Source organism: Nicotiana sylvestris, chromosome 2, assembly GCF_000393655.2.
Source record: "Nicotiana sylvestris chromosome 2, ASM39365v2, whole genome shotgun sequence".
Classification (NCBI taxonomy): domain Eukaryota; kingdom Viridiplantae; phylum Streptophyta; class Magnoliopsida; order Solanales; family Solanaceae; genus Nicotiana; species Nicotiana sylvestris.
The window spans coordinates 17,352,217-17,424,305 of NC_091058.1; the positions used below are offsets into that span (position 1 = coordinate 17,352,217).

General features: G+C 39.7%; 4 protein-coding genes across 4 annotated transcripts; 1 reads left to right on the top strand and 3 right to left on the bottom strand.

The window, feature by feature from the left end:
- Window positions 1-2,590: 2,590 nt before the first annotated feature.
- LOC138883041 (uncharacterized) lies at window positions 2,591-3,187 on the bottom strand. The gene has a single exon (XM_070163701.1). It carries the CDS (start codon window positions 3,185-3,187, stop codon window positions 2,591-2,593), a length of 597 nt encoding a protein of 198 aa, XP_070019802.1.
- A 26,139-nt stretch (window positions 3,188-29,326) lies between these two features.
- Window positions 29,327-31,602, top strand: LOC104212516 (protein ALTERED XYLOGLUCAN 9-like). The gene has a single exon (XM_009761805.2). It carries the CDS (start codon window positions 30,227-30,229, stop codon window positions 31,334-31,336), a length of 1,110 nt encoding a protein of 369 aa, XP_009760107.1. The 5' UTR covers window positions 29,327-30,226; the 3' UTR covers window positions 31,337-31,602.
- Window positions 31,603-33,596: 1,994 nt separating this feature from the next.
- Window positions 33,597-35,195, bottom strand: LOC104212515 (berberine bridge enzyme-like 21). The gene has a single exon (XM_009761804.2). The coding sequence runs from the start codon at window positions 35,193-35,195 to the stop codon at window positions 33,597-33,599; it is 1,599 nt and encodes a 532-aa protein (XP_009760106.1).
- Window positions 35,196-35,808: 613 nt separating this feature from the next.
- On the bottom strand, window positions 35,809-40,007 carry LOC104212517 (expansin-A13-like). The gene is made up of 2 exons (XM_009761806.2): window positions 39,211-40,007; window positions 35,809-36,580 (listed from the first exon to the last, which is right to left on the bottom strand). Exons 1-2 carry the CDS (start codon window positions 39,699-39,701, stop codon window positions 36,271-36,273), a joined length of 801 nt encoding a protein of 266 aa, XP_009760108.1. The 5' UTR covers window positions 39,702-40,007; the 3' UTR covers window positions 35,809-36,270.
- Window positions 40,008-72,089: the final 32,082 nt, after the last annotated feature.

The following is a 72,089-nucleotide window of genomic DNA, read 5'->3' on the forward strand; positions in this document are numbered from 1 at the left end:
CATAGAGCGAGTTTTCTGCTGTTCAGTTTTCATCAGAGTTATCGAGGTAGCTGCATGGCATTCGCAGCCTTGATCTCTCCCATCTATCTCTATCCTTTTATCCTGCATTTTTCCTAGACAGATTTGTAATATGTGAATATTCTGTATTAGAGGCTCATGTTCGTGACACCGAATTCTATTGGGCTATGTTGTGGTATCCTAATTGAACTTCCGCAGATTTTATTATTATTTATAAACTTGAAAGTAATGACTTAGTAAATTCTCTGTAATATTTATCTAAAATCTGAATAAGAATTTGGGGTAATGTTGTTGAATGGTCGGGCTTGCCTAGTAGTGTGTTGGGTGCCATCATGATCGAGGTTGGGGTCGTGACACTAAAAATATTAGCTCCTAGAATAACAACTACATAACTATGAACTCATTTCCAATTAATTAAATTAAAATTAAAATTAAAAGTGAAACTATTATTTATCAATTAGCTAAATAAATAAATAAAAATATTTTTTTGTAATTTTTAATTGTGTGATAAAATAAAGTAAAAGAATCAAAATTAGTTCAAATAGCGATATTAGGCCTAAACTAAATATTTACATGCTAAAATATATAAAATCTTGGGGAGGGTCAAAAATCACATGTCTACAGCCATTGTTACAATAAGGACATTGTGGGTTGCAGTTGATCCCAATTGTATGGAGGAAGCTCCTAGTTGGGAGCCTCTTATGGGTGAGTAGCCAAATGAAATGCTTGATTTTGTTGGGAGCTTGCAACTTCCAGATCCATTTGAATGAGCTTTCCTCACCAGAATGGAGGCTGGTGACTGTCCTGCTTAGGAATGAGTAAGCAGAACTATTTGAGAATTGTCCATTAGGAGTCAAGTTCCATATAAGGTTGTATTCTTTAGTTGGAATAGGGGGGATAAACACAAAGTTCAACAGGTTCATGATACTTGGAGGTAGGGCGATAGACAAAGCTGATGTGTCCCAAGTTCCTAGACTGTGGATTGAGCTAACCTTAGCATTTAGGACATTTTGGATTAAGGGGCCCTCAATCATCTGTCTGATTGCTAGTTGATTAGAGATTCATGTATCATTTAAGAAGCTGGCCCTGTTTCCTTTGTGGACTACCCATCAGCTTGCTTTATTGCAGATTTCTCAGCCCTTTAGGATGCCCTACCAGATTGTTGATTTTGGGTGTCTAGGGTATCTAGAGGCTCTAACTAACCTGACATTGCTGGACATGTTGCAGTGTTTATGAATTAGAACTCTTGCCCATAGACTGTTGGTATTCTTATAAGTCCTCCATGCAAGATTGGTAAGGGAAGCTTTGTTCTTGATACTAGCTTTTTGGAGTCCTAGCCCTCCCTCAGCCTTGGTCTTAGTGACCACCTCCCACTTGATTAGATGTAACTTCTTCTTTTCAGGGGTGGTACCCCAAAGAAAGTTCCTTTGGATTTTGTCAATCTGATTAGTAACTTTAGTGGGCAGTTTGATGTACTGCATTACATGGCTAGGAATGTTGTTTAGAGAAGTTTTGGCCAGTACTTTTCTTCCAGCCATGTTGAGGCATTTGGTTTTCCAACCAGCCAGTTTGGATTGCATGTTATCAATGATGAATTGAAAGTCTGCAGATGTTTGTTTTTTATGAAGAATGGGGAAATCAAGGTATTTTCCAAAGGATGTTGTGTGCTGGATGGACAGGGAGTTGGAGAGGTTCTGTATGGAGTCCTGTAGAATGTTTGAGGAAAACATGACTCTTGATTTGGTAAGATTGATTTTCTGCCCTGACTGCTCATTGAAGTTCTGCATAATGGAAAGAATGGTATTACAGTTCCTGTCATTGGCTTTAGCAAAGAGGGTTAGGTCATCAGCAAAGAAGATGTGGGATATTTTTGGTCCAGCTCTGCTTATACTTATGGGTTGCCATTGGTTATCTAGGACTGCCTTATCAATAGATCTTGATAGTCTTTCCATGCACATAATGAATAGGTAGGGAGACATAGGGTCTCCCTTCCTAATGCCTCTTGAAGATTTGAAGGAATCAGTTTTTCCCCCATTAACAAGAATGGAGATGGATGAAGAACTGATGCAGTACATAATAAGCTTGGATAAGCCTTGGGGAAAGTTGAAAGCAGCGAGGGTGTCTATAATGAAGGACCATTCCAGCCTATCAAAGGCCTTCTCTAGGTCGATTTTTAGGATCATGTTGCCATTTCCCCCCCCCCCTCATTTTCCTGAAGTGAGTGATGTATTCTTGGACAATGATGGCATTATCATAGGCTCTCCTATTAGAAAGGAAGCTGGCTTGGCTTGACCCAATGATATGGGGAAGGATAGGCTTTATCCTGTTCACAATGATTTTTGTGACTGACTTGTAAATGGTGTTACAAAGTCCTATTGGCCTAAAGTTTTTTAGCATTGAAACTTGGGGGCATTTTGGGATTAGGCACAAAAGAGTTTGGTTCGTGGTGCCATCCATAGATCTTGAAGAAAAGCATTTTTTACAGAAGTTTTTGACAGAGTCACCTACTATGTCCCAATACTTTTGGTAGAAGAAGGGGTGGAGGCCATCAGGGCTAGGAGATTTAAAGGGTTTATGAGAGAAGATTGCCCTTTTTTATCTCACGCAGGTCAAGAGGTCTGTCCAGGAAAGCTCTTTGGCTTTCAGACAGAATGGGTGATATAGTGGAATGGCTGGTGAAAGCCCGAGGGGCTTTTGTGTGGGATGTGGTGTATAGATCCGTGAAGAAGCCCAATATTGCTACATGAATATCCTTCTGTTCATGGAGCCGGTTTCCATTCTCTTCTTTAAGAGAGAGAATTATGTTCCTCCTTCTTCTATTAAGGGTGGAGATGTGAAAGAATCTAGTGCTAACATCACCCTCATTTAGCCAGTTTATCCTAGATTTAAGTTTCCAGAAATCTTCTTTATTTTTTAGGATTAGGTTCAGTTCAGCAGTTAAATTTGTTTCAAGGTGTAACAGGTAACTACTGAATTGGTAGCTAGGAGATCTCTGAATTCCAAAAATTCTTGCTAGGATTCTTCTCTTTTGGTGGAAGATGTTTCCAAAAACTTCTTGGTTCCACTTGGTGACCAGAGTCTTGAAGGAATCAATGGATTGGAGGAGGTTGGAATGATCTGAGAAAGCCCTATTGATGATGTTAGGGAAGGATGGGTGGCTAGCCCACATTGTCTCGAACCTGAAGGGCCTTGATGGGTTGTTGTTTGGAGGCCCTACCAAGTTAATTTGTAAAGGGCAGTGATCTGAGTGGGTCCTAGGTAGGTGCAGAATAGTAGCCTCAGGGTACTATTGAATCCTGTGAGCACGTGATTTTTGTTTCACGGAAACTACTCCAAAAGAAATCGGAAAAGAAATAAAACAAGTTACTTTCGTGTACAATTTTGAGGATTTATGTGACATTTTGATAATTGTTTTGTCCGAAAATGCTCGCCTTGCTATAGTTAGAAAAATACAAAAATACATGTTGCATGCATTTAGGAAAAAGGGTAAATTTAGGAATTAATTAACCATTATTTGGTTTTTAAAAGCGAAAATCACAAAAATATGCATTTCTATTCTATTTATTGTCGTGGTAATTTTATTAAATGTTTTAATTCATGCGATAATTGTTGTTAGGTGTTAATTAATATTTGTGTAGTTTAATTTTAGTTTTTAGGAAATTTTGGTTTAATTATAGGAAGGAAAATACCGGATTTGGGCCAAAAGTTAACTGAAAATCAGGCCCAAACCAATTTGCAATGACCCAGTCCAAACCAGGGCTCCAGGACCTCCCCAAACGACGTCGTTCCAGCCTATTAGATATGGACCGTTGATCAAACAGATCTAACGGTCTAGTTCATCTCCCGTCTAAATTGAAACGACGCTGTTTAGGTGCGCCTAATTAGAGTTGTTCATTTCACTTAATCTAACGAACTCAAACCACCCCCAGATGCCCGACCCATTTGGCCCCGGACCAGCCCGACCTCCTTTCAAGTGGAACGACACCGTTCCCTTTAAGTGAAGGGATCTTGGCCCTCGGTTTCACCTGATCCAACGGCCAGGATCCGTTTTCCCCCTCCGTATATAAGGCCTCGCCCTTTACCCATGCCCTCAAACCAAACCCCCCCCCCCTTCGCCCACTATGCACCATCGTCCCAAACACAAACCCAAACCCCATGTTCCAAACCCTAGCCGCCCCCATACACTCTCACCGTAAACTCGGCCACCACGACGCCGGTGACCACCAAAATAACACTCCTGATGCACCCAGCCACCCTGAACACGAATCCATTAGCAGCCTGCTTCGAATCATTCCCCATCGTCTCGAATCTTTGTTTGAAGATTCGAACAAAACCCCGATCTACACAACCCACCCCAGATTCACACCAGTCATTACCCTGCCCTCACTCATGACCAAACCAAGCTTGGTTTGGTCCGAATCTACCCACAAATCCTCAAGCCCCAAATCGGACTATTCGAACCCTAGAACACAAGAACTTTGGTAATCCGGCCAGTTTTAACGGAGGGTTGGGGTCTAATAGACCTTAATCGAAGTGTTCTCGGTTGAGAATACCTCGATTAAAGTTTGTAATGGTCGAGTCCAGTCAAAGCTTGGGTTGTTTGTTGTTGAGCTTCCAGAGTAAGTTCTCTTTTCCTTTTCTGTTTCTGTTTGAATGGTGTTTATGTTTGTTAGCATGTTTAATTAGTTTGGATGATGTTTCTGATATTTTCTTTCAATTTTTCTCCATCTTCGTAAGACTTTTTTATTTGGTCGATTGTTCTTCTGTTTATGGTTGAATACGTATGGTGATATACATACTCGATTTGATCAGTGTCATCAAGTGTTCCATTCATGTTGTTCCTCTGTTTTGTGCAAAGTTGTCTGAAGCCATTTGGGACCCTGTTCGTATTAATTGTTTAATCGACTGATTGTTCTACGTTATAATTAGTATAGTCGATTAGATAAACGTCGTCGATTAGTTTTATAGGACTGAATGTTCAAATATTCTGATTCGTATAGCTTCATATGATTGATCGAATCATTGTCGTTTAGCTGATTGTTTGACATTATCTGTGAATGGTTTGTAGCTGCAGTGTAATAGCTAGAACTCAGTTTAGGGCAGCTTGAGTTGGAACTTTCAGAAGTTCAAAATTTTAGGCTGTTGAAGCAGGGTAAAACAGTAATAACTAGGGGTTAACAGGGGTAGTTTGGGGGTGTGAAAAGATCAGAAATGGTTAGTTTAAGTTGGGCTGACAGTAGGGTACTGAAGTATGATTAAACTAATACAATAGTGGGGAACAAAACTTGGTAGCATGGGATGTTAGTTGAGTATTATAATATGCCCATACCATTTGAGTAATAATAAAATGAATGGATGGGGGATCAGTTGGATGGTCAGCTGCCCATACCATTTGGGGCACAAAACACCTAATAATGGGAAATAAAGGGGTATGGGCAGAGTTGAGGTCTGAAGGGAACGAGGCACCCTGGGGCTTGCCTGTATTTTGCCTATAAATAGGCTCATTTAGGGTAAAGTAAGGGGCTGGACAGTTAAGTTGAGAGCTGGACAGTTTTAAGTGTTAAGAGATAAAAGAAAAGGCCAAAAACAAGGCTGGACTTTCAAACCTTGAATAGGTCATCCTAAATTCAGAGTAATAGAGAGTTAAGAGTGTGCTGGATTTTTGAACATAACAAATCAGAGGCTATTGTTTTCTGCATCTGTTTCCTTCTCTACTTAGCCTGTATTTGTTGGGACACTGTTGGGTTTTCAACTTAGTTTCCATGGTTTCTCCGCTGGTTCAACACTGTTTCAGCTGAGTGTTTTGGGTTTTCTGAGTTCACTGTACTTCTGTTTGGTTTAAATCTGTTGTTGGTTTCTCCTACTGGGTATTACTGGATTTTTGTTTGGTTGGGTTTGCTGTTGATAACAAAAATCTGATTGTTGGGGTTGTGTTGCTGTTTTTCTGTTGCTGCTGTTGCTGTGTATGCTACTGCTGCACTGACCATTCCTCTTCCTCTTTTGCTTTCCTATACCAGGTACACTACCCTGAACCACATTAATGTAAGCTCGTTGAAGTTGAAAGGAAATGCTCGAACACATTTGTTGATCAACTAAGAACTGCCTGCATTTTAATTGGTGTTAGTTTAGATGTTCTCCTGTTATATAGATAGAAGTTATGTGTATAATCAAAACTGTTTTTAAGGTGGGTTATCTGTTAAGCATTGTATAACATTGAAACGTTAAATTGAATCTTTGGAATGGCATGAAGTGTAGTCAGTTCAACAGGTTTGTGAAATGGGATTGTTGAATCAGTTTGGAGGAACTCGAATGTCATCAGTAATAGGCGGGTCTAGATTAAGGTCATGTTAAAAGGGTAATGAACTTGTAATAGGATTCCAATTCATGAGTTGATTTAGTAATATTCACTGTACTCGCTAGTAATTTTATCATTAATCATGCCATTATATTAGGATGTCTTCGTTGAATAACAGTTTTTGAATTCGATAGTAAGCAAAACCTGAAATGTTGTTGGTAGATTAGTGTTGAAAACGGTTAAAAGTCAAGAAAAGAAAGGTTCATTTACACTAAATTGGTTCATTAAAACCCATAGTTCGTAATAGTTAACGGGTATGATAAATTGGTTTAGGAATTTTGGGAGTTCACGTCTGTCAATTAAAAATAAAGGTATGTATTGTCATTGAGGTGCGTCATCGTTAAGTTGTTGATTCGAACAACAAAAGCTGGGACATTGCATGCTTATAATTAATTAGGTTTTTTTTTATCTTTAGAGACAAAGGTAAATAGAAAAATGTAGTCGCTTTAGGATCGTCCTTTTAAAATAAACGAGATGAGCCTCGCCAAATAAAACGTGCAGATTGCGGGACCCTCACAAAAAATGTATGTGTTAAGTACTTAGAACACGGGATAGGCCGCTTAGCGAACTCCATGGCCTTACCCAAAATAACAACACGCTAGTTTCTTTAGGACGCGTCTTAATTAATCTTACTTTCTTAAACTCGGGTGCATATTTATGTAACCCAAATCCAAATCTCAGCGGAGTCGAAATGTGTCTCTAATTACGGGTACATTGATTGTGACGTGGTTCGAGATGCGTGCCCATAACGTTGCAAATTCCTTTTTTAAAAAAATAAGAATAAGATGAGCCTCGCCGAATAAAAAATACAAAATTGCGGGGCCCTCAGTAAATATTTGCTTCAAAATTGCTTAGACTTCGGGATGGACCGTTTAGCGAAATTTCACGACCTTACCCAAAATAAATGATACGCTAGTCGCTTTAGGCGCGCCTTTAATAATTTAATTTTCTTAAACTCGGGTGCACATTTATGCGACCCAAATCCAAATCTCAACGGAGTCAAAGTGTGTCGACAACCACGGGTACATTGATTGTGACGCGGTTCGAGATACATTTTCACAACATTGCAATTCCCTGTAAAAGTAATAATAATAATAATGAAAGCGGTAAAGAGTTAAAATCTGCACATAAGTTCATATTTGTATAAAATCAGATAATCAAGCCGAATATGACAGTTGAGCGATCGTGCTAGAACCACGAAACTCGGGAATGCCTAACACCTTCTCCCAGGTTAACAGAATTCCTTATCCGGATTTTTGGTTCGCGGACTGTAATACAGAGTCATTCTTTTCCTCGATTCGAGATTAAATTGGTGACTTGGGATACCCTAAATCTCCCAAGTGGCAACTCTTAATAAATAAATAAATCTCGTTTTGATTGTCCTTTAATTGGAAAAACTCCTTCACCCCCTGCGGGGGCGGAAAAAGGAGGCGTGACAGCTCTGGCGAATCTGCTGGGGATCCGAACCCAGAATCTCTGGTTCAGGGTTCAAGAATTCGAGCTTAGAATAATTGTTGTATTTGGCTTTATTTATTATATGATTTTTATTATATGATTGGGCTTAAATGTGCAAAACGATGCTTTTTACCGCTTTGATATTATTTGAACTGTATATATAAACTGTGTCGAAACCTTCTCTTCTCTCTCTTGAGGAGTGCACGCTGGTCGTGACTTCTTTCTGTTAGTGTCATATCCCAAAATAGAACGAGGATTCGGAGGAGTTGCAAAACCGGATGGCATTTTGGTTACCGGTACACAGCTCCCATCCTTGGCTCGAGTTGTCCTCTCGGGTAAGCCAGGTCTAGAACAAACACCTAGGTTTTAAAACTTAGTATAACAAAGCCTCATGCCGGATCCTTAGTAGGAGCGCTTATTTGCATCATGTGCATTTGACTTAGGGGACTCAACACAGGGGTTGAGTCCGTCTAGGACTAGCAACCTGAAATGAAAAGACCATCCTGCTGCATCCTGTTTGCTTTATGCACTTATTTGCTTCAGACTTGCATGCTGACCGGCTTCGAAAAATCTGGAATATTGGAAAATTGTGAAAAAAAAAAGAGTGAAGTAACAGTGTAGAGAGTTAATTGCCTATTTTAGAAAAACCAATGCCCAGATACTGTCGAAATTCTGCCGAAATTTTGGGAAAATGAAAAAAAAAAGAAAAATGTTTATTTTTTTTATAGTTTGTTTCACTATAGAAAAAAAGTCTTTTATTTTTTGTTTGGAAAATAGGTTGGTCATTGTTTGTTAAAAAAAAAAGAAAAAAAAAGAAAAAAAAAAGAAGAGTCTTTCTTTTGTCTTATTTTCAAAATAGAAGAGGAAAAATAGTTTGTCGTGTCATGGAAAATGAAAAAAAATATATTGTTTCCAAAATTTGGTTTATGCTCTCTGCCTGAACTACGCCAGTTTGATTCTCGCAGGGTGTGAGATACGTAGGCAACCCCCATCGGGTCCAACTTTCCTTTTTGCAAAAATAGGTAGAAATGTCAAAACCTCAATTTTTTGTCCGTCATAAAGAAGTCAGGCGACTCCATTCTTGAAAAATGGCCGAATGTCCCTAGAAAGACGCCGGAAGGCTGTTTTTGCAAGAACGCCGCTCTTGCTCATTTTTTTCAAGGGTTTCGTCCGGTTGGTAAAACACAGCCTTTAAATCTGCTTCGAAGTGATGAAAGGCCGTATTTGACAAGACCTGAGTTTTATTTAAATGTGCGTCAATTTTGGTTTTTTTTTCTCTTTGAGTCCCACGAGTCCTAATCACCCCAAGCCAACATGCAGAATGAGCACAGGTCCAAGTTTGCCGGTAACATTTAGGAGCAAGATCCCTTTGGAGTTGCGCTTGTGGTGGGAGGATTTGTAAAAGTCAGAGCAAGACAAGATCAAACTGCATCTAGGAGGTCTGACCAGTTTGTTGAATGTCAGGCCCAGATGCGATATCATAAAGGCTTTGGTTACATTTTGGGAGCCGGCCCACAATGTATTCCACTTCTCGGATTTTGAACTCACCCCAACCTTAGAAGAGGTAGCAGGCTACATGGACGTCACTGAGGGGTTAAGGAACAAATATCTGATCGCTCCGAGAGCCATAAATTCGCACAAGTTCATGGATCTACTGAAGATAAGAAGGGAGTCCCGTATTCTGAATTGGATAGGGGTTTTTCTACTCTGCAATTCACATACCAGAGGTATGGGCATATAGGAGGGTTCGATGATCCGGAAAGCGGTGTTTGCAGCATAGGGAATCGGACAAAGTGGGATGAACATAGGCGGTTCGCCTTCATGGTAGCATTCTTAGGCATTGTGGTGTTTCCTCGGAAAGATAGAAATATTGATTTAAAGGTGGATGGAATCGTCAAAGTCCTGATTACCAACAACAAAAGCACGTTTGCTCCTATGATAGTATCCGAGATATACCGAGCTCTCACAGCCTGTAAAGCCGGGGCCGATTTCTTCGAAGGATGCAATTTGCTATTGCAGATGTGGATGATCGAGCACTTATGTCATCATCCTCAGTGTATGCGCTATATATCTATGAACGAAGGCTGCATCGAAGGATATAACCTGAGGGTTTCACGGCTCAGATTACCGAAAGGGTTTGAAGACTGGGTATCCTATCTCCATGCCATCACCGCAGTACAAATAGATTGGACATTGGGTTGGCTTCCTGTTGAAGAAATTGTGTATATGCCCGCCACTGGTCCTTACTTCCTCTTAATGGGACTCAGAGGTATTCAACCTTATGCACCTTACCGGGTGATGAGACAATTGGAAGATGTCAGGTGGTACACCCAGATGAAGATCTCAGTATTTATGCAGTCGAGGTTAGCAACGATGGCCAATTTCATGAAAAGACAGTTCGTTATATATGGAGAGAATGCCAGTATTTGCCGGCAAATACTCGAGTGTGCAACCTATCCAGAGGTGAAGTCTCACCTGCTTTTCTCGCTTGGCATAGAAAGAAGAGCACTACGAGAGATGAACCAGAACGGCCAACCAAAAGACCTCACCTCCAAGATTTTGTTGAGTCATCGCAAGAACAATGAGGATGGATTGCGAAAGAAGAAAACTACAGGGCAGAAATAGGCAAGCTGAAACAACAGATTAGGGATCTGGAATTCGAAAACAATGTGCAAGTTGCTGCCGACAAAGGGGAAAAGAACAAGTTGGCCCAAAAAAATGGGGTGCTGAAGGCCCGAATCTGACAAATAAGAAAAGAGGCTGACAACCAACAGAAAAATCGGTCCAACGAGAGGTTGATAGCAGGGCTGAGGAGTCAGGTCAGCAAAAGCCGAGAGGACTTGGAGAGATCTGAAGCTTGCATAGCAAGAATACGGGCCAGATGGGCAAAAGGTACAATGGCACGGAGAAAGCATCTGCAACAAGTCATAAGGGATTCTAAAATAAGCATCGGACTATTAAGAGAAACAAACTCCACTCTTCAGGAGCGGATCTTTAAACAAGCCCGAGATGTCCAAGCTGACAGAAGGCGCTATTATGACATGATGGACAGAATGGAAAAACAAATGGAGAGATTCCAGGATCGACTCGCCGATAATGCTCAAGCACTGGGACTGAAAAACCGGCAAATAGAGCAGTTATTCAGGGAAAGGGACAACATCCGAAGTAGGATTGACGAGATTGGGCACTACATTTACATGAGATGCTTGGCATGTGAGCAAATGCCTCGTGATACCCTACTCACCTCCATCATGGGCTATGTTCACCGGATCATGAATGAGTTGAAAAGCTTACAAAGGGGTCTCACACCAAAGCCCGCGGAAAGGCCGAACGATGCTTCGCGAGCACCTGAGTTGAAATCCTTAATGTATCCCTAGTTCGAGTCTTGTTTGTTGACTTTATGGGTCCGTTATCTTCCCATATGTTGTTTTTTTCTTTTCATCGAGTCAGGTTAAGAATTTTGGAATCTGTACTATTGCTGTTCTTTGTTTAAAATAAGTAGTTTGTAATAGCAAATTTTGGTGATGAATTGAATGATTCCAAAAGAATTTTGTGTCTTTACTTTGTGGCAGAACTACGCCCGGTCTGATTCACGCGGGGACGTGATACGTAGGCAATCCACATAAGATTCGACCGCCACTAAAAGAAAAAGGAAAAAAAAAAGAAGAAAGAAAGAAAGGAAAAAAAAAGAAGGAAGAAAGAAAGAATAATAGAGAGAAAAAAGGGGGTTCCCAAAACACTTTAAAGGCACAAATAAAGCAAGTCGGGATGACGCATGCGGTTGAAGCAAAACATGTTAGAAATGGTTAACTGCCTAGGAGCATTGCATCCCCAATGTGCTATTATCAAATCTGTTAAACTCTAACGCTAACAAGTTTGTTGTTTTCCACAAATACCAGACAGTTTGTTGTTAAAGCGTTCTGGAAACACACCCTTATCAAACCAGATCCAAGGGACTTGTACCAATAATCATGACTACTTCAGAAAACAGTACCGAGGAAGAAAGGCCAGTAAGCCAGTTGTTGAAAGAGGCAATGGAGAAGATAGAGAGTATGGGATTGGAGATGAATGCGATGTAGTTAGCCTTGGCTAAAGTACAAAAGAGCCATGAGCCCCTAGGGCATATGCCGGAATACCCACACTCTGGCCCTTCAACAAGCCTCCCGAATCACCGCTATTATCAAGAGGGAAGCCCCTATGATTCCCAAGCTCCACCACCCCATCAACCTTTCCCACCACCAAATGTTCCCACCTTTATGAGACCTACACTGCAAAGATCAACTAGTGAGCCGTTGTTTCAGGCTCACGATGCGCAGTACTATCCCCCTGAACCCATATTCAATGCACCAGAACCCCATACCTATAAACCATACTTGGAGGTCCCGGCGGAGATTGAAAAATCGGTTAAGGTTCCAGAGCAGGATGAGGTAATGAGGAAGTTCAAGAGCCTGGAGTAATCCTTCAGGAGCATGCATGGATTGGGCAACCAGGTCAGCGTGGCCTACAAGGATCTATGCCCTTTCCCAGACGTCCAACTCACGGCAGGATTCAAGATGCCTAAGTTTGACTTATATGAAGGGCACGGTGATCCTATGGCACATTTGCGAGCTTTTGTAGCAAAATGAGAGGAGCAAGCGGCAAAGATGAGCTACTGATAGCTTATTTCGGTCAAAGCTTGAGTGGATCAGCATTGGAATGGTATACCAGGCAAGATCCCAGCAGATGGTACACTTGGGATGATCTAGCGCAGGCTTTCGCGGGTCACTTCCAATACAATCTTGAGATAGTCCCTGACCGTCTCACATTGCTGAGGACTGGAAAGAAGCCTGGGGAAAGCTTTCACGAGTTTGGTTTCCGCTGGAGAGAACAGGCAGCCAAGGTTGATCCTCCCATGAGAGAGGGAGAAATGGTGGACTACTTCCTGCAAACGCTGGATCCGACTTACTTTGGTCACTTGGTGACGACGATTGGAAAATCCTTCAATGAAGTAGTAAAGATAGGGGTCATGATAGAGGAGGGACTGAGGTCCGATAAAATCCTGAATTACTCAGCGCTCAAGGCAACGACCCAGGCTATTCAGAGCGGTACGGGAGGTGCGTTGGGAAGGAGGAAGAAAGAAGAAGTCGCCACGGTTGAGACAGGCTGTTGGTCCAAGTCCGGCAAACCATACTACAACCAACCCAGACCCCATAGGCCAAATTATCTATACAGCCCACCACAACACTACTATCCACCTCAAGAACCACACTTCTCCGTGCACCAAGCCCAAACATACACTCAGCCTCCGGTTCGCCCGCAATGGCGCGCGCCGGCTCCCCAAAACGCATATGCACCTCCACAGAACACATACCCTCCACCACAAAATGCCTATCCTCCACCAAGGGCATATAGGAACCCTCCAGGGGCGGGCTTTCGAGGAAATCAAGCTGCTAGAAATGATAGGCTATAGAGACAGAGAGCTTTTACTGAGCTGGGAGAGACATATACCATCTTGTTCCACAAATTAAGGCAGCTAGGTTTGGTGATTCCTGTCGAGCCGAGGGGGCCAAACCCCCCACCCCAAAATTTGGACTGATCGATAAGCTGTGAGTACTGCTCAGGAATGCTTGGGCATAATACCGAAAAATGTTGGAGGTTGAGGCATGCAATACAAGATCTTATTGATGCCAATAAGATCGAGGTCCAGACGCCGGAGGCACCCAACATCAACCAGAACCCATTGCCAGTACACCACGAAGCTCACATGATCGAGTTGGTGTACAAAGGAGGAGAGCCGAGGAAACCCTCACCGACGGTGATGATGATCCATGCCGCTCCAAAAGAAGAATTGACCGGTGGGGAAGCAGGGGTACAGTTGAAGGGGGAAGATGTCAAGCCATTGGTGATATTAGGGAAAAGTCCATCCACCGCAACAAAGAAACCAGAGCCAGCCAAATTGGTAGTATCGGGGACATCATCCACACCCGTAGTTGTTGTGAAAGGGGTCTGCAGGGAACTGGTCACCATAAAGCCGGTGGTTCAATTGCCAGTGATTGATAGCAGGGTTGTGCCTTGGAAGTATGAAATGGCAGTTGTAATGTACAAGGGGAAGCAAGTGGATGAGGATAGTTGTGAGGCGCAGGGACTGACTCGGTCGGGACGGTGTTTTGCTCCTGCGGAGTTGAGAAGGTCCAACCCAGCAGTAACAAAGAAACCCATGACAGAAGAAGAGGCGGAGGAGTTCTTGAAAAAGATGAAAGTGCAGGATTACTCCGTGGTCGAACAATTGAAGAAAACACCGGCCCAGATCTCGTTGTTATCATTATTGATCCATTCGGATGAACATCGTCGGGCCCTGATGAAGATACTGAATGAAGCTCATGTGCCCAATGAAATTTCAGTAAACCACCTTGAAACGATTGCCAACAAATTTTTTGAGGTAAACAGGGTAACATTCTCTGATGATGATCTGCCAGCGGAAGGCACGGACATAATAAAGCTCTCTACTTGACTGTCAAATGTGAAGATTCGGCAGTTACTCGGGCGTTGGTGGATAACGGCTCAAGTGCCAATATTTGTCCATTATCCACCCTGAACCACTTGAAGATTGACCACGGTAGAATCCACAAAAACAGCATTTGCGTCCGAGGATTTGACGGAAGTGGAACGGCCACCGTGGGGGATATTGTACTCGAGTTGACCATCGGCCCGGTTAAGTTTACTATGGAGTTCCAGGTATTGGATGTCGTGGTATCTTATAGCCTTTTGTTGGGACGACCGTGGATCCACGCGGCCAAAGCGGTGAATCCACCTTGCATCAAATGGTCAAGTTCGAATGGGACCGACAAGATGTCGTGCTGCATGGGGAAGACACTACGTTCACCATGGGAGGCGCCATTATGCCCTTCATAGAAACCAATGATGACAAAGGTCCCTGGGTTTACCAGATTTTCGATGCAGTGTCAGCAAACAAGATTCCCGAGGGTGAAAGCATTCCACACCCCCAGGGTAGCTTCCGCAACCGTCATGATGGTTTCAGAAATGTTGGGTAATGGGTTTGTGCCAGGAAAAGGCCTGGGAGCTGAGCTTCAAGGGATTGTTCAACCTGTCTCCTTGCCCAAGAATTTGGAGACTTTGGATTGGGGTTCAAACCTACTGCGGCAGATGTAAAGCGAGCGCGGAAAATGAAGAAGAGAGTTTGGGTTCTTCCCAAACCAATTCCGCGTCTCTCAAAGTCCTTTGTTAGAGCGAGCGCTAAGGGGTCACCTATCCCGAAAATTCTCGGACCATTGATTAGGATGGACGGGGATTTGAATCAGAGCTTCAAAAGGCTGTTCGCTGATGTCCATGTAATAGAAGTTGGAGACGGTTCCAGCAGAGCAGGCATACAGTTTGTGGTGCCTAAGGCCAATACCAATTGGACGGTTACTCCTCTTCCTACCCGGGGGGAGTCCTGGTAGTAGGCTTTGATTTTTCTTTCTTGTTTTTCGGATTATTCCAGGGTGTAATCCAAATCTCATTTTATTTTGTAAAGTGTGAACCCTGTTATCCCGCATTTTTAATAAAATTCTCTTTTCTTGTCTCATTTTAATCTTGTTTTGTTCTTTTCTCTTTCTGAACTGTTCTCTTTTTACTAGTTCTAATGACATGGCATGCACAACGGATCTTCGACCTAGTTTAATAAATCAATCTGACTCCGACTTAATTATACAAGAGATCGGTTATGATGATGAGTCCGAATATGACGAGGATGAAGCCTTCGAAGAAATAAACCGAGAATTGTGCCAGTTCGAAGAGAAACCCAAGCCTAATCTGAATGACACCGAGGCTATAAATCTAGGGGATGCAGATAATGTCAGAGAAACCAAAATCAGCATCCACATTGAGCCAAACATCAGGGAGGAATTAATCAAAGCCCTCATTGTGTTCAAAGATGTTTTTGCATGGTCATATGATGATATGCCAGGATTAAGCACCGATCTAGTGGTACACAAATTGCCCACTGACCCGGCATACCCTCCGATCAAGCAAAAACTGAGGAAGTTTAAGACGGATATGAGTGTGAAGATCAAAGAAGAAGTGACCAAGCAGCTGCAGGCAAATGTTATTCGGGTCATTCGATATCCCGAGTGGTTGGCCAATGTGGTACCTGTGCCGAAGAAGGATGGGAAAATCAGGGTATGTGTCGACTACCGCAATCTCAACAAGGCAAGTCCTAAGGATAATTTTCCATTGCCCAACATCCATATCTTGATCGATAATTGTGCTGGGCGCGAGATCGGATCCTTTGTGGACTACTATGCAGGATATCATCAGATCTTAATGGACGAAGAAGATGCGGAAAAGACGGCTTTCATTACGCCATGGGGAACTTACTTCTACCGGGTAATGCCATTCGGATTGAAGAATGTTAGGGCAACATACATGCGAGCAATGACTATTGTGTTTCATGACATGATACATAAAGAAATTGAAGTGTACGTAGATGACGTGATCATAAAGTCTTGGCGTCAAGAAGACCATGTAGCAGACCTAAGGAAGTTCTTTCAAAGACTTCGAAGGTATGATATTAAGCTCAACCCTGCCAAATGCACCTTCGGGGTTCCATCAGGAAAGCTGTTAGGATTCATCGTCAGTCGATGGGGTATTGAGCTGGACCCATCCAAGATCAAATCCATCCAAGATTTGCCACCACCAAAGAACAAAATAGAGGTAATGAGTCTATTGGGAAGACTAAATTATATCAGCAGGTTCATCGCTCAACTCACGAAGACTTGTGAACCCATATTTCGGCTGCTGAAGAAAGATGTTGCGGTAGACTGGACGGCGGAGTGTCAAGAGGCTTTAGACCAGATCAAAGGGTATCTATCCAATCCACCTGTGTTGGTTCCACCTGAGCCGGGGAGACCATTAATTCTTTATCTGACGGTCCTGGAGAATTCGTTTGGTTGCGTGTTGGGGCAACACGACATTACAGGAAGGAAGGAGCAGGCCATTTATTATCTTAGCAAGAAGTTTACAGTATATGAGGTCAAGTACACTCAACTCGAGAGGACATGTTGCGCCCTAACTTGGGTGGCTCAGAAGTTAAAGCACTATTTGTCCTCATATACTACTTATCTCATTTCCCGTTTGGATCCATTAAAGTACATTTTTCAGAAACCTATGCCCACAGGGAGGTTAGCAAAATGGCAAATTTTTGCTCACAGAGTTTGACATCGTCTATGTGACGAGGACGGCCATGAAAGCCCAAGCGCTGGCCGACCACTTGGCTGAGAATCCCGTTGATGAAGAATACGAGCCTTTGAGGACGTATTTTCCGGACGAGGAAGTAATGCATATAGGTGAGCTGGAATTACCCGAGGAACCAAGTTGGAAGCTTTTCTTTGATGGAACCGCAAACGCGAAAGGGGTTAGAATAGGAGCGGTACTCATTTCGGAAACAGGACGTCACTATCCTGTTACAGCCCAGCTATGTTTCTATTGTACCAACAACATGGCCGAGTATGAAGCATGCATTTTGGGTCTGCGACTAGCTGCAAACATAGATGTCCAGGACATTTTGGTCTTGGGAGACTCGGACCTCCTGGTGCATCAGATTCAGGGTGAGTGGGAAACACGGGATTTGAAACTCATACCATATCGACAATATTTGCACGATCTAAGCAAGCGATTTTGATCAGTGGAATTCAGACACATCCCGAGAGTTTATAACGAGGTTGCTGATGCATTGTCCACCTTAGAATCAATGTTACACCACCCCGACAAAATGTATGTTGACCCCTTGCACATTTAGGTTCGTGATCAGCATGCTTATTGCAATGTGGTAGAGGAGGAAGTGGATGGCGAGCCATGGTTTCTTGACATAAAGGAGTACCTCAAGATGGGGATATATCCGGAGCAGGCCACCAGAGACCAAAAAAGAGCCATCCGGCGTTTGGCAAATGGTTTCTTCCTCAGTGGAGGAGTGTTGTACAGAAGAACACCAGACTTGGGATTACTAAGATGTATAGACGCCGGTCAAGCCATGACGGTTATGGCGGAGTGCATATTGGAGTTTGTGGGCCACATATGAGCGGATATGTATTGGTAAAGAAGATTCTTCGAGCAGGGTACTATTGGCTCACTATGGAGCATGATTGTATCAACTTCGTGAGGAAATGCCATCAATGTCAGATACACGGAGATCTGATTCATTCTCCGCTGACAGAATTGCATACAATGTCAGCGCCATGGCCATTTGTTGCATGGGGCATGGATGTCATTGGGCCTATTGAGCCGGCAGCGACCAACGGCCATAGGTTCATTCTGGTGACCATCGATTATTTCACCAAGTGGGTGGAAGCTAAAACTTTCAAGTCGGTAACCAAGAAGGCAGTGGTGGATTTTGTTCACTCCCATATCATCTGCAGATTTGGGGTCCTAAAAGTGATCATCACGGATAATGGTGCAAATCTTAACAGCAATTTGATGAGGGAGGTATGCCAACAGTTTAAGATTACATACCACAATTCCACCCCATATCGTCCCAAGGCGAATGGCGCAGTTGAAGCAGCCAATAAGAACATCAAGAAGATACTGAGGAAGATGGTAGAAGGATCTAGACAATGGCATGAGAAATTACCCTTTGCCTTGTTGGGTTATCGCACTACAGTCCGGACTTTCGTAGGTGCAACTCCTTATTTGTTGGTATACGGAACTGAAGCAGTAATACCAGCAGAGGTCGAAATTCCGTCCCTCCGAATTATCGCTGAAGTCGGGATTGACGACGATGAATGGGTCAAAACTCGACTGGAGCAGTTGAACTTAATAGATGAAAAAAGATTGGTAGCAGTGTGTCATGGCCAGTTGTATCAAAGGAGAATGGCAAGGGCATACAATAAGAAGGTGCGCCCCAGAAAATTTGAAGTAGGGCAACAAGTATTGAAACGGATCCTCCCACATCAGATCGAAGCAAAAGGCAAGTTCGCCCCAAATTGGCAAGGGCCTTATGTTGTGACCATAGTGTTATCCAACGGCGCTTTATATCTAACAGATATCGAAGGAAGATGCGTCGACATGGCTATCAATTCTGATGCAGTCAAAAGATATTATGCGTAATTTCTTTGATTATGATAGTTATTGGTTCGTTTGTTTGTACTTGGTACTTATTGGATAATGAAATGACGGAGGCAATTCTTTCTTCTATCCAAACACTTTTAACCTTTGCTTTCCCCTTTGAGCCTTATTTATTCTTTCATAACCCTCTTTTGGAATCACTAATGGAAAAAATATATGAAAAAAAAGAGAAAGGAAAAATGAAAACAAGATAAAGGTCATAAGAAAAACAAAGGAATTGTAGGAACTACGTTTGACCTGATTCCTCAAAGAGGATACGTAGGCGCCTCACGGCTCGGTCATAGTGTATCATAGTGCACCATAGTGTGCATAGTGTGCATAACTCCACATAGTGTAAATATAAAAATCCCCAAGCAAGAAAACTAGGGCAGGAGTTATGTTTTGAAGTTTCAAAAAGGGGTTAATTCCAAGAGTTGTAGTGTTTCACCCGTCGAAGTTATTTTTGAATTTTGATAACCTTATTTAAACCCACACAAAACCAACATCGATGTCCAAAAAAGACCTCCCGATCAATATCCGAGGGGCGCCAAGTCAAGCGAATGAAATCCGAGAATAATACGCTAATCCCCAGCAAAGAAGAGGGTCATAAACTGGAAATGAATTGTTAGCCGAAAAGAACCTCCGGAAGAAAGAGTCATAGCGGCAGCACTCCAATCCCCCGCTGAAAAATAAAATAAGAGAGCCTTGTCGGTGAAAACCTTCACAGGTACCATAAGGCGACGAAAGATGAGAGAAATAAAACGAGAGAGTCTTATCGGTGAAAACCTTCACAGGCACCATAAGGCGACGGGAGCTGAGAGAAAGAAGAGAGTCTTATTAGTGAAAACCCCTCGAAGGGCACTATAAGGCAACAAGATAGAGTGGCAAAAGGATCCACATTTGCGAAGAGGTGGGCACCTATTTATCCCCAGCAAGTGAGGCCATCAGGAATATTGATTGATACAAATTGACTGGGTCGATTAATCCGTAATGCACGACATGATTGTTGGGACCAGTCATACCGTCCAGATAAGTTCTTTCTTTTTCTTCTCTCCCAGCATTTGTTTCAGAAAGATTTTTCTCTTTTTTCTATCTTTTTCATTTCTTTGTCTAAAGGACTTTTTCCAGAAATTTGTTTTGAGAAGGATTTTTCAGAGTTTACTACCAGGGGCCAAAATGGTACAAAGCAAAATGCGAAGGGGACAGGCCAAAGCCAAGGCAATAAGACAAAAAGTGTTTGTTGTAAAACCAAATGACAAACTGGCCTAGAAAGTTAAGGGGAACATGAAGAAGAGCAGAAAACGACGGTTGAAGGACTTGTGGACCAAGTTCCAAGAAGGTCCCCAGCAAGAACTTTGATAGATCACGGACCAAGGTCCAAGGTGGTTAGACACCACAGAAAGGGGGAAGGAGGAAGAGAGAATTAATCCACAGCAAGATAACCCTAACAGTCCTATCCTCAATAACGTTATCCCCAGGTGATAACATGTTATGCCCTGCAGGGCTGGGAGAAAATAAACTTTTAAGGGAGTAGTTTCGAAGTTGAAGAGGACTCCCACAGCATGTTTTGAAACAAAAGAGTGGGGAAGGGATAAATGGAAAACCATCCCCAGCAGAAATACCATCCCCAGCAGACATATCATCCCCAGCAAGCAACTTTATCCCCAACCAGTTTTGGGAGCACAGAGCAAGGGAAAGGGAAAGGAAAATCATCCCCCAGCAGGAGTGACACGATTACTCACCATGTTAAAACTAACAAAACTCTCTTTGATTTCTACAGGAAAATAAAGGTTGATGATGGCAGAAAGACACGCCACAAGGAAGGTCACCAAAACCGGGGCAGAAAATTTTCTGCCGTTGTCAAAATTTTCTCGGAGGAACGAGGAAACAAATTCAAATATTTTTTAGTTGAACAGGCGCCCACTTGTATAACGAGAGGAATACTTTTCAGTCTTTTTATTTCATGTCCTAGGCGCCCACCAGTATAACAAAGGAATACATTTCTGTTTTTCATTTCATGTCCTAGGCGCCCACCAGTATAACGAGGGAATACATTTCTGTTTTTCGTTTCATGTCCTAGGCGCCCACCAGTATAACGAGGGAATACATTTCTGTTTTTCGTTTCATGTCCTAGGCGCCCACTAGTATAACGAGGGAATACATTTCTGTTTTTCGTTTCATGTCCTAGGCGCCCACCAGTATAACGAGGGAATACATTTCTGTTTTTCATTTCATGTCCTAGGCGCCCACCAGTATAACGAGGGAATACATTTCTGTTTTTCATTTCATGTCCTAGGCGCCCACCAGTATAACGAGGGAATACATTTCTATTTTTCATTTTCATGTCCTAGGTCGCCCACCAGTATAATGAGGGAATACATTTCTGTTTTTCGTTTCATGTCCTAGGCGCCCACCAGTATAACGAGGGAATACATTTCTATTTTTCGTTTCATGTCCTAGGCGCCCACCAGTATAACAAGGGAATACATTTCTGTTTTTCATTTCATGTCCTAGGCGCCCACCAGTATAACGAGGGAATACATTTTTGTTTTCATTTCATGACCTAGGCGCCCACCAGTATAACGAGGGAATACATTTCTATTTTTCATTTTCATGTCCTAGGTCGCCCACCAGTATAAGGAGGGAATACATTTCTGTTTTTCATTTCATGTCCTAGGCGCCCACCAGTATAACAAGGGAATACATTTCTGTTTTTTGTTTCATGTCCTAGGCACCCACCAGTATAACGAGGGAATACATTTCTATTTTTCATTTCATGTCCTAGGTCGCCCACCAGTATAACGAGGGAATACATTTCTATTTTTCATTTTCATGTCCTAGGCGCCCACCAGCATAACGAGGGAATACGTTTCATATTTTTGCATTCAGGCGCCCACCTGTATAATGAGGGGAATGCTTTCCAGTCTTATACTTCAGGTCTTGAAATCAGTAATCCACCGGAAGGCAGAAGGTTACAGCAAAAATCCCTGGCATAACAAGTTTTGATGAAGAGAGTTGTATCCCCAGAGGAGCCACCGAAAAGCTTAATGAAGGAAGCCATATCCCCAGCAGACCAAACTAGACAGTGAGAATTGGTATTCAGAGTAGAAAAAGGTTGGTGTCACCCCCATCAGTTTTCGGAAGAAAGCAGCACCGGAATAGATGTAAGCCGACAAGAAAGCAAGGCGTCCAGAACAAATGGAAGATGGATGGGACCTTGTAATCCGTTATCTAGCCTAGCTTCTTGATTTTTCTTTAAAGCACGATGTAATAAGGAGATCGGTAAGCAGTAGTAACAACATGCAGCAGCAGTAACAGCAAATCACAGTCCCATGGTAGTCCCAGCTACCAAAACTTCCCGAACTACATTAACCTGATTCCCTTCGAGCCATGGATATGTAGGAAACCTTTGAAGCAAAGGTTCGGTTAAATCTTTTTCAAAACAAAATGCTTCACACGGAGTCTTCCAACGAGCAAAGTTGCTCGTGTCTGCTCACTTTATCTTTGCACGAAAGCTCTTTGTGCTTTCAAACAAAGAGGGGCAGCTGTGAGCACGTGATTTTTGCTTCACGGAAACTACTCCAAAAGAAATCGGAAAAGAAATAAAACAAGTTACCTTCGGGTACAATTTTGAGGATTTGTGTGACATTTTGATAATTGTTTTGTCCGTAAATGCTCGCCTTGCTATAGTTAGAAAAATACAAAAATACATATTGCATGCATTTAGGAAAAATGGTACATTTAGGAATTAATTAACCATTATTTGGTTTTTAAAAGTGAATCACAAAATTATGCATTTCTATTCTATTTATTGTATGGTAATTTTATTAAATATTTTAATTCATGCGATAATTGTTGTTAGGTGTTAATTAATATTTGTGTAGTTTAATTTTGGTTTTTAGGAATTTTTGGTTTAATTATAGCTAGGAAAATACAGAATTTGGGCCAAAATTTAACTGAAAATCAGGCCCAAACCAATTTGCAACGACCCAGTCCAAACCAGGGCTCCAGGACCTCCCCAAACGACGTCGTTCCAGCCTATCAGATATGGACCGTTGATCAAACAGATCTAACGGTCCAGTTCATCTCCCGTCTAAATTGAAACGACGTCGTTTAGGTGCGCCTAATCAGAGCCGTTCATTTCACTTAATCTAACGGACTCAAACCACCCCCAGATGCCCGACCCATTTGGCCCCGGACTAGCCCGACCTCCTTTCAAGTGGAACGACACCGTTCCCTTTAAGTGAAGGGATCCTGGCCCTCGATTTCACCTAATCCAACGGCCAGGATCCGTTTTCCCCCTCCGTATATAATGCCTCGCCCTTTACCCACGCCTCCAAACCAAACCCCCATCTTCGCCCACTGTGCACCATCATCCCAAACACAAACCCAAACCCCCTGTTCCAAACCCTAGCCGCCCTCATACACTCTCACCGTAAACCCGGACACCACGACGCCGGTGACCACCAAAATAACACCCCTGATGCACCCAGCCACCCTGAACACGAATCCATTAGCAGCCTGCTTCGAATCATTCCCCATCGTCTCGAATCTTCGTTTGAAGATTCGAGCAAAACCCCGATCTATACCAACCCACCCCGGATTCACACCAGTCATTACCCTTCCCTCACTCGTGACCAAACCAAGCTTGGTTTGGTCCGAATCTACCCACAAATCCTCAAGCCCAAATCGGACTGTTCGAACCCTAGAACACAAGAACTTTGGGAATCCGGCCAGTTTAAATGGAGGGTTGGGGTCTAATAGACCTTAATCGAAGTGTTCTCAGTTGAGAACACCTCGATTAAAGTCTGTTCGACCTCAAATGGTCGAGTCCAGTCAAAGCTTGGGTCGTTTGTTGTTGAGCTTCCAGAGTAAGTTCTCTTTTCCTTTTCTGTTTCTGTTTGAATGGTGTTTATGTTTGTTAGCATGTTTAATTAGTTTGGATGATGTTTCTGATATTTTCTTTCAATTTTCTCCATCTTCGTAAGACTTTTTTATTTGGTTGATTGTTCTTCTGTTTATGGTTGAATACGTATGGTGATATACATACTCGATTTGATCTGTGTCGTCAAGTGTTCCATTCATGTTGTTCCTCTGTTTTGTGCAAAGTTGTCTGAAGCCATTTGGACCCTGCTCGTATTAATTGTTTAATCGACTGATTGTTCTACGTTATAATTAGTATAGTCGATTAGATAAACGTCGTCGATTAGTTTTATAGGACTGAATGTTCAAATATTCTGATTCGTATAGCTTCATATGATTGATCGAATCATTGTCGTTTAGCTAATTGTTTGACATTATCTGTGAATGGTTTGTAGCTGCAGTGTAATAGCTAGACTCAGTTTAGGGCAGCTTGAGTTGGAACTTTCAGAAGTTCAAAATTTTAGGCTGTTGAAGCAGGGTAAAACAGTAATAACCAGGGGTTAACAGGGGTAGTTTGGGGGTATGAAAAGATCAGAAATGGTTAGTTTAAGTTGGGCTGACAGTAGGGTACTGAAGTATGATTAAACTAATATAATAGTGGGGAACAAAACTTGGTAGCATGGGATGTTAGTTAAGTATTATAATAGGCCCATACCATTTGAGTAATAATAAAATGAATGGATGGGGGATCAGTTGGATGGTCAGCTGCCCATACCATTTGGGGCACAAAACACCTGATAATGGGAAATAAAGGGGTATGGGCAGAGTTGAGGTCTGAAGGGAACGAGGCAGCCTGGGGCTTGCCTGTATTTTGCCTATAAATAGGCTCATTTAGGGTAGAGTAAGGGGCTGGACAGTTAAGTTGAGAGCTGGACAGTTTTAAGTGTTAAGAGATAAAAGAAAAGGCCAAAAACAAGGCTGGACTTTCAAACCTTGAATAGGTCAGCCTAAATTCAGAGTAATAGAGATTTAAGAGTGTGCTGGATTTTTGAACATAACAAATCAGAGGCTATTGTTTTCTGCATCTATTTCCTTCTCTGCTTAGCCTGTATTTGTTGGGACACTGCTAGGTTTTCAGCTTAGTTTCCCTGGTTTCTCCGCTGGTTCAACACTGTTTCAGCTGAGTGTTTTGGGTTTTCTGAGTTCACTGTACTTCTGTTTGGTTTAAATCTGTTGCTGGTTTCTCCTACTGGGTATTACTGGATTTTTGTTTGGTTGGGTTTGCTATTGATAACAAAAATCTGATTGTTGGGGTTGTGTTGTTGTTTTTCTGTTGTTGTTGTTGCTGTGTATGCTACTGCTGCACTGACCATTCCTCTTCCTCTTTTGCTTTCCTATACCATGTACACTACCCTGAACCACATTGATGTAAGCTCGTTGAAGTTGAAAGGAAATGCTCGAACACATTTGTTGATCAACTAAGAACTGCCTGCATTTTAATTGGTGTTAGTTTAGATGTTCTCCTGTTATATAGATAAAAGTTATGTGTATAATCAAAACTGTTTTTAAGGTGGGTTATCTGTTAAGCATTGTATAACATTGAAACGTTAAATTGAATCTTTGGAATGGCATGAAGTGTAGTTAGTTCAACAGGTTTGTGAAATGGGATTGTTGAATCAGTTTGGAGGAACTCGAATGTCATCAGTAATAGGCGCGTCTAGATTAAGGTCAGGTTAAAAGGGTAATGAACTTGTAATAGGATTCCAATTCATGAGCTGATTTAGTAATATTCACCGTACTCGCTAGTAATTTTATCATTAATCATGACATTATATTAGGATGTCTTCGTTGAATAACAGTTTCTGAATTCGATAGTAAGCAAATCCTGAAATATTGTTGGTAGATTAGTGTTGAAAACGGTTAAAAGTCAGGAAAAGAAAGGTTCATTTACACTAAATTGGTTCATTAAAACCCATAGTTCGTTAAGTTGTTGATTTGAACAACAAAAGCTGGGACATTGCATGCTTGTAATTAATTAGGTTTTTTTTTATCTTTAGAGACAAAGGTAAATAGAAAAATGTAGTTTCTTTAGGATCGTACTTTTAAAATAAACGAGATGAGCCTCGCCAAATAAAACGCGCAAATTGCGGGGCCCTCACAAAAAATGTATGTGTTAAGTACTTAGAATACGGGATAGGCCGCTTAGCGAACTCCACGGCCTTACCCAAAATAACAACACGCTAGTTTCTTTAGGACGCGTCTTAATTAATCTTACTTTCTTAAACTCGGGTGCACATTTATGTGACTCAAATCCAAATCTCAGCGGAGTCGAAATGTGTCTCTAATTACGGGTACATTGATTGTGACGTGGTTCGAGATGCGTGCCCATGACGTTGCAAATTCCTTTTAAAAAAATAAGAATGAGATGAGCCTCGCCGAATAAAAAATACAAAATTGCGGGACCCTCAGTAAATATTTGCTTCAAAATTGCTTAGACTTCGGGATGGACCGTTTAGCAAAATTTCACGGCCTTACCCAAAATAAATGATACGCTAGTCACTTTACGCGCGCCTTTAATAATTTAATTTTCTTAAACTCGGGTGCACATTTATGTGACCCAAATTCAAATCTCAATGGAGTCAAAGTGTGTCGACAACCACGGGTACATTGATTGTGACGCGGTTCGAGATACATTTTCACAACGTTGCAATTCCCTGTAAAAGTAATAATAATAATAATGAAAGCGGTAAAGAGTTAAAATCTGCACATAAGTTCATATTTGTATAAAATCAGATAATCAAGCCAAATATGATAGTTGAGCGACCGTGCTAGAACCACGGAACTCGGGAATGCCTAACACCTTCTCCCGGGTTAACAGAATTCCTTATCCGGATTTTTGGTTCGCGGACTGTAATACAGAGTCATTCTTTTCCTCGATTCGGGATTAAGTTGGTGACTTGGGACACCCTAAATCTCCCAAGTGGCGACGCTGAATAAATAAATAAATCCCGTTTCGATTGTCCTTTAATTGGAAAAACTCCTTCACCCCCTGCGGGGGCGGAAAAGGGAGGCATGACAAATCCTACCTTCATTTGCGAAGCACCTATCTATTCTTTCCAGAATTAGAGATGTTTTATTACTGTACCTTTTATTTGTCCAAGTGTATTTACTTCCTTTATAACCTAGGTCTAAAAGGTTACACTCATTTATACAGTTCCAGAACAGATTGATGCGGCTCAGGTTTATGGGATTGGCCCCAAATTTGTCCCTGACCTTTAAGACTTCATTGAAGTCTCCTCCTACAAACCAGTTGGTTTTAAGGTTTTTTGATATTGTGATTAGGTTCTCCCATAGGAGTTTCATATTAGATAAAATATTACTAGCATAGATAGCAGAGAAGAGCCATGGAGGGTGGTTGGGACTTACCTTAACCATTGCATGGATGCCTTGGGGGGTAGTTGCCACTTCTTTAACTGCCACATACTCTTCTTTCCACATGAACACTATACCTCCAGAGAGCCCTACTACCGGAGATTGGATGATCATATCAAATTAGAGCTCTTGAGCTAGATTCTGGTAGTCTTCCATTTTTGTTTTAAGCAGGACAAGCATCGTAGGCTTGTGCATTTTCACCATTTCTAAACAGTGTTGCTTGAACTCAGCACTGTTTCCTCCCTAACATTCCATATGATGTAATTCATCAGTGGAGTCGGGGGTGGTTGGTGAGGTCCCTCTTTAGGGTTCCTTGGTCCTTGCGGATCCTTCATTAGATATGGGGGTGATTTTCTCTTGAGGCTCAGTACTGGGGTTAAGTTCAGTAAAGGCTTGATTGGACCATGGGTTTGGGTAGAGACGAGACTCATTTCACACTTGGTCATCGTTCTGGGGTAGAGTACCACTATTATCTCGCTGGTTTTTGTGCTGAACTATATCGCTCTCACTGAGTCTAGTAGGAGCGAGTCTGTTCGTGGTGTGGCATAAGGTGCTCCCTCTTCCTCCGAGGCATTCTTCTTCTTGAGGATTTCCAGCGCTTTGAAGATCCCTTTCTTGATGTTTTAGAGAGGGGGTGAAATGCTCTTCTCTTTTGGAGTAGAAGATGATGGTTTGTATTGAGTTTGATGGTCGATCATTATGAAGACCGGCTCCGCTGATGGATCCTCCTTTGTCAGATATGGGAAGAAGGGTAGGGTTTGGAAGCTCTGTAGAATGTGGTTGTTGAGTGCGTGAGGGTCAGTTAATGGTGAGTTGTTGTCTCTGTTGACCATCGACTGCCATAGGAGAGGCCCAAAGGCTGCTAATGCTTTGCTCAATGCTTCCACCGTGATTCTGGCTAGGTGAGTTGGGTTTTGTACTATCAGGGTCACCTTTTGATTGCCCAGGGTGAAATTGTAAGAGAGACCCTAGCCTTGTAGAGCAACCTCCAACCAGGAGGTCGGTTGGTAGTCCGGTGGTGGTGGTAGGGAGATGATGATAGTTGGTTGCATTTCGTTTTCCATTTTTGTGTTTCTTTGCTTTACTACTTTGGGTAATAAAGGGGGTGATCTTAAAAGACTGGCGTTCCATCAGAACTCCCTTTAGTGTCAAATCTCGGTCAGTGGAAGGGTTACAGGAAATCGGAACTAGGGGTTGGGTTGGTCATTAATTGGGGATCTAATGTAGTTGTCGGGTGTAGTCTTTTCATCTAGAGATGGGGGGTACCAGATAGGGCACTTGATTGTAGGTGACGACTATTGATATTTCTCCATTAGAGGTCGTTTCAGGAGGGCTGGTAAGGGAAGCGTAGGTGAGTGAATTAGGATGGGGAATTGGGCTGACAGTTGTGGCTTTGGTGTTGTACCCATTTGTGGAAAAAAGACCGGCCCCATTGGGTATTTCACCATCATTGAGAAGGGGAGTCTCGGAAGTTGGGCTAAAGGCGCCTTGAACGATGGGTTCATGATTGGGGTCAGTAGGGTCGTCAGGAACTGGCCCCGTTTTCCTTTTAGCGCTTGTACTGGTCTGGGCCCGAGTACTGGGTTTCTAACTTTGTTGGGTCAGCCCTTGTGACTTGGTGGGGCTTAAGTTATTCATTAGGCCATTGGGCTTTTTTTGGGAATTTGGGGGGGGGGGGTTGACTTTTTTTGAATTGTAACGCAGAGTTTGAGTTTGAAGGAATTTACCTGAGTTAGCATCGAACAAATTTACCCGTATATCTGAGGAGCATGGTGTGGTTTACTCATTCTGACACCATTTTTATTTGTTGATTTCGCTAACCCTTGCTTTCTTCTTCTTGGGAAGGTAACAGTTGTCCACTCGCTCTCCTCTGTTTGGATTGTTTTCCTCTGTTGTGCTTCCTGTGGCTCATGGGTTGTTATGGGTGTGGTTGCGCGGTAATTTCAACCTTGTGCAGTGTGCCCGATTCTGCCACAAATAGTGCACGGAGTCCCTTCTCCTTCGTAGATCATGGCCTGTTTATGGTCTCCTATTATAACCGATGTTTCCATTGGGGTTTCTAGTGGTACTTGGATATAAATACGGGCATATCTTCCCCTGAGAGTAGAAGATGTGCATTGGTCTATTTTGAGAAGTTTGCTTAGTTTCCTTCCAACTTTTTCTAGGATGTCCTGATCGTAGAATTCTGTTGGTAATTAAGGGAGCCGGATCCATATGGCAGTGATGTAAGGGTGGCTTCTTGAGGAACAAATTTAGGTTCTCATTTCCGCACGATAAAAAATTTCCAAAGATGAACCAGGGCCAAGGTGGAGAGTCTTAACCATACTTTCTTCTAAACTAAATTTGACTATGTAGAAGTCCCACCTAGGTCAATCAAAATTAATTGTTCGGATGATTTCTATAGCTCAATTAGTTTAGATCGAAGGAAATGGTGGGGGCATCTTTCGCTTGAAGACCTTGATGACTACGGAGTAGCGCCATGGAAGGTAAAGGCACTTTTTGTCATCTTGTGAAAGGGGAATTGAAACCTTTGTCAAGATCTGGGTTTGGATGAGAGTCTACCTTATAGTAATCAGTTTGGTTGCTCTCCGGTTTGTCCAACCTTATAGGAGTGGGTTGGTAATTCTACATCCATTTAGTTATGCTCGCCCCGAAGTTCCGGTAGGATTGGTGGTTTGATTAGTGGGGATCCATGAACAAATTTTCTGTGATTTCTCCTTGTTAGAAGAATATTCCTCGGAAACTGTTTCCGTGTGTTCATTTCCGCATTTGGAAACTGTTCTTTTTCCTCTTTCTCAGCCTATCACCTCTTCCATTTCCTTCAGACACTATTCATACCATCTCGACTACCTCACATTTATTCAATTTCTTCCCCCGAAGAATAGCAAAACAATACTCTTTCTTCTTCAATTGGATCCAAATTTTCCAGTTATTGAAATATGATGTCAAAGCTCGAATTTTTGTTTCTTTGTCATAATTTTGCTGCAAAATAGGAATGATTTAACAGTCAAAAATCAGAGAAGAATAATGTGGGGGGCTGTCCAATTGGGAATATTGGCAGCCTTTCTTGTGCTGTTTGTCCCTATAGGTATGGCAGGTTGGCACTTGAGCCGTAACAAAATGTTATTTTTCAGTTGTGCCCTTTTTATTTCCCTTGCTGTTTGTGTTCATTTGACCCCTTATTTCCCTTCAGTCTCCTCTATGCTTTATTCACCAGGTTCAGTACCCCTATCATCATCATCAATTGTAAATGTTGATTCTTGCATTTCTTTACTTCACCAAGTATCATTTAATTTTCAAGACTTGAATAATAATAACAATAATAATGAGAAGACTAGTGTGGAAAATACCAATTCTTGGAGGTGGATTGACTCTCAACCTGTTGTTCAATGTGATTTCCAGAAGTTGACCAAGTCTGATGCTTCAGATTTGTTTAATGGCTCATGGGTTGTTGTTGCTGGGGATTCACAAGCAAGGTTATTTGTACTTTCTTTGTTGGAGCTGTTATTGGGGGAAAATGAAATGGGGGTGATTAAGGGGGATTTGTTCAAGAGGCATAGTGATTATAAAGTTTTTATTGATGAGATTGGGATGAAGTTGGAATTTATTTGGGCACCTTATGTGAGTAACTTGACTGATTTGGTTGTTGGGTTCGAAGAAAAAAAGAGTTATCCTGATGTCTTTGTGATTGGGGCAGGGCTATGGGATATGTTACATGTAAATAATGCAACTGATTATGGTGTTTCCCTAAAGTTGTTGCGGGATTTAGTTGTATTGCTGTTACCAGTACCTTCAGATTTTCTTAATGATGGAGCTGGCACGAATTTAGTCTCGATTCGATCCCCCAACTTCTTTTGGCTGGAAATGCCAAAGCTGATAAACTCGATGTTGAATACAGATGAGAAGCGAGAGAAGATGACTGATGTGACGTGGCAAGCTTATACGGATGAGCTTTATAGCAGTAAGCTGCTGCGACAATCTGGTGGGCCCCTTTGGTTGCTGGACATTCATGCGTTGAGTAATAGTTGTGGAGCTCGTTGTACTACTGATGGAATGCATTATCATGGGGTCGTATATGAAGCTGCAGTTCATGTAATGCTAAATGGATTGCTTATAGAATCTAATCAGAAGCTGTAATGTAGCCAGGGACAGGGTAATTGAATTAGTTCTGTAATTGCTAGAGCTTTCTTTGTTATACAGGATTATTTTCCTGGTGCTACACTCAATAACTGAAGATCAGTAGCGAGAAGTTTTTGATGGTAATTCATACTGAGGTTCATATTCCTTTTCCCCTCTTTCTTCAATTGTATGATTACTGATACTCTCACAACTTGTATACTGGAGCAAACCCCTAATGTCTCACTGCCAATTTTAATGCGAACATGTGTAGAGATTCACATCAATGTTTCTGATAGTTGTTTGATGGTCTTAACGTATATCATACTAGTTGCACCTATATTCAGTTTTTTTCTTGCATCCCGTATAAAGTTAATCTAATTTCTCCTGAAGCTAGTGAATTTTTTTTAGATACATATCTGTGATTCTCTTTGTGCGCTTTTGTTCCTTTCACGTCAAGTTAAACAGCTCCTCAATTTATACAGTTTCAACTCCTGCTATTCTGTGTCATCATTGTTGATAGTGTAGTCCAAACATCCAAGATACTTAGACTGTATAGGATTATATCCAAGTAAAAGTATAAAATGAAATTTCTTTGCTATATTCCAATTTCCATCTTAAGCAATCTGCTATCACCTCCTATGCAGGTCATCAGATTTAAACTTTACTCAGTAATTAGTTGCTGCTACCCCCAAGCGATCTTATGTCAATTAGTGGAATTATTTTATTTTCTAGCTCCTTACATAGAATGCATTAGTGGAAGATAAGCTGCTAATTTACTTTCCAGCTTTTGTTGGTTTCAGAGCCAAAGGTAGTTCCATAGTTCTATTTGTTGGAAACTCTGAGCTATATGGGTATTTAATACATTTGATGCTTCTACTTTTAAACTAGAATTACTTTGCAGACATGTATGTTTATAGTCAGTTAAATAACAACGTTATCGGAAACTAGTTGCACAATACAACTTAATCACACTTGAGTCCTTGCATTGTAACAGCCCAGCCCACTAGTGATATTGTCCGCTCTGGGCCTAGGCCCTCACGAGTTTAAAAAGCGTCACTAGTGTCTAAGGCTTGTTAACTTATATAGTCAGCATCCCTCTTGTGTTTTGCCGACATGGGACTCTGTCTAAAGTCTGGGGTGTTACATGCACCCCTCTTATGGACTCAGCGTCCTCGCTGAGGTTTGCTAGACTCAGCACTGAGGTTTGTCCCGCCTAACCGGGATTTGCCTAAATTCAGTTGAACTCTGACCTACCATCGGCAAGGCTGACACAAGAGTGGCTCTGATCCAAATGTAACAGCCCAGCCCGCTAGTGATATTGTCCGCTCTGGGCCTAAGCCCACATGTTTAAAACGGGTCACTAGGGTCTAAGGGTTGTTAACTTATATACCCAGCATCCCTCTAGTGTTTTGCTGATGTGGTACTCTGTCTAAAGTATGGGGTGTTACATGCATTGTAGTTATGAGCTCCAAATTTTAGTAAATTTCCTAGCTACTTGAAGATCATTGGCTAAAGACAATTTCAGAATTCTGTTGTCACACCCACGTATATCTCTTATTAAGTAATAATGAATTTATTGATATAGCACTAGCACTAAGTGAACACTAAAGAGCTTGTAGTTTAATCAATCTGCCCAAAATTCTCTCTACTTCAAACCATAAACTGACAAGCCGTAATCTCCTTCTTCTATTCATCTTGCACCTGTAATAATTGAAGGAATGCAGCGAGCAGCGGATGTTGCAAATACTGTATGCTGAATGAATATGTCTGGTCATAAACCTGTGAGCTTCTTTTGCTATTACGAAACTCAGTGAAGTTTATCTTTGAAATGTGTTAAGACTTTGATGTAATTGCTTTTCACGGAGGTTGTTATATGGAGTATGCGATGTGAAAACTTATCCTTTGATTGGAAAAAAGGTAGTTAGGGAGCGTGACCTGGAAACCATTACCCCTCTCCCAACCCTCCCCCCCCCCCCCCCAAAAAAAAAAAATTGAAAAAAAGAGGAAAAAGGAAAAGAGTACTATCGATTCTATTTGAGACTATTAGGATGTATGGGAATTGATAAGGTGTGTGTTGCTTGCATTTCTTAGTCCCTTGAAGCAAACTGGATTCAACATAAAAAGGAAGTTGCAAATACAAATTATATAGAAGGTTGTCTCTAGAACTAATCTATCAACAGAATGAAATATGCCAAAATAAAATGAAAATGGCTTTGTATAGTGACACCTCAAGGTTGCTCATACATCATCACGTCCCGATTGTCCCTATAGTTGTACTCTACGCTGCTAAAGGTGGGGTGCTTTGTTCATTCCAGAAGAAGTTATCATGATCGACCAAAGTCTTGACTTTGACCAGTTTATTAAAATTACCCTTGAAATACTTGAGTCCATAAACACGGCCTTCTATGTAGCGGTGATTTCCATTATGATTGACCCCTATGTCAAGGTCTCTATAATTTAAAAATGCGCATCTCGGGGATTTTGAGACAAAAGGAGTCATGTAGTTGTACAATACTCTGGTCTGGTTCAAATGGAAGTTCTCTGCTTCCTTTCCTTCTTCCTCCCAATTTGCTGCATACTGGATTTTAAATATATTTCCTGCTCTGTGGGGAAATGGAGTTTCCCATTCTGGGATCTCATTCATCCTTCCACCGTATGGATTGAATACTAACTCTGTGTCTCCTAATTCAATCATTTTATCGAATATAGATTTCAGTTTATCCTTGGGAATGGGTTTCTGCAAATAGTCTGACTTCCGCTTCAGAAACTTTGCTCCAGGCATTCGGTTGAGCAAAGCATCAGGTGGTGTTCCATTAGGGAAACTTGACCAGAAAAGCTCAGATTCTATCCAACTCATCTCCTTGCAATCCCCAATATGTAAGCCCAATTGTGGAAAATCCCTATCCATGACCGATAGAAGTTTTCTGGAATCTCCTAGAAATAATGCTACAAATGTTGCTGCAATTGTCTTAGTTCCTTTTTGCTTGTCATTAGTAGGTTTTACAGTTAATCTTATAAAGAGATTGTTATCTATATTATCTGCAATGAATTGCCACCTGTAAACGATGTCAATTGCATTTTGTTTAAGGGTCCTCACTACTCGGAAAACAGTAACAATGTCAGGAACTTTTACCAGCTTGATTTTGTAGGCCGTTATCACTCCAAAGCTAGCTCCACCCCCGCCACTAATAGCCCAAAACAGGTCTTCTCCCATTGATTCTCTGTTCAGAATTTGACCGTGAACATCTACTATGTGCGCATCAATCAAATTATCCACTGACAGTCCATATTTTCTCAACAGGTTACCATATCCTCCTCCAGTTATGTGTCCGCCAACACCAACAGTTGGGCAAATTCCAGCTGGGAAGGCGTGGATTTTGCTTTTTTCCCAGATTCTGTAATAAAGTTCGCCCAGAGTTGCACCAGCTTGGACCCAAGCAGTTTCATTATGGATATCTACATCAACAGAACGCAGGTTAGACATGTCAAGGAGAACAAAACTGATGTTGGAAACGTAAGAAATGCCTTCGTAGTCATGCCCTCCACTTCGGATCTTTAGGTGCTTGTCAGTTTTCTTGCTGCAAATGACAGCAACCTGGATATGGGATTCTTGCAAAGGAGTGAAAATAATGTCCGGCTTTAGAGTGGTTGATCTATTGAACCTCTTGTTTCTGATATAGTGTTGTAGCACAGACTTATATGATGAATTGTTTGGAGTGTACACTCTAGACAGTATGTGGTCGGATGGATCTGAATGTTTGGATAAGCACTGAAGAAAACTCTGGTATGATGGATCAGAGGCTGCCAACGGTATATAATAGATGGCAAAAAGAAGAGAAAGAAATGCAAAAAAGGTTAGATAGAGAGAAGTCTCCATATCAGTATCCCTGGTTTCCTTTTATTTTCCTATTTTCCCCTCTATTGGGTTCTGAAAGATAACACGACGAGTTAAACTACTCTGTGCTAACTAGAAAGATAACAGGAGAAGTTGCCAGTGAATTGGCTCTTGGAGATATAAAATAGTTCATCAAGCAGACTACGTGTGCCTAGTTTTCTTCTTCATACTGTTGTGAGCTGGTACTTTTTAGTAGAAAATGATAATTTTTGCCATCTTGCAGTTTGCCGGTACCGAGTGAATATAGATCCTCTCCATATTACTTGACTTGTCTTAAACTAATAGAGTTCTGATTGCAACCTTGATTTGACTTGTATAACTGACAAAATGCATGATTTGCCATATGCCAGGTCTCTGGAAAACTACAAAAGGAAAATGGCAACCTGGAGCTTTGGGTTTTATGATGAATGAAAAATAATGTTATACTACTATTTAACAGGTTGTATATATTTATAGCCTTGTGCCTTTGATACATTACCTAAAGTTGATAGGAACAAGGGAGAGCATTTTGATCATTTGACAAAACATCTATAATATCAAGGAAACATTTTTCTCCTTTTATGTGCAACATCACTTTTTGCAGGAAGACTTTTGAAACACAAGTCATGAGAATATTCTCATAGATTTCATCAAATTCAAGAAGCAATATTCTTAATCTACAAAACAGCAATTCTAACCACTTTGATTCAGGGTGTGCAACATTCTGGCCGGCACACAGTTGCTTGATTACAATTCTTTTGAAGTACCTTTGCATTACATGATCTAATTACTATATTACTTAAATAAAAATAATACTTTCAGAAGCAGTCATATATTGCAAAATAGGAACAACAGTGCCTTCCAAGTGGCAAGTTTTTTTCTCTGGTTTCATTCAAGTTCACAGGTGTTTAATAGAAGAATAACATACGATACAATCGCACAGCTTTGCTCTGCAACATCCAAATCAGGTAGTCACTTGTCCAACATGAACTCGAACAAAAATGCCCCACCATCGCCAGCCGATCTTGGCCAATCCCAAATGGAAGATGAGGAATTAGATACAATTTTGGCAAGAGTTCTAAGATCCAAACTGCTTGCCTTCAAAGGTCTGACCAAAATTCCAGATCTTAGGAGCTACATTGTAAGATGTCAAAGTGACCCCATCACTACTCGTTATCTCAAAAGAAAGTGGCTGATTCTTCAAGTCAGCATTAATATGCCAGTTTTGGCCCCAATTCCTACCCATAGGAAGCCATCCTGTTCTTGAACCCTTAATTTTTGCTGCCACTATATCACCTGCACCTGCAACATTACTTACTAGCACCGACAAAAATATGCCAGCGCCACCCATAGTGAATCGAACTCCACCTTCCTTTCTGCACTTTATTCTGTTCAGGATTAAGAAACGAAAGCATATGGTTAGGTATCCATACAGGAAAGAATCAGCAATGGAATTATAAGAACTACTCGCATTGTCCAATTAAAAAGGGAGATAAACATGTAGATTCATCCGATAAGAAAAAAAGTGAATCTACAGCCTCATTTGGGATTGGATCAGAAGGGGAACATCTTGGGGAAACATTATGGGTAATTTTTAATGTCTGAACGTCAGAAACAGAGCATGCAGTTTGACCTTCAAAGGTCAAGTCCATTGACTACACTGATTATCCTCCTTGATACTGTCCAACATCTTACCCCTAACTAGTTAGGAAAAAAGAGGGGCCGCGAGATGGCCTACTTAGTTCAGAGTACCACTAGACAGAAGAAGCCAAAGTCTTTATATTAAATTTTTGTTGATGAAATCCAAGCTATCAGCCATAGCAGTTTCTCTGCATGATCTCTCTATCTTGGTAACAATCATGAAATGAAAGCTCGATAAACTTCAAGTCAACTCAATTCAATATGCCGAATCAATGTACAGCAAAAGTGGCACTTTAGTTGAGCAACTTCTATGCTAAGAGCTAATGCAAGTACTACAGTGGTCAATATGCTGGCAAATGTAATCCACTAAAATCCTAATATTTGACTACTTATAAGTAGGTTTGATCAAAGGCCCATTAGGCATAACAAAATCTTGTTAAAAGTAAAAACCAAAGTCATCTGGTCCTAAAAGCATAGATTGTTTCCTGAATCGAACCATAATATTTCCTGGAAACCAAAACAATCCAAAAGTTAATTCTTTATAAAAACTAACACAAATATTTTTCAAAACATCTGAAAGTGAATCTAACCACACAACTTACTTTAAATTGTGTTTATCGAAAAATAGTTATCCAAAACTGAACCAAGATCAGATCCATGCATCACCAAACCTTCATTTCCTTCAACACTACCATAGTCTGCTACCATAGTCTATCAAGAAGTCAGCTTAGTAGAGTTTGAGACGCAAGGAGCCTTACTTTCAGATGCAACTTTGGTGTCAACTGGTGCTCCAAATCTTTCTGTTACAAGCATATCAAAACAGGCAGGTAACTAATGAAAAGTCCACTCCTCCCAATTCCTCCCTATATTTTGTTCTTCCTACAGTCTCTACCTACGATTTCAACCTATAAAGGGAGGGATCCATCTAGACTCCTAGTTGCTCTTCTAGAGTATTTAGAGTAGTCAACTACATTTTGGTATCACTATTATCAACAACTCCACCAGATTTTCAAATCTCCTCCATTACCTGATAATTGTTCAACTACATCTTCATCCACATCCTCCCTTTTTTTCCTCCTTCTGGATCATCTCCTTATCATCGTCCGCTTGTAGACTGATAATAACAATTTATAAGTCTTATCCTGATCACAAATCCTTGCATACATGACCAGGAACGAATACATGCACATCCATCTGTATGATTTTACATAAGACTCACAACATTCCAATCGCAGAGGTAAGATAATAGCAACTGTGTCTGTTCATTTATGATTTTTGTTTTATAAGTAAATAGCAAGTGCTCATAGCATAGCTTATCCATTAATCCATCTCCATATTAGGTGTGTTATGATTCTTGTGCCACAGATAGCTCCATCCTATAATGAAGAAAACTAAAACTGATAGTCTGGTAGTCACAGCCACAATCAAGCTTGCTGTAATTTTTGCATAGTTCATAAGAAGCTTTCATACATTACCTAATCGATTTAAACTTTAGATCATCTTCTGCAGATACATTGGTATATGATTTAAACAATGTATACATAAATACACCCTACAATGGATATACCATACCCATATTTAACCATATGCATCGACCACATAGTTTAAAGGAATTGCCTTAAAGAAGCGCCTCCGCATTTAAATCAGGACAACTTTGGCAACAAATAGAAGATACCTACATGAAGCTACACAAATCCATGCTACTTCCACATAAATCAGTGCCAATATCTGTTCATCAATTTTCGAACCACTTCATATAGAAATAGAATGTGCATATCTTGACATTAGGAAAAAAAATTAGCCCATCCTGAAGCATAGAAATTACAACTATGACTAGGTTCCTCATTGCAAGACTTTTAAATATATGTTGGTAATTTTACTTCGGTTCATATAAAACTGACCCCCAAATCCATCACAAAACTGACAAATAATTCATCTTTAGGACCCTCTATGCTTCTCATATGTATATTTTGGCTTTTCCCTTTCATTTTTTTCCATTGCTCAAATGGAATATCTCTATTTCCTTGATTTTTACCACGTCCATGCAGGTTTCGTTCAATTTTTCAGTAAACGGGTAAATCAATCAACAAGTAAACTTCAATCTTAAATTAGTTACGATTCCACTTTGTTAAGGTCCATTTCATTCTAATACTAAATAAGTTACTGTAAATGAGTGTGTGTCTAAACACGCACAGACAAACAATATCGCCAAATTTAACTCTGCCAGTATCAATTCTAGCAGGAATAAACAGTTAGAAAAGGGTGAGCAGATAATGCATGGGTGTTCAGAGGCAGTTGTAATATTCAGGCAGTGATAATTGAACCAGTTGAATATTTAAAAAAAAAAAAAACAATCTAGTAGTGTGACAACACAAACCTGCGATATTGAATGGGCATATTAGAAGCTTTCCAAATAGCAATCTTTTCAAAAGCTTCAATGGGCAGCACAAAATGGGCATTAGGAGGATTACAATGACCACCTCCATCTACCTCAAACCCATAATTGGGAGCACAAAAATTCGTCGCCGTAACAATAATAGAAGTACCAGGAATGCACCAACGTAAGTCCTCCACACACCTCACTTCAAAACAAGCACCACAGATCTGACCTTTATCAAACAACACAGTGCTTAACCCAGCTGTAGCTTTTCCATAACCAGTTCTCTCCAAATCACCGTACCCACACGCGCCACCGACAACGTCACGTGGGTCCGTGGCCGCGTAGTACGTGGCGCGTGCAGGACGCCACTCGGACTGGAAAGTAGAGGGGGAGGAGGAAGAAGAAGAAGGTGACCAGTTATAATGAGATTGGACTAATGGTGTTGCTGAATAGAGTGTAAATGCTACTAATAGTGATAATAGTAGCATAGTTACAAGTACAAGGTTTAATTAACAGAATGTATATGTTTTCACTACTTGCAGAAATAATTTGTTAGCTTCAACTCTTGAATCTGATGATTTTTCAGAGCAAGAAATAAGAGGAAAAGGGAAGGTTTGTCACTTTTTGCAGAGATTTTTATGGAAGTTGCTGGACTTGTTTAAGGTGCACCATGGATGGTCATGTTTCTTGGCTGCTTTTTTGAACTTTACTAATTGGGCTTGTCGGCGCTCCTTTTTCTTTTAAATTAAAAGAGAATGGATATTTTTCAATTGAAAGATACTACCTACATGAATAATGCATCATTGTCATACTATTTTAGCATTATTCGAGCAATTAATGTTATATTATGGTCCATCTATCCCAATTTGTTTCGCATTTTTACTGTTTAGAGTGAAGAATATTTTTTTACAGCAAAATACGTTATCACCCTAAACTTGACATAGATTATTAGTTATAGCTTTAAATTATTCATAGTCTTAATTACCCCTCTCAACTTGGCCTTTTGAGAGCCAGTACCCCTGAACGCTGATGTGACAAAGAGTGTGAATGCACTCGCTTGCCACGTGGATTTTTCTACATATGTTACATCTTTTTTGAAAAATAAAATATATTTTTACCTTTTTAAGTATGTTACTTTTTTAGATAGTTTTTTCCGAATATAATTTATAATAAAATTTGGATAGAACTACATTATTTATGCTAAATTTTTTTATTTAGCTAAAAATAATAATGTTTTAGTTAATCTTTTTTTGAATTTGAACTGAAAATAAAGATTTATACAATTGAAATAAATAGTCAAGGTATCTAAAAAGTTATAAAAATACATACTCATTTTATTTCTTCTAAAAAGAAATAAAATGAGTGTATACATAGAATAAATTATTTCTTGCAATTGTACACTCTTTTTATATATTCTTTTGATGCAATGACTATTTCTGTCAATTGTGTATTTTTACCTTTTTCAGGTAAAATCTGTAAATATATATATTTAGAGCAGCATAATTTAGAGCTATATAAAAAATTATAGCCAAAATTATTAATTTCAAACTATGTATTTTTATAACTTTTTAGATGCCTATTTCAATTATATAAATCTTTATTATCAAGTCAAATTCAAAAAATATTAACTAAAACTTTATTATTTTTAGCCAAATAAAAAAATTTAGCCTAAATAATGTAGTTCTATCCAAGTTTTATTATAAATTGTATTCGAAAAAAAATTATCTAAAAAAGTAACATACTTATAAAGGTAAAAAAATATATTTTATTTTTCAAAAAAATGCCATATATACAGAAAAGTTCACGTGACAGGCGAGTGCACCCACATTCTTTGCCACATCAGTGTCCAGGGGGTACTGGCTCTCAAAAGACCAAATTGAGTGGGGTAATTAAGACCACGAATAGTTTAAGGCTATAACTAATAATTCGTGTGAAGTTTAGGATGATGGTAAGGTATTTTGCCTTTTTTTATTGGTTCGGATTTTTAAATGATTGTAGTACCTTATATTGTGGCCCTCGTACTTAAAACCAACATTGATTAGTTATCTTTATAGTAAAGGTTGATACCTTATTTATTTTAAATAAATACCCTTCTAAAAAATTATATTCCATAGCCGCCTTTTGATTTTTTATAGCCAAATATCTATTTATGGTCACCTCCTACCCTTAAGCCATAAAATAAGCTTTGTATTATTTTTCTCTCTCATATCTCCTCAAATTTCTCCTATCCCTACCCCATATCTATTCTCTCTCTCTCTACTTCCCAATCTCATATCCTCTCCTTCTGGAAATATCTCAACTGTGTTTTAAGATCTATACACTACAAGAAAACACGAAATTAGTACGATTTTAGCTGAAAAGTTTATATCATTATATAATAAGGAAATCGGAAGCAATTTGTCAATGATATATGCATTAACAAAATATTAGAAAGCAGAGTTGATTTTGAGAGTGTAAATTTTAGAGAGTGAATGGAAAGGGCACATTTCTGCAAAACATAGATGGTTTGATTGGAACAGGACTTGTGAAAGACAGAGGCCATTTCATTTATCTGCTTTTGCCAGAAGTATACACATTCTAGGCCTGATAGGAATTATGGTCATCTATCCTTCTAAATTCTACCCTCTTTCTCTGAAATTTCTTGGGGATCAACTTTTCTGTTCTTTATTTTTTCTTTTTTAGAAAAAAAAAACAATATTCTCTCCATCGTCCATCCTAGAAAAAGGAAAAATAATTGGTTGTGGAATATGAGGGTCAATACATCTACTCTCGTACGAAATTAGATATTACAGTAATAACTATTACTGTTATGCCTGATCTCAAATAAGTTGGGCTTAACTAAGGCAACCGGAGGTGACGGCGAGCGAGGACTAGATACTGATGCTGCTTCAACGAGACGACATTAGGGTTGTTCTTGAACAAAGACGATGGAGTTGGGGGCTGAGCAACTTGAATTTTTTGTTAATATATTTCAATGTATCTCGCTGTATTTCATCATATTCATTGTCTTTTTTTCCATTGTATTTCAATGTATCTCGCTGTATTCTTGTCACACCTCCTTTTTTCTACCTACACCCGCAAGAGCACAAAAGAGTTTTTCCAATTAAAGGACAATCAGAACGGGATTTAATTATTAATATTCAGAGTCGCCACTTGAGAGATTAATGGTGTCCCAAGTCACCGGTTGAATCCCGAACCGAGGAAATTTATGACTCTGTTAACAGTCCGCATACCAGAAATCCGAGTAAGAAATTCTGTTAACCCGGGAGAAGGTGATAGGCATTCCCAGGTTCCGTGTTTTTATCACGGTCGCTTAACTGTTGTATTTGATTTTATCTGATTTTAATACATGCTAACTTATGTGCCTTTTATTCGTAAACCGCTTTTATTGTTATTTATTTTAAAAGAATTGCGACGTTGTGAAAACGCGTTTCGATCCATGTCGCAATCAATGCGCCTGTGGTTGTCAACACGTTTTGACTTCGTCGAGATTTGGATTTGGGTCGCATCAATGCACACCCGAGTTTAAGAAGGTACTTTAATTAAAATCGCGCCTAAAGATTCTAACGTATTGTTATTTTTGAGGAAGGTGGTGAAATTCACTAAACAACCTTTCCAAATCTAAACAGTGAGATAATTATGCTATTAATTACTTAAGGATCCTAATTGGTTAAGGTCAGTATTTTGTTGAATTTGAATTTGAACATCCAGGAAGAAATGCTGAGAGAATGGGCTCTGAGCCCATAAGGTCCAAATCATGCCATTGCACATGCTGCAGGCGCAGACTCCTAGAGCTCTAAGCATCGGGCCTAACGCAGGCCAAAATTTTAACTTATTGACAGGCATTTGTACAGCCAGGGATCGAGCCCTTGGGGCACCTTTTGATCTAACTAAATTCTTAAGTTTTAATGCACCTAGGCCCCAATTCAATTTATCACCTAACCAAAAAATCTGGGCTACCTGTTAATACGCCAGACCTAAAAATTGGCCCAGTACGAAGCTGTTGAATGTACAATTCACATTAAACCAAAATTAAAAGCAGTCACGTGTATTGAACTCAAAATTAATTACAACTTTGCAAATTTAACTTCAGCAGACCGTGGAACTTAAGCAAAACTGAAAACTACAATTACATAAACATGAAATGCACAGTCTGAACAGTTTAGATATGGTCTGAATTAATAAAACTTAATCCCAACGAATCAATACATATAGTTGTTTATCAATCAGCTGATTACAGCTATATGCATCCAACGAACACAGATTGACCAAAGTGATTGCATTTCATCCCACATTGCGATTACATCAAGGGATTTTTGAAAATGTACCTGGAAATTGGAATGTAAATAGAGAAGAGGAGATTAGCAGCAGTAACAGTTCAGCAGCTCAGAAACTAAGGTAATATCCCAGTCACAGTTAGTGAAGGAGCATTTCAGTCCACCCAGATTCGATCAATTTAGCAGAAATGAGTTGAAATGCAGGGCAAACTCAATGAATCAACCCAGCACACATTCAGACATATCAACCATTTAAAATCCTAGCTAAATGATTCCCAGTTTTACTTGTTTGAATTTCAAAACCCACTCGACATTAAATCAGGAAAGTGTTGTGACTCCACTAATGGAACTTCATATCTGGACACTGCAGAATATGTTTTGTGGAATTTTTAGGATGAAAGTTCCAGTCCCCCTCTCTCAAGGCACTTTATGCCCCTTTTATAGATGATACAAGAGAGTCAGTCAGATTTTGGGTATTCTTTTTAGTCCCTCCCCTATTTTCAATTTGGTCCCTCTATTCTTAACTTGTTAAACAAGTAAATGCATCACAATTATTAAAATCTACACTTGTACCCCATTCTAGAAGGCCCTAAGGTATTCTTCTACCCATACAATACCTATACTGCCCTTTCATATGCTTTGAAATTACTATTCCTATCAGAACTACCCTTTTCCATACCCAGACTACCCCTGAAGGTTCCTCAAAGTTACTGAACCTACCCTCATTCTTAACAGCTATAACCAATACCCTAATCCAATCTAAAACTAACTAAAATTGATTAATTAGCACTCAGAAATTAATTAATCAAACTGACCAAACCCAATTGTTCAATTATATTAACTCAATCAAACTAAATGAAATCAAACCAAGCTTAAGCTAACATGAACAACATTAAATGAACTGACACTAATTCTTAACCCATAAACTCACAATCATTCGAACAAATATCAACTCAGAACTAATCAACAATTGGAAGAATTATACTAATGCACAAAATAAATCGTAAATTTAACAGAACACTAATGAAACCAAAACGGTAATTAAAACTTCAACCATGCAAGTAAAAAGGAACAGTAGAAACTCACAGAAGCACGAGGAACTCTGGCCAGTCAGAAATGTCTGAATCCTTTCAGATTTTTGACGCGTAACATCCCTAACCATGTGTTCTTACAAGAGAACACATGGTTAAGGATACTACGGTTCGAAATCACAAAGATTTGGTTTAGGGTTTTGGCCAGAAATTTTTAGATCTTAGATTCGAGCCGTTTCACAGAGATTTGAAAGGAAAATAATCATGGATTAGGGTTGAGGGAAGAACGGGGATTATGTGGTGTGATTTTGGGCTGGTTCGGATGAACTTTCGATTTGACCGAAAACTTCAAACGAAGATTCGACGAGCTCCGGCAACATTCGAGAAAAACTAATAACGGGAATGGAAAGAGGGATTCATGGGGGATCTGTGGTGTTAATCTAGGGGTGAACGACGTAGGTTACGTTCACCGCCGGCGAGGGATTTAGGGGCGGCGCAAATTAGGGTTTGAGAGGAGAGGTGGGGTGAGGAAGACGAGGGTCTGGGGTGGGTTTTTGGACCCTTTTAAATCAGGAACCTCGTTAGTTCCGGACCGTTGGATTGATGAGATCCAGCGGTCCTGATTCAGAGACCACGAAACGACCTCGTTTCGTTTAGAAGAGGGGGCGGACCGGGTAAGGATTTGGGCAGGACTGGTTTTGCAATAAAATTAAGGCGTTTGGGCCTGAAAAATTTCTTTTGATTTGGCCCAAACTTGGCCAGCCCTTTGCTTCTCACCTTAATTTCCTTTCTTTTTTTTTATTTTATTTTATCTAATTATTTTCCACTTTGTAATTTTGTAATTATTTTTTCTGATTTTATAGAATTGCAACAATTAAGATAAAGTCCTAATATACTTCAAAACTAAAACTGACTAATGCCTAAAATTGTTTAAAAACTATTTCATGTCAAATTCTTAATAAAAATCATTAAAATGCGAAAGTGAACTAATTTTTGTGATTTTCATGTTTTGTTTTAAAACAAATTAACCCTTAATTGATACTAAAACCTAAATGCAAAAACGCATATTTTTGTACTTTATAAGAACTAACATGCGCAAATAAAATGCAACAATTATCAGAAAATGACACCAAAATGCACAAAAATTGTAAAAAGAAATAAAGAAAAATTATTTTGTTTGGGATTTTGGGAATAATCCTATTTAGGGCAAAAATCGCGTGCTCACAATTCTATGTATTTCTTTGTATTCATTGTCTTTTTTTCATTGTATTTTCAATGTATCCCGTTATATTCTATGTATTTCATTGTATTCAGTGTCTCGCTATATTTCATGAATGTATTCATATGTTTGTTTTTAATTAATATAATTTATGTATTCAGATATATTATATAATTTCTCTGAAGATTGCTATATTTTTGGGGTGTTTTTTGGTTGAGAATCTTTTTTATAACTGGAAATACAAAATTTTTGTGTTATAATTGAGTTTGTTGAGTTATATTAGGAGTCTACTATGTTAATTGATTCACTTTCGTTTAAAAATAGTGTAATCCCCTGTTTCATTTCGTGAATACAGTTGAATACAGTCGAATACAATAATCTGTCCAGCTGTAATCCCATGTTTCACGTCATGAATACAGTCGAATACACTCGAATACAAAAATCTGTCTAGTTTTAATCATCTATTTCACGCCTAGAAATGCTACTGTATTCATGAATACAGTAGCTTAAATACATTGAATACACTCTAAAAAATCTAAAAACATAGCTATAGGAAATAATATAGTAAATGATAGCTACAACTAGCTAATAACCACTAAAACATAGTAATTTCTGAAAGTTCCTCTTCTATTTAAGGCGGAGGAAAAAAATTAAACTACAAATTTTTATTCAAATTCATTGAACTATATGAATTTAAGATTTTGATGTAATGTCTTTTTTCGTGACTTTTCAACAGAGTATAAGTTTAATATTTTCTTTCAGTATGATGTATAAATCAAATTAATTTCTTGATCTTGAACTTCATGTTCAATCAATTATTTTGTAGCATATTAAAAAATGAGATTTTTATATGTCATATAATAAACTATATTACCCTCCATGCTTAACTTTTAATATAATTACCTTTTATATACCTAATTACCATTTATGTACATTTTAGGGATTTTAATGGTATTAATTAGTCTCCTAATTTAACTCAACCGTATATTCCCACTCCCTCTAAGTTTCTCTCTCCAAATCCCCACCCCTTCACTCACGTATCAAACCACACCCCACGATTTCCTCTTCAATCACTCACTATTTCCTCCTCTAAAACCAACGAAAATCTGTAACCCCTCCATTGACGCCTATTCTCAAGTTCTTTCTTCTAAAATCAATCAAAATTTCTATTGTTTTTCAAAGTTTATTCACCTATTAACGACCAACTTCAAAGATTTTTAATGAAGAAAAATAGAGCTTCAAAAAAAGCCTTATAAAAGTTAAAAAAGCAGATGTTCCTTCTTTCGATTTGGGTGTTTTATCACCACATTCATCAAAAAAGCATGAAAAATCTGCTCATGCAAATGAAGAGAAGAAGCATAGTCTTTCCCCACGTCAAGCTAGGGCAGAAGCTAGAACTAAACAAAAACATGATTTTGATGCTGGTGAATCTTCGAGGCAAATCAATTCAGCGAAAAGGAAAGGCAAAGTGATAGATTTTGCTGATGATTTTGTAGAAGATGAAGCTGTCATTAAACCTGCAAAGAAAGTTAAAGTGTCTCCTACTGTAAAAGCTCCAAAAAAAAGCTCCTACTGTAAAATCTTCTAAAAATATTTAACAACATTCATTGGTGAAGGTAAGAATTTAGTAATTTCAACAATAGTTTTTTTGTTTGTTTTAATTCTTAAAAGGCTCCATAATCTGTGTTTTTTGTGGTTTGTAGATAATTTGTCTACATTGTGAAGATTAGTTGTAGTTTAATGAATCTGTTTAAACTTGTAGATATATTGTTAAAAAATTGTAGTTATATTCTTTTTGCTTTTAACTGTATTATGTAGTTGTAGATATATTATAGATATATTGTATGACAAATGTAGATATGTTATTTTTTAGATTGGGGCAGTGTATTAATAAGATATTATTTATTTTTTCTGCAGAATCGATATTTTTTGCACCTCATAATGTTGATTATGGGGTCCTTAGGTTTCAGAAATTATTTGACCCCAGTGTTCCTAGCTAAATTAAAGAGTTATTATCCCCAAATGGTTTAAAGATTTTCAAGAAGATATGTTTTGGTTATTTGTTGTCAATTCCCAAAATTTGTATGCAAAACTAAGCTATCCATCTTCTAATGAAGTATGAATTGAATGCATCTGGTGCTTCCTATTTTTCAACTGAGTTAAAGGGTCAGAGGTTGAATTTTGGCTTGAGAGAGTTTGCGTTAATAACCGTTCTTAGATATTTTACCGAAGTGACAGACTTTGGTTACACTCCGGATTATGACAGTAAGATAATGAGGAGTTATTTTCCAAATAAGGAAAAAGTGGAGAAGTCATACCTAAAACAGATTGTAACCAACAAAAGCTGGGTAAATGATGAGGACACAGTCAAGTTATGTATTCTGTATCTCATAGAATTCTTCATCTGTCCTTCAGACAAAGACAATGTTAGGTTGGTAGATCATTTTAGGTTTTATTTGGTGGACTCCGGACAGTATGCGACATACGCATGGGGTATTGAGTCTTACAAACAGTTGATTGAATCAGTTAGGCACAGGCTCAATCCTTTTGTTCATTCTGATTTCATTCGAGGATTCGCACTAGCTATGCAAGCATGGTTGTATGAGTGTTGCTCTACCGTCAACACTGATATAGCTATAAGAGTTGCTAATTCAATCTCTCGCATACTTAACTGGTCAGCTAGTAAGGACAAGATATGGTTAGCTGCAATTGAAGATAAAATGATCAAACCTGAATGGATCAAGGTAAATGGTTTTTATTTATGAATATACAATTTAATACAAATTATCTACAATTTGTATACATATTCTGTTTAGTCAAGCTAATTTGTTTTTTTTCATTCAGTTCACCAACATAACTGAAGCATTTGAAGAGCTTTCTATGATGTCTTTGCCTGATAAAGTTGAGTACATACTTGAAGAAGTTGAACACAATTCTGAGGATCTGAAAGTTGATGCTCCTCCATTGGAACCCAAAGAGTCAATTGAAAAAGAGGACAAAAAGTCTATTCTTAAACAAATTAGAAAATTAAAAAAAGGTCTTGAGAAGGTAACATGTATACATAAAATTGCATATGTTCTTTAATATATGTTAAGCCATATTTTGAAGCTAACTCTCTATATTTTTAATATGTAGGTTGATTCAGATCATGCATCTTTCAGGAAAGATGTCTTTGAAGAACTAGGTAGCCTTCGAGCGCTACTAAATGACTCAATCAAGTCTGTTTTGCAGGTGATAAATAGTCGAAAAGAAAACATTGATGCCAAGGTAATATTTATTAGTTTATTCATTTAACAAAACTATTTCTGTCACCTCTAAATTATATTGTTATTCATAAAATAGATATCCTAACTAATATAAAATTTTAGTTTGCTGGGAGTTCTACAAAAAAGGCTGATCACCCAAAAGAAAAGAACAATCAATAATTTCAGTGCACTAGTGGAGAACCAGTGCATGTCAGCAGCAGCAAAACAAGTATATACAAAAATACATATATTTTATCTACCTAATTAACTACAAGTTTTCTACATCATATATACAACATATCTACAAAATATCTTCAAATTATCTACAATATATTTACAACATATCTACAATATACATACAATTAAATACAGTATATTTACACATATCTACAGATTTATGTAGATCTCTATAATATACCTAAATATCTCCTAAAGTTGTCAAGCAACTACTATCCATTATAATTCAAATACTTTAATGAAAAAACAGTGCATGTGAATAACATGGAAAATAATGAGAATCTTCCAGCACGTGTTGATTTATATTCTCATTTTGAAGGTGCAGTTGATGAAGAAAATGCAGGTATGAAATTGTATTCAGAAATTTTTTCTTTTTGTTTCAATTTTTTTACTATTCTATTAAGCTAGATATACTAAAGGTAATAGTGAGGGAAGATATGCATGCACAATCTCCAATTCACAGAGTCACAGTAACAATTCAAGGAGAGCAGAAGAATGAGGAAGATGTTAATGTAGGTGAAGAAGCCGAGTATGTAAATGTAGATGATTCAGACGACTCCAGAGGTGAGAAGAAGGAGGTTACACTTGATGATTTTGAGCTGCCAGATAACTTCTCCCAGTTGGTTAAGTTCGGCGAGCATAACCAAGATGAAACAATACTTGTGCATCAAGGTAGAACAAGGCAGCCTGGAAAGCATGTCCGATCACCATTTCTCCCTTTATACAGTTCTGGTGGCAGCACTTCGGTTGGACCTCCAATTTTTCACCTGAAGCACCCATTTACTAGTGTTATTTGTCAAGATGTTGATCCTGAGTTGTTGGAAGAATTCAATAAGTGGTTATACTTTGGTACCGACATAGCTTCAAAGAGGTTAATTTTCACAATTTGACTCTTTGATTCCAGTATTCATCTTTTAGATATCTACTTCATTCAATAAATTTATTTTAATTTCTATTTGTTTAAATAGGAGGAAGGCACTGTATTCTATAAAGGATAACCAAATTAAGCCATGGTTTGATCTTGGAGTGGAAAAGGTTGATAAGAAGGAGTGATTCTATAATATGGCACACCCCGGACAAGTCCTCAACCACTAGGTAAACTCATACTCAAAATATGTATTTTGTTGAATTTGTATCTATAACACTATTATAGTGCCATCTCCAGTATAGTAGTTATTGTGTAGATATATTGGAGATATTCTATATAAATTCTTAACAACAAACTGAATTGTAGGTATATTATAGATATTTTATAGATAATTTGTATTAATGCCTAATATCAAACGGAATTGTACTTAGTTTGTATATATATATTGTACATAATTTGTAATAATGATTAAAAACAAATAAAATTGTAGTTTTTCTGTGGATATTCTGTAGATAATTTATAATACTGATTTAAAACAAAATGTAATTGTAGTTATTTTGTAGATTTTTTATAGATAATTACCAAGAGGAATAAATTAAATGCAATCTATTTTTGTTGCAGCACATTGATGTTATAATGTACTACTTGAGGAAAAGAAGAAAGTATGGCCCTCATAACAAGATAAGGTTTACTACCACTGATTGTACGTTCAAGACTAGAATTGAACAAATTTATAATAAGTTCATTAATTCTCCTCAAGGAAAGAAGTTTGATGTTGTCAAATCCCAGGACGTCATAGCAGAATACATATTGGGTTATAGATTACTCGCAAATGTTGCATGAGATCAAGTTGATTATGTGATCATGTCCGTCAACATTGTAAAAAAATTCAACTGGGTATTGGTTGTTTTTGACATTGCCGATAGGGTTCTTTATGTGTATGATTCTATGATCTCTTCACATAATCACTCTATTGTTGAATCTTAGTCACCAAGTTTCTTGTTATGATCCCCCTTTATTTGTCATGTACCAGTTTTTATGGCAAGCGTTCAGACATCAACTTCAAGAACATAAAGGCATACATTTAAAAAGATGTTACCGACCCTATTGGCATTCAGTGGATCGTCGGAGACATACCACAGCAAAAAGAAGGATCACTGTATGAAAATCTTATTTCTTTCTATCTATTTAACATTTTTTTGTTCATTGTTTGCTAAATATTGACACATTTTTATTTTTGTAGCGACTGTGGTGTATATGTTGCTGCCTTTGTAGAGTATATCAATATTGGAGACCTATCAGTCCTTGCGGATAACCTTTCTGCTATTGATCAATATCGTAGATGCTATGGAGCGCTACTATGGGACTACGCTAGGAAGAAGCAAGAGAATGGTGTAATTAGTGAAAGTGAGGTGACTGGCAGATTAGCAAGAAAAAAAGGTGCACCAGTTGTGAACGAGAAAACACAAGTCTTGAGAAAGAAGAATTAGTTGTAATTTTTTATATGGAACATGTAGTTAAATTATTTAGTTGCAGGTAGTTTTGTAGAAAGATAGTAGACAAGTTTATGAACAAGATTGTTGAAGTTTAATTGTAGCAGATTTTTGCTATAATTATTTTACCCTTTATTTTTTTTATTTTATCCAATATACTAGTTTGATCAATGAGGAAACATTCTGTTATTTTTATATTCACTTGTTGAAAGTAAACAGTACTTGATCTAATTATTGTTAATGGTTAACTCCTTTTCAACTTAATTATTATGTAGTTACTCTGTCAACTCCAAATTATATAGTTATTTTGTAGATAAATTGTAGGGATCAGTAACAACTATCGATGGGTGTGTGACGACCTGGCCAGTCGTCTCATGAGTTACCGCTCCATTTCCCCCATTTCTGCTTCTTATTGCTTTGTATAATGGTTCCATATGTGATTGGGTTGATTGGTTAGGGTTCGAAAAGGATTTGGTAAGGTTTGAGACACTTAGTCTCTCTTGAGGTAGGTTAAGTGGGAAAAGTCAACCGGATATTGACTTATGTGTTAGAGGGCTCGGATGTGAGTTCTGATGGTTCAGTTAGCTTAGGGAGGTAATTTTGGACTTAGGAGCGTGATCGGAATGAGTTTTAGAGGTCCAGAGTAGATTTAGGTTTGAATTGGAGAAAGTGAATTTTTGGCGATTTTAGGTTGGTAGGTGAGATTTTGATATAGGGGTCGTAATGGAATTTCGAGAGTTACAGTAGTTCCTTGTGTCGTTTGGGATGTGTGTGCAAAATTTTAGGTCATTCGGACGTAGTTTGGTTGAGTTTTTGATCAAAAGCGGAATTCGGAAGATTTTGAAAACTTAGGCTTCAATCCGATGTGTTTTGGTTGATTTGATGTTGTTTGAGGGGTTTTGAAGATTGGTACAAGTTTGAATAAGGTTTTGGGAAATGTTAGTGCCTTTGGTTGAGGTCTTGGGGGCCTCGGGTGAGTTTCAGTTGGTCAATCGGACCATTTTATGAAAGGTGGAATTGCAGAAATCTGTTGCTCAATGTTGCAGACAAATGACCTTCGCGTTCGCGAAGGGCTGGGAAGTGATTCATCACGTTCGCGAGGTAAGCTCTGCGTTCACATAGATTGGCCAGCTGAGTTTGAGGTGTTCTATTCATCGCGTTCGCGGGTGAGGGACGCATTCGTGAAGAGTCAGGTTGTGGAACCATCGCATTCGCGAGTGGCATGACGCGATCGCGAAAGAGGAATTTTGGTCAAAGGTGATTTGTGCTTCGCGAACGCGAGGCTTTGACCGTGTTTGCGAAGAAGGATTTCAAGCCTGGGCAGAATATTTAAATACTCGTCTTGTCCGCGATTTTGGGATTTATTTCTTCCATTGCTGATCGTTTTTGGAGCTTTTTGAAGGGGATTGAAGAAAGATTCAAGGGGAATCACTTGGAGGTAAGAATTTTGGACTTAAAACTCGATTCTATTGTGAAATCTATCTAATAAATCATGGAATCTAAGCCAAAAATTGAGGGATTAGGGCTTGAGATTCAGAGACTTTAAAGTGAGAATTTGAGGGGTCATTTGGACTCCGATTTCAGTATTCTCGGTATGTATGGACTCGTGGGGAGATAAGAAATCTATTGAAGTAAAAATTATCGAATTCTAAGACATGGGCCCGGGGATCGGGTTTGATTATTTCGGGATTTATGTTGTAAATTGATTGTTTTCGCTTGGACTTCGTTCCCTTAGCATATTTTGATGTCCTCGTTCTGATTTTGGATAGATACGACATGAGTGGAGGCCAATTGGAGGGGCAAAGGCGTCACGAGCTAGAGATTTGACCGGATTGAGGTGAATAATGATTGTAAATGATGTTCTGAGGGTATGAAACCCCGGATTGCACATCGTTCTGCTATATTGAAGTCACGCACATGCTAGATAACGAGCGTGGGGTCGTGCACTATTGGGGATTGTGACTTAGTCCGTCCCGAATGACTATTTTACTACGTATTTGACTGAAATTTATTTGCTATCATCATTAATTGGGTTGAATGCCATATTTGGGCTGAATGCTAACTATTTAAACCCTTAGAGGACTTTTATTAATATTTCCTCACTGTTTTGACTTTATAACTGAACTCAGTCATGTTATATTTTACTATTTTCGTACTGAGCCATGTTTACTTTGTTTTAACACTTAAATGATCTTTTAAATGATATTTTGGGCTGAGAATCATGTTTTACTATCACCCGAGTGTCTTGTGAGGATTTTGACTAAGTAAGGCCGAGGGACTATGTTGTGAGGAAACATTTGATATTGATTATGAGGCCGAGGGCCTGAGATATGTACACCACGAGGTGGCTTGATTGATATGAGGCTGTGAGCCTAGTGATGATGCCATGAGATAGCTTGATATTGCGCTGGGGCCGTAAGGGGCCCCTCCAGGAGTCTACACACCCCTAGTAAGCGTGGGTACCCATTGTGATGTGAGATATAGCCCGAGGGGCTGGTATTGTTCTGAGATATTGCCCGAGGGGCAGATTTGTGGATATTGTGCCCGAGGGGCGAACCTTTATGTGTTTATTTTCCTTAATTGCCTGTCATTTATCTGCTTAAATTGTTGACAAAGGTTTTTGTGAAGTTTAATTTGAGTTAAATGGCTTTCACATATCTTTTACAGATTTTACTACTTCATTATAGTCTACAAATGTGTTTTACGTGATTTCCTACTTTCAGTCTTTATTTATGATTATTACTCACTGAGTTGGAGTACTCACTTTACTCCCTGCACCCCGTCTGCAGATTCAGGCGCATCTGGTCCTGCTCCCGAGTGCTGATCATTTCCAACTCAGGCGGATCCGAGGAGTCTCTAGGTAGTTGTCAGTGTTCGTAGCCCAGAGCTCTTCCCTATCTTATTTCTTCATGTTTTTAGTTTTTATATTAAACTCTGTAGTTTTCTTTGAGTATTCCGATTTAGTTTAGATGCTCATGACTAGTGACACCCCGGTATCGGGTTGTGTTGGGTTGTATTCAGCATATTATACTATCATCTTCTTAAACCTTGGATTATTTTATCATGCTTTAGACTATTTCTTACTGTTTAACTGTTAAATACTGAAACGGGAAGTGTCGGCTAGCCTTGTCTTTACGAGAGGTGTCATCACGACCAGGTCCGGGTTTAGGGTCGTGACAAGTTGGTATCAGAGCCTAGATTACATAGGTCTCACAAGTCATGAGCATGTTTAGTAGAGTCTCGCGGATCGGTACGAAAACGTTTGTATTTATCCTCGAGAGGCTGCAGAACCTTTAGGAAAACTTCATATTCTTGAAATTCTTGTCATGCGAATTTGTTGATCTGAGTACTAAACTTCTGTTATTCTATTCTCTAACAAATGGTGAGGACACGCACTACTGGTCAGGATAGACGACCACCAGTACCACCAGCTGTGGCCACTAGAGGCCGATGACGCGGTCGTGGTCGTGGTAGGGGTAGAGGTGTGGCCCGTACAGCAGCTAGGGCAGTACCTGCAGATCCACCAGCCGCCCCAATTCAAGATCGGGTCCCAGTTATGGATGCTCCAGCAACACTAGCTCAGGCACCAGCTGTGCCCATTATGATTCCGGGTCTTTAGGATGCCTTGGCTCAGATCCTATCAGTTTGCACTGGCCTAGCTCAGGTGGTCTCAGCTACTACAGCTGCAACTACTTCCTAGGCTGGGGGAGGCAATCAGACTCCCGCCGCTTGCATACCTGAGCAGGTCGTGCAGGGACTTCAGATGCTGGGGGCACATCCAGCCCAGCCAGTTGCATCTGCTCAGGACTATATAGTTCATGTCATGTCAGAGGACGAGCAGCGTAGGTTGGAGAGGTTTGGTAGACTTCAGCCTCCGACCTTTATTGGTGCAGAGGGCGAGGATCCCCAGGGCTTCTTGGATAAGTGTCAGAGAATTATTTGTACAGCGGGTATTCTGGAGACCTGCGGGGTCGCTTTCACTACTTATCACTTTTCTGGAGCTGCCTTCACTTGGTGGGAGGCTTTTGAGAGGTGTAGGCATGTTGGTGCAACACCCCTTACCTAGCAGCAGTTCTCTGTTCTCTTTCTGGAGAAGTATGTGCCGTAGTCTCGTAGAGAGGAGCTGCGTAGGGAGTTTGAGTGGTTGCGTTATGGAGAGATGACTATGACGCAGTATAAGATGAGGTTCTTCGAGTTAGCTCGTCATGCTATTTGGTTGGTTCCGACAGATAGAGAGAGGATTTTGAGGTTTATTGATGGCCTCACTTATCAGCTTCGTATTCTCATGACCAGGGAGAGGGTGACTGGTGCTACTTTCAAGGAGGTTGTGGATATTGCTCGTGAGATTGAGTCTGTTCGTCGCTAGGAGCGAGAGGAGAGGGAGGCCAAGAGGCATCGAGGATCTGGTAGTTGCAGTGGTACTCCTTCGAGAGGTCAGTTTCAGTACGGTAGAGGTCGTCCATTCAGGCTTGCTCAGCCAGTTCGCCCAGGTTATTGTAGGGCGTCAGCGAGTCATGGTTCTCACAGTTCTCATCAGGGCCAGTCATCACTTAGTGCCCTTCCAGCTCAGAGTTCGTCCCGTGCTCCATCAGTTCAAGGCTCTTCTATGCCAGGTGTATCTACTAGTCACTCACCTACAATTACATTACAAACAAAAAACAATTCATATACGGTTAAATAAAAAATATCTACAAAATATCTACATTGTCTTTTAATAATTTATTTTGATGCAATAAATGATCAGATCTTACTCTAAGCTTGTGCGACAATGTTGTGTTGTCATCCAACTCTTTGTTGAATTTAAACCCAAGGTATGTGAATGTGCCCTTTGCTTTCAATAACTTTTCATTAGTCCAATGTTCAAGAAGAGTCCTCTTATACTCTAATAGTTCTACTATCGGCAGCTCTCTTGCATATTTTGTTACAACATTCAACGACTCTGCAATGTTTGATGTCATAGTCCAAGTTCTGTTCACCGTAGCATGTACTCAAGACCATCTACGATAGCCAATATCGTATAAGTATGCTTTAACATGCAGGTCAATCTCTTCAATCTTTGATATCCTTTCATTAAATTCATCAAGCGTGTATGATCGTGCTGTGGCAAAGTATAATTCGCTTAACTTTAGATGACCCTTCTTGAACTTTTCCTTATATTTGTCCAAATATGCCACATGCAAGAATAATGTGGCATGTCGGGATAAACAATAGATGTTGCCTTCAAGATACTCTCATTTCGATCCGAAACAACACACATATTTGGTCTTTTACCATATGCATGTTTGAATTGCTCAAAAAACCACTTCCATGATGCGACATTTTCTGAATCAACAATAGCATATGCCAAAGGTAATATGGTACCTACATTATGGGGCAAAAAGCAATTAATTGGCTGCATGAAAAATGCAGAGGAAGATATATACATACAAACTACAACTTTTCAACAATATATCTACAATAAATATACAAGTACTACAAAAAACAGATAAGCTACAATATTTCTACAATATATCTACAATAAATCTACAATACCTGCTGCATCCATTGTACTAGTTGTTAGCATTATTCCCCTATATGCTGACTTTAAGAAGGTCCCATCAACTACTACAACTGGCCTACAATATTCCCAACTACCGATTGACTACAAATCACAACAAATGCATACAAGAAGCAGCCATCGTCCGTCTTCTTCAATTTAACTACAGACCCCAGATAAGTCTTCTCCAGAATATACAAATAACTAGGCAATTTGTTGTAGGAGACAGCATGATGACCTATCAAAAACTCCAAAGCTTTTTCCTTTGCTCTCCAAGCTTGCATGTATGTTAAGTTCACACCATGTTCAAAAAACATATCAGTTTGTATGTCTTTTGGTGTGTAAATTGTCTTGGGATCAGCATATTTTGGAATAACCATGCTACCAACTACCATGTCAGTAGGTTTGCGTTGTATGAATGTACTGTCCATCAAAGAGCATGTGTGCAAGCTGTTGAATTTTCTAACCTTGAACATTGCAGAATCATTTATGCTAGTTGCCTTGAAGTGCCATGTACAATTTTCACCAACACATATCAGCTAGTAGCTACAAAATAAAAATAATTTAAACACTGGTATAAAAAATGTAGATAAAAAAAATTGTTGTAGCATAAAAGATCATATTCAACAATTTATATACAAAACAACTACAAACTATATACAATTTTGTTAAACAATATCACAAAAAAACTGAAGAACTAAAAATTTACAAATAAACTACAAAATAAAATAAAATAATATTTGACTATTCATATGTTCCTACCTTTTAGCACTAGATCTTTTCACCCTAAATTGAAACTTGTTCATGACAGAATAGTGCTTCATTGCGCTTGCAGTTGTTTGCCCAAAAAAATTATATTTTCAGCTTCTCTCATCAAATAAAATTTCACCATTAAATATCTGCTTCACCACATGAGAATCTATTAGTCCTGAAATGATTATTATCCAAATCAGATTTAACACCGTCAATAGATATATATCTAATTTCATCTCAAAAATATTAATGGTGGTTATTCTTCAAAAAAGATTTACTATTTTTTTCTCAAATATGGACAGAAAGTTTGTGAAAATAGAGAAGGAGAATAACAGGAAAGGAATAAGGGGAGAAAGAGAAAAGAGAAATAAAGGAGAACGGGAAATGGGTGGGGAAATGAAGAAGGTTTGTGAAAATGGGTGGGGAAAGAACGGGAAAGGGGAAGGGTAGAAAGAGAAAAAGAAATGGGGGTGAGGTGGGTGAAAGAAGGAAGAACTGATATATTTTATTTTTTATTATATTAATTTTTTGTCTTTTACTTTTATTTTTACTTTTTATTTTTTTTACTTATTTTAATTATTTTTAGTCTAACTTTTTCATGTTTACTTTTGTTATACGCGTGAAGTATACGCATTTTGTCCAATTCGGTCATGAAGTTGCCGCATATGCTTGATCAACGATCAGAGGGGGTTAAAGTAATGTATTTTAAAAATTACAAGTGTCTGAATGAAACTTCATAGAATATTGGGACCGGGATGACAAAGCGGGACAAGTAGAAGGGTTTATTAGGCTATTCTGCCTTTTTATTTCATATTCTAATTTCCTTGTTTATCAGTGAGAGAATATAAAATTTCTTGATTATTAGTAGCCGAGTACTTCTAAAAATAGGCTTGGACTAAAAATAGGCTTTGACTGAGAATCTAATTCTTTGGTTAAACAGTTACGTTTTCAACTGCTAATCTCTGAAGCATCCGATCGATTCCATCCATAAACTTTTCTTTTTCGGATCAGAATTGTTTAGTCACATAGTAAAACCCATGAAGGAAGAAAATGAAACCATGTAACACTTCCTTATTTCATTATGGCAAAGACAAAATGACACACCCTTTATGGGGTGTCAACTGTCAAGCCATCCACGTTGCATAGCCAGTTGGTGGTCACAACTCACCAGCAGCAAAAACAGTGTTACGTCAAAGCAAGAATCACATGTATTAGTACTACCTAATTATCACGACATACAATTCAATTCTCCGTTAACAGTAAGAATAACATATAATTTCAGTGTCAATTGTCAAATTACATTCTGCATTTCAATTCCTAAATGCTTAGATTACCTGGAGTTATCGTACTTTGACTGCAAGGCTGTGACATCTCTATTGGATATGATGTCTCCCTCTCTGTGCCTAGAGTATCCTTAGCATCTCTCAATGAAGAGCCATAACTCAGTCGTCTACCACTATGCACCGCATCGTCCGATCCTCTGCGACCCTCGATGCCTCTTGAGCAGAAGGAAAATACCGATCCCAATCATACGCCGTAATGGCGGTGCCCGCGATCAACAATGGAGTTGTAGGGTTCAATGGTGAAGTCCCCGGTGACAAATGAAGGCTGAATCACGGCATATCATCACGAGCATCGTGTGGCTCAGCAAAGTCACTCGGTAGATCATCACTAATATCCTCTACGGGTGCCTCAATGCCCCCTTGCTAGGGACCCTATCCTCGTGGACCACCATGACCACGTGGGCTACCCATTCCTCTCTGGACACGTCTGGCACTTCTACCGCGTGCTAGGGGCATGCTGGGCCCATGATGGTAATCCTCGGGCGGCACATACGCAGCATCAAAACTTAATCGCGCATCCTCTCGGGTAGCTCTCAAAGTGAGAGCAGCAAGATCAGCAACCTGACGACCCCACTCGTGCACAACTGGAGCTCTGTCGCCTGCATGTTGTAGCATATGCTGTTCCATCTCGTAGAAACAGTGTAAGCCAATAGCCTACATAGAATATATAACACTCCCAAGCCCAAACCTAATATTGTATGTGGACGTAAATTTGAGTACATTTTACTATCTTTGTGATAATAATGGAAAGAATTGATAATATTATCACCTGCAGTAGCGGAATAAATCCGGCGACGTCTCTCATGGTGGCCATGAACGCCCTGCACAACTCCCTATAAAGATAGGCTTGAACAGCTCCACCCCAGTTGTACGCAGATAACTTATCTAGCCACTCCGGATGATGCAAAAACCGTAGGCTAAAAAGGTTTCTCAAAGTGTTCCGGAAAAGAATACCACCAAACATCATCAATAGAAACAGCCTTGACTGCCGCTCAATAGCCTCTAATGGTGAGTCATCGGTGATCTCCTTGTGCAGCGCCTCCAGATGCTGCCTAACAGGCGATAGCTACAATCAACTAGCGCCACTCATAGTAGTTGGCTCCGCTTGCTGGAATCCATATAGCCTATGTAACATCTATAGATAGTCGACTCTCTTATAATTCCTAAGAGCGGGCGGGTAGTAGACAGCCAAACCATCAACAGGCAACCCGAATAATACATCCATGTCATTAAGCGTGATGGTCGTCTTGCCGATAAGTAGATGAAATATTTGAGTCTCAGGTATCCATCGCTCGATCATAGCCGTGATCAGGAGACAATCAAACTGCAGCGGCCGACCTCTACAATCCGGTAAAAACCAATCCGCTGAAGGCATGCAACTGTACGAGAATGAAGTGAATGGTCCCTAATGAACTCCCAAAAGTCATCAATACGTCTAGGGTAGAAGGTCTAGGACAGAAACTGGCCATCCTAGATGTGTGATGACCTATGGCCACCGTGGAGCAACAGTAGCTCTCGAACAGCAGGACCAGGATGCACCGACGGACGATCTATGACAATGTCTGTAAATTAAATAATATAAACTAAACATTATTCTCTTTAATCGTTTAACGTCTCGAAATATATTGCGATATTTTTTTATATTCATATTTAATTGATAAATTTTATATTATTACTTACTTTGATATAAAATATTTATTTATATATTAGTTTTTTGGATTTTACAACTAAAATTCGGCAGGGTTTTATTTCTACTCTCAATTTTTTTTCTTATTTATTCGTCGTTATAAGAAAATTAAATATTTAGTTTGTTTAACTTATTGAGATATTTTTAATAATTATAAAAATTACTACTATTAAGTATTTATTGCGTTCATAACGACTTATGTCTTAATTTAATACTTTTAACCAAACAAAACGGTACAGTCTCTTTTACGTACTGTCAATTTTTTAACAATCTTATTCCCTATTAAGATAATACCAAATACTTATTTTTTTAACTATTTGATATTATTTAAAAAAATTTACTATTAAGTATTTATTTCGTTCATAACGATTTATATATTAATTTGCTATATTCTACACAAATACCCTGGAGCGTCTTTTTTGTACTGACAACTAATATTTTATGATTTATATCTAATAATAAATTTACTATACACTTAATAATTAATTAATAATTGATCCGTCATTGATCCGAGTTCGTTAATGCGGACACGTAGTTATTATTCTACACTAAAGAATACTAAAGAGCATTAAACTCACACTACTCTAAATGACAATAAATAACATCAGCTAACATAAATTAACATCAATTAACATAAATTAAAATTTATTATCAGTTCTACTACACTAAAGGGTACTACATAATACTAAAGGACACTAAATAACACTAAAATCACATATTATCGTTGTACAACTATAAAAATAGTAAACATATAACACAAATTATTCAACAAGGTATAAAAAACAATTTTCATACAAATTTGCTAAACTCTAAACTATTTCAGATAAAAAAAATAAAAATTCAAATAAATTCACAAAACAATCACAAAATCATACAATATTAATAACAAATAATTACTCATATATATATATATATATATATATATATATATATATATATATATATAATGCATACTAGACACTTATAAAATATCTCTTTTTGAATTTTTTTGAATGGAGTAAAAATGACACTTTGACAACCCAATCGGACAATAAGCGAGTTCCACTCCACGAGATGACCTTGGATCAAGTGTCAAATCGATAAAATACGAACGAGACAAGATTTCAGGGAAGGTGTGGGCTCAAATGAAGCTTTTCTCTTTTAAAAATGGGGGGGGGGGGTGCGTTTTGGAGAAACTGTCGGGGAAGAAGAGGAGTTGTTTATTTAAATGGGTAGAGCGCATGAATTACATGCGCTATACCTGACTGTCTTTTCACATTAAGGTATAGCGCATGTAGTTGATACGCTATACTAAGTTTTGACCGCCTTTTCAAACTAAGGCATAGCGCATGTATTACATGCACTATACCTTAACGGAGAAACCTGTCATTAAGGTATAGCGCATGGAATTTATGCGCTACATATGAAAATGTTCTCAATTCTTTTTTTCATCTATTTTGGTGTTTTGAATCCAAAAGTCCATCATTTTGGTTCCGGACTCCCTAACATTTTCATCATCTCAACTAAATGATTGAGAAAATGGAGTATGGATATTTATCAAACTATGTCACAAACAAATGGGAGACCGGAAATGAAACAATATATTTTCAAACAATAAGAAGCAAAATAATGAAACTCGTTTCCCATTGCGGATTTAATTGGTATGTCCATATTTGGTACTTGACCCTATATTCTTCAACCTTTCAACACTAGTGCAGAAAAGCCAGTAGCATGTTAGAATCAGAAAACTAAATTGTGGTCGTTCAAAAATAGCCCGCGTTTACGAAGTCAATGAAGAAAATTTCATCATATATGCCTTTTGCTCATTCCTATAAGTTCACCTCAACCAAACCAAACATGCAATTGTGAATCAGAAGTTAGAATAATTGAACTAATTACATCTTTACTTGAAACAACTTCAAGGCTGCAACATAAATAGGTAATTTTGGTTTACATACGTAACATCCCCATCTGGCCATCTTTTTTTTCCTCCTTTTTTCCTGATTTGCACATAATCTTCCCATCAAAAGCCGGAAACGAGGATCAATGCATAGAGTGTGAAGGGACAGAGGGTTCTGTTTGGGTTTGTAGTTCATGGGCTGTGTCGAGTGGGTCAGCCCAAACATACACGTAAAATGTAAAAATAGCACGGTATAGTTAGTTTTCGGACTGGTTATTCAAAAATAGCCAGCATTTATGAAGTCAATGAAAAATAGCCACTATTTTGCTGCAATAGAGACGGGTCCAACATAATATACTGGAGTTCAGTGCAACTGTGTATGAACTCCAGCATATTATGCTGGACCGGTATACTTTGCTGACTCCAGTATAATATACTGGAGACTGGAGCACCGGTACTCCAAACTCCAGTATATTATACTGGACAATTATACTTATGCTGGAACTCCATCATATTATGCTAGAGTTCCATCATACTTATCTTGGAACTCCAGTATAATATGCTGGAGTTCAATCATACTTATGCTGGAACTCCAGTATAATATACTGGCGTATTTTTCGGGTTTTGAACAGTGTTTTCGCTCAGATTTATCTTTACATGAAAAGTGGCTAAATTTCGATTACTTTTGAAACTGGGCTATTTTTGAACGACCAGTTACAAATCTAGCTATTTTTGAATTTCTCCACGTAAAAATAGCACTGTATAGCCAGTTTTCAGACTGGTCATTCAAAAATAGCCAGCGTTTACGAAGTCAATGAAAAATAGCCACTATTTTGCTGCAATAGAGACCGGTCCAACATAATATACTGGAGTTCGGTGCACCTGTGTATGAACTCCAGCATATTATGCTGGACCGATATACTTTGCTGACTCCAGTATAATATACTGGAGACTGGAGCACCGGTGCTCCAAACTCCAGTATATTATACTGGACAATTATACTTGCTGGAACTCCAGTATATTATGTTGGAGTTCTAGTGTACTTATGCTGGAACTCTATCATATTATACTGGAGTTCCAACATACTTATCTTGGAACTCCAGTATAATATACTGGAGTTCAAGTATACTTATGCTGGAACTCCAACATAATATACTGGCGTATTTTCCGGCGCCCGGTATAGGTCTTATATGTGATTTAAGATAAGTCTGTGAAGTTTGGTAAGAAACTGACTTGAAACGACGTGAAACGGATCGTTTTTGAGAAAATTGGAAATTTGAAGTTCTTAAGAAAATTCTATGATTTTGATACTAAATTCATAATTATTGATGTTATTTTAGTGATTTGAATGCACGAGCGAGTCCGTATGGTGTTTTTAGATTGTTGTGCATGTTTGGTTTGGATCCCCGAGGGCTCGGGTGAGGTTTGGATAGGCCACGGGGTGGATTTTGGACTTGAGGAAATTGCAGACTTTCAGCTGTGCACTTCAGGCTTGCAGGCTTCGCATTTGTGAAGCCTAGCTCGCAAATGCGATATCGCAAATGCGAGGGCCTTGTCGCAATTACGAAAGTAGCCCAGGCCAGCTCCATCTCGCAAATGCGAGATTCCCTTCCCAAATGCGATACTCCCTTTTTGGGCCTGTCATCGCAAATGCGATCCCTTGTTCGCATTTCTCAAATCGCAATTGCGAGAACGCCCCTTCGCAAATGCGAACATAGCAGGGGTCGGGGTTCGCAATTCACATACCCGCAACCTGCAATTTTTATACTTAGCCAAAAATTAACTATTTTTCACATCTTTTCAAAACACAAACTACCTAGGGCGATTTTTCAAGAACAACTCTTCCTCCAAATCGATTGTAAGTCATTTTTAACTCATTTCCTTCAATCATTAACATCTTTTAACATGATTTCAACTCAAAATCAATGATTTTCATGGGGGAAATTGGGTGTTTTGAGTAGAACCTAGGTTTTTCAAGAATTGGAGATTTGGACCTCAATTTGAGGTCCGATTTCAAAACAAATTATATATTTGGGTTTGTGGGGGAATGGGTAATCGGGTTTTGATTTGAACCTCGGGTTTTGACCATGTGAGCCCGGGGGAGATTTTTGACTTTTTAGGTAAAACTTGAGAAAACTCATTTTCATGCATTATAATTGATTCATTTAGCGTTTATTGAAGCAATTAAGTAACTTGTGGCTAGATTCGAGCGAATTGGTGGTGGAATCAAGGGGTAAAGTGATAGTTGAGACGTGAATTGTGTTCGTGGCATCGAGGTAAGTGTTTGGTCTAACCTTAGCTTGAGGGATTAGGAGTTGTGTCATATTTGCTACTTGTTTCTTGTTGAGTACAACGTATAAGCATGGTGACGAGTATCTATACGTTGGTGTCGAGCATGACCGTGAGTCTTGAATTGAAATTTATTGTGATCTTAGATAATACTACGTATGCTTAAGTTGATGATTCTCTGTATTGAACAAGGATTATGGTTATTCTTATAGAAATTACTTATGACTGAGTATTGATGTTAGCTGAGGTAGTTAGGTGTTGGTACAAGTTTGGTTATAGTTGTTTCTCCCTTGCCGGGACGTAGTTACTTATACCATCGATTCCCTTGACAGGATAGTGTAGTTCTTTATTGATCCCTTGTCGGGACTCTTGTTATGATTGTTGTTGATTGTATATGTGGATCGGATTGCACGCCGCAACAATATTATATGTGGATCGTGTTGCACGCTGCAACAATGATATATGTGGATCGGGTTGCACGCCGCAACAATAATATATGTGGATTGGGTTGTACGTCGTAACAGTGTTGTTATGTGTTGGGATCGGGTTGCGTACCGCAACAAGTGATGATATAAAGTGTTTATAGATTGGTTACAAGTTCCTTATTGTTTTGTTGTAAATTCTAAGTTGTCCTTATGCCTTTTCTTGATTTACTGTTGATATTGATATATCCCCCGCAACATGTGCTCGCTTCCATCTTTACTTGTTTATTTCTGTTTTATTTGCCGTTGTATATTATATAACTGCACAGGTTCATTTGGTAGTCTGGTCCTAGCCTCGTCACTACTTCGCTGAGGTTAGGCTAGGCATTTACCAGCACATGGGGTCGGTTGTCCTGATACTACACTCTGCACTATGTGTAGATCTCGGAGCAGCTCTTGGACAATACCATTTGGGTGGCTTCCTTCGGTCCACGCGGAGATCCAAGGTAGACATGCAGGAGTCCGTAGGCCCTGGCGTATCCTATATCCTTTATTTCATGTTTCATTTCTTTGAATCAAAAACAGTGTATCTTTTATTTTCAGACTTTGTATTTAGCACTCTTAGATCGTCTGTGGTACTGTGACACCAGTTCTGGGCGATTAAGGCTTAAATAGTTGTATTAGATTCATATTTCAGATATTTTTCTACATTTCTTCCACTTAATGAAATTTCCACTTTTTTCACATTATTGCTTTATAAATGCTAAAAAGGTATAAAAATGGATAAAGGTAATCTGTTCAATAATTGGCTTCTCTAGCTCACATTAGTAGGCACGATCACGACTACCGAGGGTGGGAAATTCGGGTCGTGACAAGTTGGTATCAGAGCTCTAGCTTACATGGGTCTCACGGTTCACAAAAAAGCTTAGTAGAGTCTGAGAGATGGGTATAGAGACGTCTGTATTTATCCCTCAGAGTGTGATGACCCAAAAGGTCATCACTTAGTTTTTAAATGAATTCTACGTTCTGAGGCCTTAAAAACCTCTTTTGGTATTACCTCGATTTGCATGCACAGTCCGGGCGCGTAACCGAAAAGCTATTATGTGAAAATTTATGAAAATGTTAAAATTTTGACTTAAAATATATTTAAGTTGACTTCGGTCAATGTTTTGGGAAAACGAACCCGAAAATGTGATTTGACGGTCCCAGAGGATCCGTGTAAAAATATGGGACTTGGGCGTATACCCAGAATATAATTCCAAGGTCCCAAGCCCGAGAAATGAATTTTTAAAGAAAATTATTTTCTGAAAATTTCTATGAGTTTTGAAAATGAAATGCATTTAGAAATTGATGGTATCGGGCCTGTATTCTGGTTCCGGATCCTGGTACAGGTCTTATATGTGCAATAAGATAAGTCTGTGAAATTTGGTAAGAAACAGATGTCATTTGACGTGATTCGGACCTTAAATGCAAAATTTGATGTTTTAAGAAGTTTTGAAGTATTTCATTGATTTTGATGTTTAATTCGTTGTTTAAGGGGTTATTTTGGCGATTTGAACATACAGATGAGTTCATATGATGTTATTGAGTTAGTACGTATGTTTGGTTTGGAGCCCCGAGGGCTCGAGTGAGTTTCGGATGGGTTTCGGGAAGTTTCGAACTCATAAAAAGTTGCAGGTTGTTCAGTTTCTGATGTTTTGGTATGTCCTTCTTCGCGTTCGCGAGAGGACCCTCGCGAACGCGATAAGTTAGTCAAGCTAAAGGAGATTTCCTTCTACGCGAACGCAAGACCCAGGTCGCAAACGCGGAGCTTTGGGGATTTTCCCTTTGCGAACACGAGCCTGGTAACGCGAACGCGAAGGCTTATGGGCCTGGGCAGGGGAGGGGTATTTTACCTTACGCGGACACGTGCACACGAACGCGAAGGCTTTGGGGGCTAAAGTTCCGCGAACGTGAGCCTGGTGTCGCGAATGCGATGGTTTATTTGGCCTGACCCATCGCGAACGCGACATGCCTATCGTGAACGCGATGAAGGCCTGTGTAGTGATTTTAAAACAGAACCAAAACATGATTTAGCTAAAATTTCATAACTTTTTCTTCTCAACTCCAAATTGGGCGATTTTTGAAAGGAGATTTCACCACCAATTCATAGGTATGAGCAAGGATTATGAATATTCTCGTGAAAATTACTTATGACTGAGTATTGGTGTTAGTTGAGGTAGTTAGATGTTGGAACAAGTTTGGTTATAGATGTTTCTCCCTTGCCGGGATGTAGTTACTTATACTATCGATTCTCTTGTCGGGATAGTGTAGTTCTTTATCGATCCCTTGCCGGGACTCTTGTTATGATTGTTGTTGATTGTATATGTAGATCGGGTTGCACGCCGCAATAATATTATATGTGGATCGGGTTGCACTTCACAACAATGATACATTTGGATCGGGTAGCACGCAGCAACAATATTATATGTGGATCGGGTTGCACACCGCAACAATGATATAATTGGATCGGGTTGCACGCTGCAACAATGATATAATCGGATCGGGTTGCACGCCACAACAGTGATAAATGATATGGATCGGATTGCACGCCGCAACAGTGTTGTTATGTGTTGGGATCGGGTTGCGCGCCGCAACAAGTGATGATATAAAGTGTTTATAGATTGGTTAGAAGTTCCTTATTGCTTTGTTGTAAATTCTAAGTTGTCCTTATGCCTTTTCTTGATTTACTGTTGATATTGATATACCCCCGCAGCATGTTCCCCCTCCCATCTTTACTTGTTTATTTCTGTTTTATTTTCTGTTGTATATTATATAACTGTACAGGTTTATTTGGTAGTCTGGTCCTAGCCTCATCACTACTTCGCCAAGGTTAGACAAGGCACTTACCAGCACACAGGGTCGGTTGTGCTGATACTACACTCTGCACTATGTGCAGGTAGTCCTGCAAGCATCTGCAGGCCCGGCGTTCTCTTCTATCTTATTATGTGTTCTGTTTTCACTTGTATCAGAGACAGACTGTATTTTCTTTTCAGATACTTGTATGTAGTACTCATACACAGTCCGTGATATTGTTACACCGGATTCCTAATAGAGGCGTATGTTGGCTTTATAGTACTGGCTATGGTTATTTTATCAGTTTAAGTCTTCCGCTGGATTTATTTATCATTAATATTAAATGTTGTTTACCTTTTAATCTCAATTGTTAAAAAGGGATAAAATGAAAGGGTTAGTGATTCTTCATTTGTGCGGCTTGCCTAGCTTCTATGAGTAGGCGCCATCATGACTCCCTAGGGTGGGTAATCCGGGTCGTGACAAGTTGGTATGACAAGTGGGTAATCCGGGTCGTGACAAGTTGGTATCTGAGCTCTAGGTTACATAGGTCTCACAATTCACGGACAAGCTTAGTAGAGTCTGAGGGATCGGTACAGAGATGTCTATATTTATCCCAGAGGCTACAGCTTTAGGAAAAACTTCACATAATTCTTTCTTGTCGTGCGGTTTGGTTTCTCAATGCTAATTGAATTCTACTCTACTCTTTCACAGATGGTGAGAATTCGCGCTTCCTCATCCACCGATCAGTAGCCCGAGCCCCCAGCAGCAACTCCCACGAGGGGCAGATGGCGAGGCCGAGGCCGTGCTAGAGACCGAGGTAGGGGCAGAGCTCAGCTTAGAGTAGCAGCACTAGCGGGGATCCTCAGGTTGACTTTGATGATGAGGTTCCAGCCCAGACAGCTCCGGTGGGCCCAGCTCAGGTTCCAAAGAGGTTTATTGCTACCCCAGTACTCCAGGATGCTCTGGTCCGTTTAGTGGGCCTTATGGAGAGTGTCACCCGGGCAGGCTTGCTTTCTGTAGCACCAGCCGTCTCTTAGGATCGAGGAGGAGCCCAGACTCCTGCAACTCGCACTCCGGAGCAGATGGCTCCCAAGTTTCAGACTCCAGCAACTCAGCCAATTGGAGCGATTCAGCCGGGTGTGGTAGTTCAGACCGGTGATGGGGCAGCTATGTCTACTGATGCTTTGTGGAGATTGGACAGGTTCACCAAGCTTTTCACTACTACTTTCAGCGGCGCATCTTCTGAGGATCCCCAGGATTATCTAGACAGTTGTCATGAGGTTCTCAGGAACATGGGGATAGTTGAGACCAATGGGGTTGATTTTGCTACCTTTCGCTTATCGGGATCTGCCAAGACTTGGTGGAGGGACTATTGTTTGGCTAGACCAGCCGTATTACCAACCTTGACTTGGGAGCAGTTTACTCAGCTATTTCTGGAGAAGTTTCTCCCCATCACTCAAAGAGAGGCCTATCGAAGGCAGTTTGAGCGTCTCTAGCAGGGTTCTATGACTATTACCCAGTATGAGACTAGATTCATCGACTTGGCTCGTCATGCTCTTATTATACTTACCACCGAGAGAGAGAGAGAGAGGGTGAGGAGGTTCATTGACTGACTTATTTAGCCGATTCGTCTTGAGATGGATAGGGAGGCGGGGAGTGAGATCTCATTCTAGGAGGCGGCCAATGTGGCCAGGAGAGTTGAGATGGTTCTATCGCAGGAAGGTGGTCATGGGTCAGACAAGAGGCCTCGTCATTCAGGCAGATTCAGTGGTGCCTTGTCTAGAGGCAGGGATTCGTATGGTAGAGGCCATCCTCCTAGGCCCTTTCAGTGAGTACTTCAGGTTCTCATGGTGCCTCAGGTGGCTGTAGTCCTCAGGTGCAGTACTCTGATCAACAGCCCTACAGTGCACCACCAACTCCTATCAGTGCACCACCGCACCAGAGTTTTTGGGGAGGTCATTCAGGTCGCCAGGGTCTGTCTCGGTTTCCTCAACCACAACACTCTGGTGGATGTTTTGAGCGTGGTAAGTATGGTCATTTCAGGAGGGCTGGTCCGAGATTGGTGGGTAATCAGTCACAGCATTAGGGTTCCCGTGCTATGGTTCAGGCACCAGGTGTTCCACAACTCACCCAGCCAACTAGAGGTGGGGGTAGAGGTTTTATAGCTGGAGGTAGAGGTGCTAGAGGTGGAGCTCAAACCGCTAAAGGTGGAGGCTAGCCAACGACAGGCCGTCCCAGAGATGTAGTCTAGGGTGGTGGGGCCCAGCCCTGATGTTATGCTCTTCCATCCAGGCCTGAGGTTGAGGCATCTGATGCAGTTATCACAGGTACTGTTCTGGTTTGTGGCCGAGATGCTTCCATTTTATTTGATCTAGGGTCTACGTACTCCTATATGTCATCTTATTTTGCACCATATCTGGTCATGCCTAGTGATTCCTTGAGTGCCCTTGTATATGTGCCTACACCGGTGGGTGGTTCTATTGTGGTAGATCGAGTCCATCGCTCTTGTATAGTTGTGATTGGGGGTCTTGAGACTCGTGTAGATTTGTTGCTTTTGGACATGGTTGATTTCGATGTTATATTAGGGATGGACTGGTTATCACCCTACCACGCTATCTTGGACTGTCATACCAAAACTGTAACCTTAGCCTTACCGAATTTTCCTCGTTTATAGTGGAGGGGGACTCCTGTTCATTCTACCCGTAGTGTTATCTCTTATGTGAAGGCTCGACGTATGGTCGAGAAGGGGTGGTTGGACTATTTGGCATATGTTCGTGATTCTAGTGCCGAGGTTCCTTCTATTGATTCTATGCATGTTGTTCGTGAGTTCCCTAAGGTATTTCCTTCAGACCTGCTGGTTATGCCACCCGACAGGGATATTGACTTTTGCATTGATTTGTCTCCAAACACTCAGCCCATTTCTATTCTGTCGTATCGTATGGACCCGCCTAAGTTGAAAGAGTTGAAGGAGCAGTTGCAAGACTTGTTTGAGAAGGGTTTCATTAGGCCAGTGTTTCGCCTTGGGGTGCGCCGGTGTTGTTTGTTAAGAAGAAGGATGGGTCGATGAGAATGTGTATTGATTACCTACAACTGAACAAGGTTACAATCAAGAATAAGTATCCATTGCTGAGAATTGATGATTTGTTTGATCAGCTTCAGTGTGCCAAGGTATTTTCGAAGATTGACTTGAGATCTAGCTACAATCAGTTGAGGATTAGGGCATTTGATGTCCCTAAGATAGCTTTCCGCACTCGATATGAGCATTATGAGTTTTTGGTGATGTCATTCGGGTTGACAAATGCCCCCATCAGCTTTAATGGATTTGATGAACCGGGAGTTCAGGCCTTACTTGGATTCATTCGTGATAGTCTTCATTGATGATATCTTGATATACTCCCGCAGCCGGGAGGAGCACGAGCAGCACCTTAGGGTGGTTTTTCAGACTCTGAGGGATAGTCAGTTATATGCTAAGTTTTCAAAGTGTGAGTTCTGGTTGAGTTCAGTTGCATTCCGGGGTCATATTGTATCAGTAGAGAGTATTCAGGTTGATCCGAAGAAGATTGAAGGATTCAAGAATTGGCCTAGACCAGCATCAGCTACAGAGATTCGGAGTTTCTTGGGATTGGCAAGCTACTATCGTCGGTTCGTGGAGAGGTTTTCATCTATCGTAGCCTCGATGACCAGGTTGACCCAGAAGGGTGCCCAGTTCAGATGGTCGGACGAGTGTGAGGCGAGCTTTCAGAAGCGCAAGAAAGCCTTGAC

Coding starts and splice junctions, on each gene's coding strand:
- LOC138883041 (XM_070163701.1), bottom strand. CDS start 3,187: ATGTGGGCTAGCCACCCATCCTTCCCTAACATCATCAATAGGGCTTTC.
- LOC104212516 (XM_009761805.2), top strand. CDS start 30,227: ATGTGGGGGGCTGTCCAATTGGGAATATTGGCAGCCTTTCTTGTGCTG.
- LOC104212515 (XM_009761804.2), bottom strand. CDS start 35,195: ATGGAGACTTCTCTCTATCTAACCTTTTTTGCATTTCTTTCTCTTCTT.
- LOC104212517 (XM_009761806.2), bottom strand. CDS start 39,701: ATGCTACTATTATCACTATTAGTAGCATTTACACTCTATTCAGCAACA. Junction 36,581..39,210: donor ATGCCCATTCAATATCGCAG/GTTTGTGTTGTC, acceptor AATCCTGAACAG/AATAAAGTGCAGAAAGGAAG.